The sequence below is a fragment of the Panulirus ornatus genome, chromosome 3, assembly GCF_036320965.1.
Source record: "Panulirus ornatus isolate Po-2019 chromosome 3, ASM3632096v1, whole genome shotgun sequence".
Classification (NCBI taxonomy): domain Eukaryota; kingdom Metazoa; phylum Arthropoda; class Malacostraca; order Decapoda; family Palinuridae; genus Panulirus; species Panulirus ornatus.
In genome coordinates, this window is record NC_092226.1 from 11,139,419 (window position 1) to 11,200,366 (window position 60,948).

General features: G+C 42.5%; 1 protein-coding gene across 3 annotated transcripts; it reads right to left on the reverse strand.

The window, feature by feature from the left end:
- Window positions 1-35,602: 35,602 nt before the first annotated feature.
- LOC139760385 (uncharacterized) lies at window positions 35,603-57,901 on the reverse strand. Of its 3 annotated transcripts, none has more exons than XM_071683510.1 (4): window positions 57,736-57,901; window positions 51,135-51,190; window positions 46,747-46,845; window positions 35,603-37,960 (listed from the first exon to the last, which is right to left on the reverse strand). In XM_071683510.1, the coding sequence occupies exons 2-4, from the start codon at window positions 51,181-51,183 to the stop codon at window positions 37,773-37,775; spliced, it is 336 nt and encodes a 111-aa protein (XP_071539611.1). In that variant the 5' UTR covers window positions 51,184-51,190; window positions 57,736-57,901; the 3' UTR covers window positions 35,603-37,772. The 3 variants fall into 3 exon arrangements, with proteins under 3 accessions (XP_071539611.1, XP_071539620.1, XP_071539601.1); XM_071683519.1 differs by lacking the exon at window positions 57,736-57,901 and adding an exon at window positions 54,643-54,745; XM_071683500.1 differs by lacking the exon at window positions 57,736-57,901 and adding an exon at window positions 54,498-54,520.
- Between the last annotated feature and the right edge of the window lie 3,047 nt (window positions 57,902-60,948).

The window sequence follows — 60,948 nt, forward strand, 5'->3', positions numbered from 1 at the left end:
CTGTCCAGCAAGAACATCTAACAAGTTCGACCCAGTGAAAGGTGTTTGAGTCTGTTTATTGTCGATTTAGGTATCGTTGGTTAGTTCAAGGTTGTTTTCTGGTCTCTGATTCCACTGAGAATGAGAGAGTTTCCACCTTCCGTAACAGATTATCGACATGAGACATTCATTTCTTTATTATCATTACCATCCGCAACATTACCATATTCTGCTATATAACCCGAGTGTAGCGAGGTTAGCAGACAATGCTGTGAGGTTTTGCTTGACATCCTTCTACTCTGCCAGTCCCTGTTGTTGCTTGGTAACCGTCTTGGCTCCTATACTGTCATACTAAACTTGTTTAAAGCTTCACAGTAACCATCGTACTCCTCTCGGATTTCCTTTAGATGTTCTGATTTTTCATCGTAGTGATCACCTCATTACTCTCTGAAACCACTGTCGTTCTCAGCTGGGTATAACAGGTGGTTCTTATGTCTGGGTGGAGGTTACTCTATTCCATGACCTCCCTGGGATTGCGTCATTTGTTGATTGGTTGAGACACGGGAACAGGATCGGCGCTGGGGCTACCAAGGGGAACCTAGCGGTCCGTCGAATGGGACAGGAGGCTGCGCAGCTGCCGTCAACCCTGGTCGCTGGAGAAGAGGAGGAGGAGGAGGTTGCAGGAGAGTCGGCAGGCCACACCCTGACTCCCACTGCTTCACACACGGTGCCTTTTTCTCAAGACACACTCACGGTGAGCGAGTTTGCCGCTACTGTGTTGGAGATCTTCCCGCGTCGAGCTCGTACCGTAACGAATTGACGCCAACGTCGAGCGCAACTGTTTACGGAGCGTCGCGACGCCTCCGTGCCTGACGTGTCGTCCGTCTGACAACGATGAACACCAAGGACTGTGAGAGGTCTGGCTGGCCTCGAGGGCAGACCTCTCGTCTGCATTTCTAAACGCTGGTCGACCGGACATCACACCCACTGTACTTTCCATGCATATAAGTGAGTTGTTTACTTAATTCTCCGCAAAACGAATGAACACCCGACCAAAAAAAAAAAAGAATAACGGAACATGCCGGAGTAATATGAGACATTATTTATTTAGTTCACGTCCAGTAGTTATAAAGCCTAACTGACACCTTAATTAATTCCATAGGTCTCCACTGATAAAGATTAACTGGCACTCCTATTTGACGCCCCTGTGTAGCCACCAATAAAGGCTAACAGGCAACGAAATAAGTGTTGCCATCGGGGCCTCAGCACAAAAGCTGCTCTTCGCTAAATCAATTGGTAAATATTTTCCCGCACACGTCCAAATGCAAACGAGACGGATTTAGCCGGAAATGCATGCATATTCATTTTATAAACAAGCAGGTCAAAAAGGGATTTAATACAATACAAACAGGTGAATGTATTATTGCTCCAACAGGTATTTCCAGCTTTATTCTTATAATGTATGTTTGTGCGTGTCTTTGTCTCTGTTTGTCCCAGTAAATGAGCAGCCTCGCACAGCTTCTAAAAGCTTTAGCGCGATCGTAGTCGTAACTAATATATATAAATATGTACCTACCTTAGTCAGCCGAGAGGTACGACAACTAAGTTTCTTAAAGTACGACAGCCGAACACCTCATTCTTTATGGTCATGCTACCGTACGTGTTGGACCATTGACGTGTCCTCTTAACCCTACCCGACAGACCACAGTGGTCTACTGCTCGTTAACTCCAGCAGCCAGCCTCCAGGTGGGGACGGGGCCCACGGGGCCCACCCCACCCACAGCCCGGCCCTACTGCTAGCTGCTGGAGACGGGGGCCCCACCTGCAGCCCGGCCCTGCTGCTGCTGAGGGACATAAAAGAGCGCCAGACATGGACAAAGTCAGAGGCAATTTACTCTTAAAGACCGAGGACTGGTGTTATGTCTGTCCGTCTCTTTATCAGTCTACTTTCCAGCAATCTGTTTACATACCACTTTATTCAGTCGCCTGCCTGTTTGTCTGTCCGTTAACCTGTTTGTTTTTCTGTGTATCTGCCAATTTATATAACTATCCACCTCTAAGCCAATATGTGTGTCTCTCTCTACGCGCCTGTCTGTCTGTGTCTCACTCTACGCACCTGTCTGTCTCTCTTTATCTCACTCTACGCACCGGTCTGTCTCTCTTTGTCTCACTCTACGCACCTGTCTGTCTCTCTGTCTCACTCTACGCACCTGTCTCTCTTTCTGTCTCACTCTGCGCACCGGTCTGTCTCTCTCTGTCTCACTCTACGCACCTGTCTGTCTCTGTCTCACTCTACGCACCTGTCTGTCTCTCTTTATCTCACTCTATGCACCGGTCTGTCTCTGTCTGTCTCACTCTACGCACCTGTCTGTCTCTTTGCCAAGGCGTCTGTTTGTCTTTCTGTCTGTTTATCCTTTAAGACAGGCATCAGCGACGTTCGTGACTTCCCCATCATCCGTCTGGCTCCTGTGTGGACGTTGTATAGCTACCAGGTATTACGTAAAACCGTCGTCTTCTGCATCCACGGTGGGAAGCAACGGTTGTCTTGTACGTCCAGTGTACGGAGAGGGATCTACTTAACTGTGTTGCAGCTGCGGGTGTGTGTGTGTGTGTGTGTGTGTGTGTGTTTGTGTGTGTGTGTGTGTGTGTGTGAGGGGGAGGAGGGAACTTCAGGTGCCCAACGAGAGGACTGAGTAGCACCACGGTGGCTAATATGACAGGTGGACATTGGTTGCAACTGCGGTAGGCGGGTGGGATATGGTCGCAACCTATGCTGTAGTATGTAGTGTGGCTGTCAGGAAGGTGTCAGTCAGATGCAGAGAGAGAGAGAGAGAGAGAGAGAGAGAGAGAGAGAGAGAGAGAGAGAGAGAGAGAGAGAGATTTAATATATTGGGGAGGTCTCTCCTCTGGGAGAATCTGTCGCGGTAGCCACCAGACGGAGCGGAGGTCACATATCGTTATCCTCCGGTCGTCGAGTGTTTAAAATCCGCCAGAGATCGTCCAGGAAGACCGGACCTCTCCCCCCCCCCCTCTCCAGCCTCACCCACCTCCCCACCCTCGGCACCCCCCCCCCCCCTTTCCCCCCTCCTCCCTCCTTCCCGACGTATATGAAGTAACGGAGTAACTTTTCTAAGTCGGTATCAGGTTCTCGAGGGAGGGAGGAAGCCTCCCCACAACACCGGTGTCGGCCAGACAAGAGTATCGACCCTCCATCAGGATGAGTCAGAACATAGGAGTGAAACATTGCATTATATAGCGAGATGAGGGAAGATTCCTTCATTGGCACTAAGTTATATTATGACCGATTGTCCAAAAGTTGTCTTTGTAAATGACCTCCACATCATCACTACCGCATCATCACTACCACATCATCACTACCACATCATCACTACCCTATCCCTCCGTAGCATGACTTCGCCGCAGGATCATCATAACACATCAAAATAGCACATTATGACTGTAAACACCATCACATGTGATCATCACATCGGTGTATCACTACGCCAACACGACAATATTATGTGACATCAGATTATCGAAGACATCACGGTAGAATAACATCATGACATGATCATATCACACCACACATTCCCATACCGCACCTTGAGGCACCACACTGTGTCCATACTATTACTGTAGTATCACCATACAGCCAGACCACTCCATAATCTCCATGATACAGGGTCACTACCCCACCATTAGGTAACGCCACAATCTGGTTCCCCCCGGGAGAAGTTCCACATTTTTGCCCGACTTTTCCCCCGAGCAACAGTCTTTGCTTCTCTCCTGACATGGCACCGTGTCGTGTGTGTGTGTGTGTGTAAGATATGATTGCTTATTTATGTATTGTACGGGAAGGAAGTCTTACAATCTGGAGGCCTCCCCATACAATACAAGAACTAAATGGTTCTCCTCTTCCCTTGCATGGACCAACTTTGCAATAAGGAAGCAACGCATCAATTTTCCAACCACTTTGTCTGATTTTGCCAACGATTACCGCAACTGGGGACCTCAGCTCCCTCCCACCATACCTACCAACCCCATCTTCCCCGAACACAGGAGAGGAATATCGAATAGCTAAGCGCGTTCAGCGCCTGAACACCACACCCATAAGATCTTCCATTGAAACCGTACGAGGAATTCTACCATGAAGTAGCAACATCGCTAACAGCTATAATTAATGCCTCGCGCAAACAATTTAAATGCCCCCCCACAGCTCAGAGGACAGCATACGTCACCCCATTACCACCATCCCAGAGTCTCTTAATAGCTTACGCACTGTTGCCATCACTCCAGTCCCCAGTCTAATTTTGTGAGAGTGTTGTGTTTGACTGGATCTATGGTGCCACTGGAGTTTCCTTCCACCACTCCCTGCCTCGTCAGCTTCCCTGACTCTGTTTACCGCATCTTGGAGGAGCGCAAGACCTGGGTGGAACACGCCTTCGAAGACTTATAAGGCTTTCCACTTGGTTGACCGTAACATCCATCATAAGGAACGCCGTCGGCCTGGGCCCACGGGGGCGTCTCGTCTTTGTGGCTAGCGAACCTCCTGACGGGGCGACACCAAGCCGTCCGCTTTAGGGAAGGCCACATCGGCATCACTAGCCCTACCGTGTGGTGTACCACATACACTCTCTGTATACCGACTTACTGAGGTACAGTTTCTGTATACTGACTTATTGACGTACGTCCTGTATATACCGACGTACTAAAACACGGTCTCTCTATACCGACATATTGACGCACGGTCTCTATATACCGACGTACTGACACACGGTCTCTATATACCGACGCACGGTCTCTATATACCGACATACCAACTTTAGTAACAGTTACGAACACATCCCCAGCATCTCTCGTTCGTCCTACCTGTAAGGCACCTGAGTGGCCAGTTATTCACTGTATGACCGTAACAAAGCATTTAACATTGTACAACTTATAAGAACAAGTGTACAACTTTCATTTGTCACTTGTTAGCAGGAGGAACACACTGACGGACTGACTGACTAACTGACTGATTGACTGACTGACTGACTGACTGACTGACTGATTGACTGACTGACTGATTGACTGGGAAGTGCCTTAAATGGACTAGGTTTTTCATAAGATCTTCCTAGATATATCAGTGGTTAAACGAGATATTTGTACAGTGGTGCAACCAACCAGGCATCTCAGGAAAGGAAAACACACACACACACACACACACACACACACACACACACACACACACACCAAGACCCAAATGTCACATAAGCGACGCAAATACTAGATTGAGTAAACTGGCAGAATCATTTTCTTGCTTTTGTTGATGGTAAAATGTTTGTTAATAAGTCCTGACATCGTGGTTCCTCTCTTAGAGGCGTTACTACGTGGCTGAGAGAACTTTAAGCTGTCGGAGACACTGACCCATCTCATACAAGGGGTGCCCTTAATCTTGTGGCCCGTCAGTTCATAGTCAAAGTTGACATTCACTGACGGTAAGTGCCATTCGCCATTTTCTACACCATTCAGCGATTTGATCTAGATCCTCTCATAACCTTAACCTATTTTCTTCCATTGATATGGCAGTGCCAATCATATTTTTTTTGTCCTCTGCTTCTCACAAGTTACTTATTTCTGAGTTATTCAGACCTACATTAGTATCGTAAGTATGAATGATGAAAAGCAGAGGCCCACCAAGTACAGATCCCTGGGGAACTCCACTTGTAACGGGTGACCACGGTGATGATTCATTATTTAGTATTCCTATCACGTAACCAGATTTCTGGCGTTAAGTTTCCTGTGCAACCAGTGGTCCTCCCCAAAGGGCCGGAGTTCATGCATCATTCTCACGTGTGAGACATCGTCGAATGCGCTCTGGGAAGTCGAGCAATATATACCTTGTTTTGGTCTTGTCCTCTGGGCGTTGAGTAAAAGTCCGAGAGCTATGATAGAAGGCAAGATCTGTGCCTTCCTTCTTAACCCCTGCTGTGTATTGTTGATCAGGCTGTGTTGTTCAAGATAGGCTAGGGTATTGTTGATCAGACTGTGTTGTTCAAGATAGGCTAGGATATTGTTGATCAGGCTGTGTTGTTCAAGTTAGGTTAGGGTATTGTTGATCAGACTGTGTTGTTCAAGATAGGCTAGGGTATTGTTGATCAGACTGTGTTGTTCAAGATAGGCTAGGGTATTGTTGATCAGGCTGTGTTGTTCAAGTTAGGTTAGGGTATTGTTGATCAGGCTGTGTTGTTCAAGATAGGCTAGGATATTGTTGATCAGGCTGTGTTGTTCAAGATAGGCTATGATTATTGTTTTTTTTTTTTCTTCTAATAATCGACACCAGAGGTTTACATATAATTGATGTTGAGGCTAGTATATAACGGTAATTATCAGGTATTTCTCAACTTGCCATTTTGAATATAGGAGTGACATCTGCCAGTCTCCGGTCCTGCGGGACTATTTCATCCTGGGGTGATAGATTGTACAAAAATATAGGTGAACGGTCCGTCCGGCAATTTCGTGTTTGACGTTTTTAATTACTCGCGGATAGAAACGATCAGGGCCTGGACGTTTATTAGTCTTCATATATCTTTGTTAGTTTGTTAGAACGTCTCTAACAGTGACGGTAAATTATGGTGTTGTGTGTGTGTGTGTGTGTGTGTGTGTGTGTGTAGTCTTCATATATCTTTGTTAGTTTGTTAGAACGTCTCTAACAGTGACGGTAAATTATGGTGTTGTGTGTGTGTGTGTGTGTGTGTGTGTGTGTGTGTGTATGTGTGTAGTCTTCATATATCTTTGTTAGTTTGTTAGAACGTCTCTAACAGTGACGGTAAATTATGGTGTCGTGTGTGTGTGTGTAGTCTTCATATATCTTTGTTAGTTTGTTAGAACGTCTCTAACTGTGACGGTAAATTATGGTGTCGTGTGTGTGTGTGTGTGTGTGTGTGTGTGTGTGTGCTGTCTATCACTGTCTCCAAATTCGCGACGTTACTTGTTAGAGTAAAAGACAGACCTGAAAAAAAAAAACTTGTAAGTTCAGGATTGTTGTTGTGTTTTATCGTCCACTATTGGTTCTCTCATCTTCGTTTACTAAGGGGTCCAATCCCATTCCTTATGTTGATTACTGATATATCTACAGAATCTTTCAAGATCTCTGTTAGTATCTCTTGCATTGCTCATTTGATCTCTCTTGATTTGCTTAATGATTCTTTTTTTTCATGCCTCTCCTAAGAGTGTTGTAGTCGTTGCAGTATTTCGGTCATTGTCTGATTTCTTAAGCTTGTCGAGTTCATTTCTACGTCGTATAGCTCTTGAGATATCTTGGGAGTACCACTCAGGCTTCTTAGGGTTTTCTTTTGTTTCTGTCGTGCTTGGGAATGCGTGTGACTTGCTGGTGTATAAACTGACGCTTCAAAATGGCCCCATGATTCCTTTAGTTTTGTTTCTGTCGTGCTTGGGAATGCGTGTGACTTGATGGTGTTATAAACTGACGCTTCAAAACTGGCCCCATAATTCCTTTGCTTTTGTTTCTGTCGTGCTTGGGAATGCGTGTGACTTGATGGTGTTATAAACTGACGCTTCAAAACTGGCCTCATAATTCCTTTGGTTTTGTTTCTGATGTGCTTGGGAATGCGTGTGACTTGATGGTGTTATAAACTGACGCTTCAAAACTGGCCCCATAATTCCTTTGCTTTTGTTTCTGATGTGCTTGGGAATGCGTGTGACTTGATGGTGTTATAAACTGACGCTTCAAAACTGGCCTCATAATTCCTTTGCTTTTGTTTCTGTCGTGCTTGGGAATGCGTGTGACTTGATGGTGTTATAAACTGACGCTTCAAAACTGGCCTCATAATTCCTTTGGGCACGAACCAACCCGGATGAGACCCCTTAATGCGTCGAGCAGCTGATTAAAGTCCGTTCTTTTAAAGTTAAGGGTAACAATACTGGTTTTAAGGACAGTCGGTTTTGAAATTTACGTCGAACTTAACCATGTTGTGGTCACAAGTGCCTAGAGGTTCACCAACACGGGTATGATAGTCACTGAGAACTCCTGGGATGCAAGAACTGAATCAAGTATGATTTAGCATCCCTCGTCGGCTCAGTGCCGGTTCGGTAGAGATTTGGCCATGACATAGTCGCTAAGTGTAGCAGATTCACTCTCTCTACACCTGAGATGGTTCGCCAGTTCATTTCTGTAACGTTAGAATCCCCAAGAAGGATCGAATCTTTATCTTGTGTTGTGTGTTGTAAGTTCTCGTGTCAGTATCTGCTGGCTGACCAGGGCGGCGTTCTAATATACGATGTTTATGTAACGGTTTGGAAGACGCTGTGCTGATTTGAGTACACAGGTGTTCATCAGGAGCAGATGTTGAGCGACACCAACACCAGGTGTCGAGTGTCATATGAGCGACACCAACACTGAGTGTCATATGTCATGAGGCAACACCATCACCATTTGTCATGTGTCATATGAGCGACACCAACACCAGGTGTCGTGTGTCACATGACACCAACACCAGGCGTCATGTGTCACATGACACCAACATGCAGCACCCATTCAAAGCAAAGTGAAGATCGTCTCCCGGTGTGAGAGCAGGAAGAAGAGCTGAGGGAAATACACTTTTGATAGGACGAACCATGAGGGGTGTGGTGGGGCGTGGGTTGTGGGTGGCACGCGTGCCAGGAGGGGGGAGGGTGATGTTTCAAATGGGTGTCAATGGGTGTCAAGGGGGGGGGTACAAGGAGCCCTGGTCAGTCCCAAATGCTTTGGAAGTAACACTAGAGTGAAATGGAATCCCTTTCAGCCGGTAGTGCTGGGTGCGGTAAGGCCGTGGTGGCAGATCGCCCTGGGGATAAAAAAAAAAAATGGGCTAAATCACAGTATAGCTTTGGCATGGCTGTACCCCAGCTACGGCGGGTACAGCGGAGTACCACAGCTATGGCGGGTACAGTGGAGCACCCCAGCTATAGCGGGTACAGTGGAGAACCCCACCTGTGGAAGGTACAGTGGAGAACCCCACGTATGTAAGATTCGGCATAGAACCCCACAGTTATGGAAGGTACGTACGGTGGGAACCCCACTTACGGGAGGCATAGCGGAGAACCCCAGCCGTGGACAGCACAGCAGAGAACCCCCCAGCATCAGTGAAAGCCAGTGGTCGAACATCGGGTGTTATTACAACCTCGACCATACACCAGTAACCTCAATAGAACGACTACTCCTTGACGTCACCCACCTGGTTCACAGCGGTCACTATCCTGAGGTCGTTGTTATGTGTGATCTAGGCCGACCAGACAGACAGTGGTCTGTGTCTTGACCCAGCCAACATTGTATGTAACTTTCTCTCTGTGACGACTACACACTTGCCCAGACGACTAGGAACGCCAGATGATCCCCCACGTATGTCGGACTGTCAGGCGATGGAGAGCCACCATCAGGTTGACAACAGAATACGATATCACGTGGGAGAAAAAAAAAAAAAAAGAAAGTTTGTTTAATAACAACGAAAAAGGCACATGGGTCAGAAACAGATCTGACGTATTTTTTTTTTTTTTTTTTTACTTGCGTACCAACCAGAAATTAGAATATTCATTCTCTCTCTCTCTCTCTCTCTCTCTCTCTCTCTCTCTCTCTCTCTCTCTCTCTCTCTCTCTCTCTCTCTCTCTCTCTCTCTCTCTCTCTCTCTCTCTCTTATGTGATGTTTGATTCTGGCTCCGTGAAATATTGCAAATACTTTTTTTTTCCCAAAAAAAAACAATTTGAATGATTTGTTTTAAAGTCTTAGGACGAAAGTGTTTGTTGTAGGTAACAGGTTCTTTGCATTAGGAAAACATTATTTTTTTTTGCGAAGTTTCAAGTGAACATTATATTAACCTTCCTCCGTTCTATGATGCAGTAAGAAGGACAGGTAGAGCCTTCAGTGTCAGGTGTCGTCCGCAAAACTACCTACCTGCCCCATTTTGTCTTTAATGAGTATGAAAATGAGATTTTCAGAAACGACTGTAGACTTGGTGCGGTTGGTTCCCTGGCGCTGGCGTGGACATACGATCATGAAGAGTACTTAGGAAAGATAAAGACATTGACATTCATGCATTTAAGGATAGTTAACTGTCCTGAGTTACATAGGACATGAAATGATTAATATGACGCTTCGATTCTTCTTTATAAATAGATCTGATATTCTAGATTTACCAGATCCCTTTTTTCTTTGACATAAGAACTAGTGGGTTGTATTGTAATTAAAGCAACTCAAGGCAATTCCATTGTGGAATTTGTTTCATTTCAGAATTTTCCAAATTTTCCATTTGTTGAGAACGCCCTGGATCCATCGACCTCTTAATAGGATACTAAAGGTCTCCTGATCCAGAGAGTCCTACGAAGTAAGGTCTCCTGATCCAGAGAGTCCTACGAAGTAAGGTCTCCTGATCCAGAGAGTCCTACGAAGTAAGGTCTCCTGATCCAGAGAGTCCTACGAAGTAAGAGTCTTAGAATCTTTTGACACCGAGAGTCTATGAGGTAAGAGAAGTTAAGCCTTAGAACTTCGGGGTTCTTAGATCCCATATTTAAAGCTTCTTATATATAGAACTCCTTGCGTTTAAAGTTCTCCACAATCAGATCTCATGTGATTTCAACGTTCTTGGGGACCAGAAATCCTTGGGTTTAGATTCCCCGGATGTGAAAGGTTTCTCCATCTAAAGTTTCCGGAGTTTAGAGCTCCTTAGTATCATAGCCTCCCTAATCCAAAGCTCTACTTCCATATTACCTAGATATGAAACCCTCTAGTTCCACAATTCGCTGTTTCAAAGGCTTACTGTGGATCCAGAGACCCTGATTGCAGAATTCATTGGATGCAAATCCCTCTGGCTCTGGGGCTTGTGAGCTCAGGGCGCCATGATCTAGATTTCCTGGTTCCAGAGCTCCCTGGATTTAAGGTTCCCCGAGTTAACCTGACTCTACCACAGCTCCCTATATTTGGAGCTCAGAGATCTCTACGTAGAGATGCCCCAGATTTCCAGACACATTCCTTTGTTCAGGACTCTCTTCTGCGGAGTGTACAGACAGTCGGTAACTGGGTAACAATGATTGAAAACCCTTCGTGCGAAAAACTATTTTTTTTCCCCCCCACGAGAATATATTGTGGGATACAGCAAACTGACTCACAACAGGACGGAGCCTGTGGCCTGGGTTTGCATATTGGTGTTCTCCTGCCCCAGTTGTGGTTTGTTTGTTGCCAGATATCATCAGTAATTCTCCTGTCCCTCCACGAGATTAAAGCTGCTTCAAGCTGCCTTTCTTGTTCTCACGCGGGGCATCGAAGAATACTTGGGAGTCTCTGCCTATCAGATCCCACGTCCGTTGTTGTCATGTCGGACGATTCATTCAGAGGTCGTTCTTTGTTATCTTTTCTCGATTATTGATAAAGACGCCAGCTTCATCTCTCCCTCGTCTGAACGCCAGCCTCTTGTACAGGGTCACCTGATTAGCGAATCTGACTCTCCTCACGTGTTCCGAGCAGCTGCTAAGAAGAGTCAGATACCATCCCTGAAACCTCCCATGTCACCTGGGGAGGATAACAGCATCGGTGCCTTCGTGTTAACCTCTTTACTCCCCCCCCTCCAGTACTTCTGCTGGAGGCTTAACACTATCTACGTTCATCCAGGCTCCATATTCCTTTACGGCCAGACTACCCTTGTCGACCCCCTCCAGTGTCGCCCTTGCGAGCGTGGTCAATAACGCGGGTGAGAGGGATTGCCGTGCGGGGTTATATTGAGTTTATTGACAAATGGATACGACTTCACCCGGCGTGAAAACTGGGCATGATACGGGCGGAGGGGAGGCTCTCTGGCCGCCTGCTGCCTCTCTCCCTCACTGCCACCCTCTACCACAGCTCCCCCTGACACAGCTTTCCCTACCACAACTCTCTCTACCGTACCTCACCTTACCACAACTCTCTCTACCATACCTCACCTTACCACAACTCTCCCTACCATCACAGCGTTCCCTCCCACAACTCTCTCTACCATACCTCACCTTACCACAACTCTCTACCATACCTCACCTTACCCCAACTCTTCCTACCGCAGCTTACCGTGCCACAGTTTACCACATCCCAGCTTACTCTACCACAGTTTACCACATCCCAGCGTACTCTACCACAGATTACCTTACAGCAGCTCCCTCTACCGCAGCTTTCCCCATTCCCTGCCGCTCACTTACTCTATAACCAAACAATTCTCTCCACAAGGTCTTCAGTACATGTCTATCTCGTTGCCTTCTTGTATGTCCTCACCCCAGTGTTGCTCCTCGTTGTGTAGACAACATCATCTGTTTTCCTACGTCGCACAGCTGAATGAAGTCACTCCATCATCATCCCTTCTGCCTCACACAACTGTACGCTCCTTGCACGCCCTTGCTTTGTCTTGTGTCAGCACCTTGTATCATTGTTTGCTCACTCCGTATCCCTTTGTGTCCTGATTTATTGTAGTAACTTTAGGAATATATATATATATATATATATATATATATATATATATATATATATATATATATATAATGTGTGTTTGTGTGTGTGTGTGTCCCAATAATTAGGACACACAAATGGGAAACTGATTGCACGAGACGGGAGTCCATGTTGAATGGCCTCCTACGTGGCTGGACCCACCGCCCATCTTGAGATCTTTACGTGAGGGTGAGGGAGGAGTCTTGTCACCCCCCCCCCCTATTCCCCCTGGTCGTTTGAGGGGTAACTGATCAGTGGGACGAATGGCTATCGATGTTCAGAGATTTCCCCTCGTTATAGTGAGATGCGTCAGTCTTATAATGAATTTTTTTAGGAGGCGAAAGAAACTGATACAATGCTCGAAACCGATTTATTGCCTGGAAATGTCTTGCCTTTGGTTATCCACTGATATATGATGATTGCCACAAGACCATCTTCTATGACGGGACCCTTATATAGTCATGGGCAGTGGTAACCTCCCGTGACCCAGTATCTCAAGATCCTGGACGGACGACCTCTGTTGACCTCCTGACCTTGCTCACACCTCCGAAGGCGGGCCTAGGTTGTACTACTGTACCTCAACAGTTCCTGTAACCTTTCTCTTCATCCCGCGACACTGTTATGCGCCCCTGTCCCTCGCAACAACAGAGGGTCAGGTGGACAGCACCGCTCTTTGCTCCACCTCCCCGACTGCTCTCTTGTCGTTCAGCTGATTCAGTGGAACCCCGTCATTGGAGGGTAGCTGTAGAGCCGTCATGTTGTCTGGCGGCCGGCCCGTCCAAACGTTGGCGGTTCGTTCATCAGGGTCTGCCAGGCTGGCCCGCCAACTAATCTCACAAGAACATCGACAATCAACTTCTCGCCTGGTCGACTGCGCCTCCGCTGATGACCCTCACGGAAAATGGATGATCAGGTCCGGTTTCAATTAGGAGACTACAAATGACCCTCTGGTTGGGCGTCCGCCGCCGACCACGCCTACTGAGGATCTCTGGGGGCCTTTTGGCTCGTCTGTGTTACGGCTGGCTGGTCCACGTGGCTGGGTGGTGGTGGCTGGTGTGGTCCACACGGCTGGGTGGTGGTGGCTGGTCTGGTCCACGTGGCTGGGTGTGGTGGCTGGTCTGGTCCACGTGGCTGGGTGGTGGCTGGTCTGGTCCGCGTGGCTGGGTGGTGGCTGCTTCGGTCCACGTGGCTGGGTGGTGGTGGCTGGTGTGGTCCACACGGCTGGGTGGTGGTGGCTGGTCTGGTCCACACGGCTGGGTGGTGGTGGCTGGTCTGGTCCACGTGGCTGGGTGGTGGCTGCTTCGGTCCACGTGGCTGGATGGTGGCTGGTCTGGTCCACATGGCTGGTGGTGGCTGGCCTGGCTTGGTTTACGTGGTTGATGGTGGCTGACCTGGTCCTCATGGCTGGCTGGTAGTGACTGATGGAGAGGATGGAAGAACTATGTGAGTGACGGAGAAAGACAATGCAGTGCAGTGAGAGTGACGGGAGGGAGCAGTGAGAGTGATGGAGGGAGGGGGATGAGGTTAGCGTGGTGAGGGATGACGAAGGGAGACGATAAGGTGAAGGGAGAGAGAGAGAGAGAGAGAGAGAGAGAGAGAGAGAGAGAGAGAGAGAGAGAGAGAGAGAGAGAGAGAGAGTACCTGAATCCGTACCTAAAGGGTATCTACGATGAGAGTGTTCCCTGTGGCAGGGCGAGTGCGTGGAGCTCACTGTGACTGGTCATTGTTGCTACTGGTCGACGATGCTGCTGCCTTGCGACGCAACACCCTGGCTGTCATCATCTCCCGCCCTGGGTAGACCAGGTGTGCCACTCTGTCTACCATCAACCGATCCTCCTCTTCCTCAGGTTACGACGTTCTCTCTCCCCGGTCGCATGTTCCTTATACCACCGAGTGAATCATTGGACTGCCTCTCCATTTGTCTTACTGGGTTACCAATATGTCTCCTTCAGGGACGTTGCCATATATTGTCCAGGTATACTTGTGGTTTTGATCCTTCTATTTCCTCCCGAATGTGTGGGGCTTCCAGGCTCAGGACACTTGAGTTCTGGCCTTCCATCTGCTGCCTCGTACGTATGTTACCATACAACTTCCTCTTCTTTCGAGGCTGTGTAGTCGCAGTTGTTTCAGTCTTCCAGAATAGTTGAGGTGCTCCATTCCTTAGATTCTATCCGTGAAGTGTTCCCGGATTCTTTCTAACGTGTTTATTTCCATGTCTTTGGCCGGTAGCTGGACAGTATAGCAGTATTCAAATTTGCTTCTTGTATATACAGTGGACATTTTCATCATTAGCTTTATGTCTCTAGTGATGGAAGTTCTCATTATCATACCGCTCATTATTTGGCTCGAGTTTAGTATTTCGTCAGGGTGCTCTTTGAAGTCCAGTTTCTACTTTCTGACGACTCCCTGATCTTGGACTTCAGTTTAATTTCTGTCTTGTACCCTGTTGGTACCCTGTTGGTTCCTTATAAGGCTTCTCTTGTATGTAATTAATCGTTCCATGGTTTATTTGTTCATACTACTGCCAAATGTTAAAACTGAATTGAAGATCACCGATGGCAAAATATTCAGCACGCTGCTCGTATCCTACGTAAGGCCGAAATTAGAATATGCTCCTCAGATTTGGTCACCGCACGTAAAGAAGCACAAAGATCTGATGGAGAAAGTCCAGAAGGGGGCGACATATATGATGCCAGAAATACGGGAGATGAGCTATAGGGAAAGACAATTTCACCATCATGGGAAAGTGAAGAGTGACGTAAATTATAACCTTTACGTTTTCACACCAGATAGGGATAGACCAACCAGGTTTAAGGATAGACCAACCAGATGTAGGGATAGACCAAGCAGGTGTAGGGATAGACCAACCAGATGTAGGGATAGACCAAGCAGGTGTAGGGATAGACCAACCAGATGTAGGGATAGACCAACCAGATGTAGGGATAGACCAACCAGGTGTAGGGATAGACCAACCAGATGTAGGGATAGACCAACCAGGTGTAAGGATAGACCAACCACATGTAGGGATAGACCAGCCAGATCTAGGGATAGACCAACCAGATGTAGGGATAGACCAACCAGATGTAGGGATAGACCAACCAGGTGTAGGGATAGACCAACCAGGTGTAGGGATAGACCAACCAGGTGTAGGGATAGACCAACCAGGTGTAGGGATAGACCAACCAGATATAGGGATAGACCAACCAGATGTAGGGATAGACCAACCAGATGTAGGGATAGACCAACCAGATGTAGGGATAGAGCAACCAGAGTATATAGCATGAAATTAAGCTAGAAACTTGTTTAGAATTTTATGAAGAAGTACTTTTTTAGAATACGAGGACTAGAGGTACGAAACAGACTGAGTGAGGACATAATGAAAGCGAACATCAGCATATTGAAGTTCAAAAAGTTGTGTGATAAAAGTGTATATTCAAGAGTGTAAAACCCCGTCCTCGTACAGGACGCGGAGGTAATTACAAATAGGTTCATTCCAACCATCATCTGGACCATCGCCTCTCATCACTCTCTAACTGCTATGCAGATGATTCCACTTCACAGGATACAGCTCACCTTCCCTTCTCATACTCGTTCTCCTTCCGTTAAACATATTTCCTCTCAGGTCGGACTGGTGTAACATCTCACAGACAGGGAAGCAATACGCGGGTTAAATTCAGTTAAAGTTTGAAAACACAGTTTCTCCCAATTTCTTTTTCTGTCACTCGTTTCCTTCTGGTCAAAATCCTAACACCACAATTCAACCCTGGAATAACACTTGACATGTTGGACATGACAATATCCACCGTTCTGTCCTGGAATTCTCACATCATCAACATCACAAAGTCTGTTTCTCGAAATCTGAAGGTGTATAGATGCCTTTGTTGTTTTGTTTTGTTTTTTTCTTGTGAATAGCCACCTCATATCTACCGTGGTTTTTAATTCACTCTTTTTCTCTGAAGTGCTGCTCACATATCCTGGTTGGTTCTTCGTCAACCCCTCAGTTACCGAGAGAGAGAGAGAGAGAGAGAGAGAGAGAGAGAGAGAGAGAGAGAGAGAGAGAGAGAGAGAGAGAGGAATCGAGAACCTTTTGTCTCATTTAATTTTCCCCGACATCACCTCTCTTCAGCCATCCCCTCGTGTACACCAGTATGGTGCCGCTTCTCTCTCTCTCTCTCTCTCTCTCTCTCTCTCTCTCTCTCTCTCTCTCTCTCTCTCTCTCTCTCTCTCTCTCTCTCTCTCTCTCTCTCTGTGTGACGTAATCCAATTACTGTTGCTCACCTGCTGTAAACTCCAGTTACCATGTAAACCCCTGAATGATTTATTATTCAGTGCTGCCCAATCCCTGTGGACACTTTCCTCACTCTGTAACCTATGAGCTATTTCAGTCAATGAGGCCTCAGTCCCTGTACCTTTTGTGCACTCTGGATCCTCTTTTGCTCCACCGCCCACAGGATGGCTAGGAGGGCACCATGAATTAGCCGGTGTTGCAGCAGAAAAAAAAAAGAAATAGATAAATAGATAAATCGACGCGTCAATTCACAGATTTTCTTACGGCCTTATTCTCATGAGTCGTCTGCCTACGTCCCAGCCACCAGGGTTTCGAAGCCGGGGCACGCTTCATGCTATTGCTCCCCCACAGTTTCTCTGCGGAGACCTGCCATTCGAGGAATGAGCATTATGATATTATTTTCTTTCCTCAAACAGCTACGCTGTAGAATTCTCATCCTCCCTTTGTCTGTCGCTCTTCCTGGGAATTGTATACCTTTGAGTGTCACGTCTGCAAACACCTGCGGAACCGTGAGTAAAGTCTACATTATTTGTCCCTTGCTTCATTCCTGTCGCCCCAGGTGCCCCAGTTCCCGTTTTCCCTGCGTCGTGTTGGTCGGTGAGAAAGAAAACTCGGAAGGCGGTTACTACCGCACCATCCCCGACGCCTTCCTCGTCTCCCGCTGTCTGAGATCCATCGTCTCACCAACGTGCATTTCGACACCATGAACGGATCGATCGTACCTGAGCCGCGTCGTCGTGGTGCACATCGCTACCAGAACAAGTTCATATCCACTGTGAATATCATCAATACACTGTCACCCAAGTCTGTATAAAGACTGTCTGTTCAGCCCCCCCCCCCCCCCCCCCCTCTCCCTATTACGCAGCCCCACTGTTTATATTGTGTGTGTTTTCTCTGTGTCCATTGTCGGCCTCAGGTTGTAGTTAATTCAATAAACAGTTAATTTCTATTACTGACTCTAACACTGAGAGAGAGAGATGTCACAGTGGCATGGATGACACTGGTTGCCGCCGAACTTGGCGTGTGCAGGTCCCGGGGTGAGTGTTGGTTCCCACCTGCCCCTCACTCACTGTCATGAAGTTGTGTGTTGACCTCAGGCAGGAAAGATCACCCTCCACCCTCACCTCCCCACCACCGCTAAGGTCAACACAAATACCAGTCATGGAACACAAGCGTTTCTCTGTTGCAATCGCTCTGCCTGCTTGAGTAACACTGTTTTGATTATCATAGTCGCTTCTAGAAATATATGGCCTCATTTCCATTGTGTGAGTGTAGGTTACTGTGCAGCCACAACACACCTTTTGCGGGAAATAATTTTGTATGACTGAGGTGCCCAACGCAAGTCTCTCATGCTGGCAAAATGGCAGGGAAGGGCGCCCAGCTCCCAGGGGTAGTCTTGTTGCACCGCTTTTTGAAAATATCTGACGCCTGAGTTGCCATACAGCGCCGTCCTCTCCATATTGTTGTCTTTGTAGTTTCCTCACTCGTTTCCCTTGTTTTAATTTAATCTGTGTTGGTAACACCATCCATGTTTACCTCTAAAGCTCCCTACATACTCAAGGGTTTAATTATTACATGTTGTTGTGTATTTTTCTCGAATTCGAAATAACGCATAATTTTCTGTCGTAGCGTTGTAATAACATTTGATTTTTTTTTCATATAGTGCCCTGAGACGGTACTAATGTTTCGCGTTATCTTACAATCGCCTGTGTTGGTAATCTTGTTCAATTTCAAAATCTTTTTCCGAATTTTTTATATCTTATATTAGTCAAGTTGACTGGACTTTCAGTTTTTCAAGTTGCTTGATTTTGATTTGGTTGCCATCGTTTTCATGGTGTTTTCTCATAGTTTTCCTTGCGTTTCTAATAATATGATGTTTTTCCTTCATCATTTACGTTGGGTAAGAATATCTTTTACTTGCATATTGCTCTGTGTTCTGGTATTTAAATTTCATTTTTTCACAGCGTCGCTTGTGTTGGGGATGAAAGGTCATATTTCTGAGGGATGTCTACTGGATTGTAGACGACATCTGTTATCACCACAGCGTCATTATGTTGATAACAGTGGTATTTTTATCTTTGTGTCGTCTGTGGTAGTCATCTCTGCCACCTACCCCTCCCCCCTAACCTTCCATGTGACCACCAAACAGACTCAAAATATAAATATGACGTTGTTGTCATCAGAAGTGATGCTATGGGCAAGCGAGATGTCTGATTTCCCAGCTCATGTGGACACAGGATAGGGTCGCACTATCATGTTAATATCACCGGCTGAAATATAGACATCATCACTCAAGGGATAAATAAAGTCTTTATCTTCCGAATCTCAGAAAATATTCAGCTTTCAGTCTTTACTTGTTTGAAGATCATCTGCATCTTATCATAGCATTTGATCATGCAGTAAACTACTAGTACAAGTCCTTTTAAGGCAATGAGAGCAGAGTGTAATAATTTGAAGGTACAATTGTTGGGAGAGCTGAAGCATCCTTCATCTGGCGTCACGAGCCTCAATATCTAGGCGGCTTTGTTGACATTTGGATATGCGTTCTAGCGGCCGCCTTGTCACGGCCACTCAGAGAGACAGTATTGCCCGGCTGGCTGTCTGTCTTCCTATTAATTTCCAGTCACTTTGGCCTCCTACCCTCCTCATCGGAAAACTTGTATGTTACTTATCTTCCCTGTAGCAGACAAGATCAAAACAAGTGTGATATTTGTTTGTAGATCACGTATATCGACTAGGGTGACCCTCAGACGCGGTGGCCAAGTGTTTACGAAACAGCTGCCTTGATCCCAGGATCGAGCTGGAGAGCAGGCCAGAAGCGCTATCACACGGCGTGAGTGGTCACCAGTTGACATGAGCAGGTAAACCACGGCAGAGTGACAATGGCTCCGTCCCTATGGCACATGGACTCGACCACTGCTGGGTCTTGTGCGAGTCACGGTAATGAAGACCAGCCTTCTGCTGAAGTACCCCTTCCACTTTTAAGTACACTATCATCATCATATGCACAGGCGTACTTAGAAGACCGGCCCCCCTCTCCCTGCACACACTTGCACTTATCAGTGTGAACAGACAAACACAGACACAAACGCAATGAAATGATATCGATTTTTTTCTCCATGATTAACTAAAACGCACAGGTCACGTGTGTTATATCTAAACAACCAGAGACAGCCATACCTAGGTCCCATTTCGTTGCCTCCTTACTGGGTACTGCCTCCTTTCCTATAGCCATTACACTATGTTCTTCCCCGTACCCGTTACCCCCACACTGTGTGTACTGCCCCCCCCCCCCCTTCCCCCAGCAGGATTTATGAACAACCAATCAAATGAGCGACCAAAAGAAACAAGGGATACTCCCAACAAATTCAATTCCGACGGTGGTAGATGAAGCCATGATGTGCACTGTATCACGGTGTGGTCGGGCGTTGCTGGGGCGCGTCTCTGTTCCCACACCAGCGAGAGAGAGAGAGAGAGAGAGAGAGAGAGAGAGAGAGAGAGAGAGAGAGAGAGAGAGAGGCCATGTGAAGGTGATCCTCATTCACACACACCATCAGCTCAAGCTCAAATTAAATCTAAAAGAATTCACCAGTACTTAACAAGGAAAATCAAGTAGATGGAACGTATGAATTATCCGATGCCCTTTGCCGGTGTTACATTGCGACCCGCTTCCTCTCAGCGATGCTGCCTGCAATCCTAGAGTCTTGGACAATAAAATCACATGACACCTGACCTCAGCGAGCCAACACCGCTGCTAGCCACTCTTAATTATCGCATTAAGCAACTGACAATTATGACATGCAACCTCACCTGACCTTCCCTCAGGGAACGGTGGTAATGAGTTCGGCGACCCACACCCAGCTGGGTGGTTGATCTCCCTACCACATAAATACCACGGAGGTCGAGCAATCCCTTCCTCAGAGACGCAAGTTTTCATACCAAAAGCCAGAAGGTCTCCTGCCATGATGCTCCGATTCTAGCAGCCTTTGGGTCTTCACCGTCGTCGGCAGCAGCACACGGTGGAATTCCTGGCATATCACTTTTCTAAGAAGACTTTGTGGTATCATCTCACCTTCATTGGCTTCCTTCAGCATGAGCTCCATGTGCTATTGTGTGTACCCGTCTTGTATACCACAGTTCATATAGAATCCCTGCTATGCTCCTCCACTCTGCAAGCACCGCATCCCCTCTGCCGCTCTGGCCGCAAAGTGATGGGACTTCAAGTATCTCCTCATCTTCTTTGCTGCAGAACCTTGGGACATCCGCACGCCACTTCTTGTAACTGCAGCGTGAGACCCCAGGCAACACCCACTCTTCTACAGGACTTCTACCTCTCCTCTTGCAGTAGCACCAGCACTGTGGGACTCCTACCAAGCCTGCTTTTCACGCTACCTCACTGCACCTCACCTTTTTTTTACCATGATCATTCACCACGCGTACCAGCTTATCACCTACGTATTATACTGATGACGCACTCGCGTTTCCATACGCCACTCAAAGTCTTCACCGCTCACGAAAAGAAGTTTAATTTTGATGAATTACGTAACCCCAGGACCTCTCTTATGTGGATCCTGCAGCTTCAAGGCTGCACTGCAATCAGTAACAGAGAAAAGATGGCCTCCTTTAGAGTGATGATGTCTGACGATGTTGTACTCCTTTCCTTCCACTGAGGATGATGCAACTTTCCGTGACAAAATACAGGTGTTGAGTCTCGTCGCGTCTCACACATGTAAGACACACATGACTAACTCCAAACTAGTGACACCCGGAGCTGAGTGAGAGAAATATTTCAAATGCGAATACACAATGCTGATTATAGAACAGCATCCCACGCCTGACCAGTAACCCCCGCACACTGCTACCACTGACCTGACTTAGACGACCAGCCTACTGCAGTATCTACCATCCAGATGCACGTCTCGGAGAATGAAATAGGGAAGAGCAATCATACACACCTAACCTTCCCCGTTCAACGGTGCTAAAAACACACATTTAACTTAACCTGACGCCGCACCTGGCCATGGCAATTATCACACCGACCAGCTGATAGTTATAACATGTGACCTCCACTTGACCTACCTACCCCTCGGGAACAGCGGTAATGAGCTCTGATGACCCCTCCACTGCTACATGAATACCGCAGCAGTCGCCACTCGTGTTAGTGAAGCAGTCCTTAGCTCAGACACAAAAGTGTTCGAACCAGCGCTAAATGTCTCCTGATATGACATGCTACCTTTATGAGCCCAGAGGGTTTCGCTATCGTCAGATACAGCACACCATGTGACTCTTGCCTTATTACGTTTCTAGCAGGACTTTTTAGTGCCTCACCTCCCATGACCTCTTCCAGCAGAAGCTTATTATGGCATCTTCATCGCCTGTCTTGTACAGGATCTCAGCTCCACCTCTCCTTCCTGCAAAACCACCTCCTGTCTTCCGCTCCGTCAACTAAGTTACGGGAACTCGGTATCTCCTCACTTCGTCTGCTGCAGAACCTTGGTACCTTGGCACGTCACCACCTCTCCTGTAGCTGTACCATGAGATCCAGGAATGACCACCTCTTCTACGGGACTCCTGCTTCACCTCCTGCACCTATACCAGCACCGCAGGACTCCTGCCTCACCCCCTGCACCTATACCAGCACCGGAGGACTCCTGCCTCACCTCCTGCACCTATACCAGCACCGCAGGACTCCTGCATCACCTCCTGCACCTATACCAGCACCGCAGGACTCCTGCATCACAGGACTCCTGCATCACCTCCTGCACCTATACTAGCACCGCAGGACTCCAGCCTCACCTCCTGCACTTACACCAGCACCGCAGGACTCCTGCCTCACCTCCTTCACCTATACCAGCACCGCAGGACTCCTGCCTCACCTCCTGCACTTATACTAGCACCGCTGGACTCCTGCCTCCCCTCCTGCACTTACACCAGCACCGCAGGACTCCAGCCTCACCTCCTGCATTTACACCAGCACCGGAGGACTCCTGCATCACCTCCTGCACCTATACCAGCACCGCAGGACTCCTGCATCACCTCCTGCACCTATACCAGCACCGTAGGACTCCTGACAAGCCTGCCTCCATCATCTCACCTTCCGTCACTTGACCTCATCTTCCTCCAGTAGCATCACCTAAGCTACATCACTCCCACATTACCCAGTAAGCCTCTGTGTTAGTGTTGTTACTTGTGTTTCCATACCTTTATCCCAGTTCTCACTAGCCACTAAAAGAAATTAGAAATTTTATTAAACAACCGTAAAAGAAACAGAGAGAAATTATCTCGACCAAAAAAAATGACATAATGTGGAAGAAAGAGTAATCAAGTCTCCAAGAATCCCTTGGAATTTACCAATAAAACATCGAGCAAAAATATTTAGTTGAGAGAGCTTAGCTAAGAAGATGGATAGACCCGTTTTACGTCCTGCCACGAGAAATAAAAGAAAAAATCTGCATGGCACGAACACGGTATCCTCCAAACAAAAGCTGGATGATTAGCTTAAAGAATAGTCCCAGGTGAACCTTAGATCGATACCTATGCATTAATGTGCCTACTCGACGACATATACAAATATGAGTTGGCAATATTGTCTGTGGGCCGTCCAGCCACCGTGAAGCAACGTCCGTCCTTACGTCAGTGGAGTGTGTGTGTGTGTGTGTGTGTGTTCTGTATGTTATTATCAGCAGAGAGCGGCCCACGTGTAATTAGTGTGTAATCTGCGTTGTGTAAAATGTGCCTTTATGGTATTGTACGTCATCCTGTTATCACTCACGTGCATTCGTGGTGATGACTGCCAGTCCATCTCGACATATGTGAGTATATTATTTAACCGACCCTTTCAGAAGACATGAAAGGGATCGATTTTGCTCCACCCTTTGTGGGATTTTATCTTATCCTGGAAAGGACTCTTGAATTGGGCCAAAGACGGTCACGCGTGGTCCATACCACCGAGTGACACAAATCTCCCGCCTTTTGTGACATAGCGTCTCTGAACAGCTCGATGGTTAGGAACAAGAACAATAAGACGTTGAGGATGATAGTGAGGAGAAACAAGAACAACAAGACGGTGAGGATGATAGTGAGGTAGAAATAAGAACAACAAGACGGTGAGGATGATAGTGAGTAGAAACAAGAACAACAAGACGGTGAGGATGATTGTGAGTAGAAACAAGAACAACAAGACGGTGAGGATGATTGTGAGTAGAAACAAGAACAACAAGACGGTGAGGATGATAGTGAATACAAACAAGACGGTGAGGATGATAGTGAGTAGAGGCAAAGTGTGTGAAGTGAACGGTTGGCATAACATTACGGAGAGGAGCAGGACGAGTGAGACATAGAAGGTATACAGAACCTTGCAGCGGGTAACAGTGGCAGAGAAGGGACGAAGGTAATTAGTTGCGACAACCCGGATGTTGGTGCATTAGTGTATGTTATCATAATGAAGAGTTACGACCGTTGGTAATAGCAGGGAAATTGCAAGGTTAAAAAGGCAACCAAACAGATCAAAGACGAAAGACATATAACATGTTCAAGATACGTAAATGAAAGGTATTCGAGACGAAACGGGAAATTTGTAAGATTCTGTCAGAAAGAACTGAAAGACGTTTACCAATATGATTAATGGTATTGTAAAACACAGTGTATCGCGGGTAGAGTGAATTAATCCTCTGGTAAAATGTGTTGGTCGTAGGACGCGTCTGGAAGGATTCCACAGAGAGAGGAACCGTAAAAGACGAAGGAGTGGTTGTGCATGTCCGTGTGAGGAGTGCAGTCAGGGGATGAAACATTGCAAGGAATAAACAGGAAGAACATAGAAAACGCAAGATAATGATCTCGAACACATGATAGGGAGAGTTGAAGAGATCAGACATGAACTGGAAGATTGTGAGGAAATATGACACATTCGGATTTGAAGGCAGGTTAAAAGAATGAAGAAAGTAAAGGAAATATAACAGAATTTATGAGAGGAGAAAAAGCTATCAAGAGAGGAAGATACTGAGACAGTCAGATGAACCAAAGAATAGACATGTATGTTTGAAATTGCTTCAGGGGAAGTTGAAAGTTTGATAAACGAGGAGAGGTTATTTAAGAGGACATACGTGTCAGAAATGGAGGGAGCAAAGGGGTGAAGAACGAGGATATGTAAGATTAAGTGAAATAGGCTTTGAATTATTGGTGCCTGAACATTTAAGAGGGTGGAAGGCGTGCAAACGGCAAGAACAAACTGGAACACTGTGGTATACAAGGGGTGACGCGATGTCAATGGTTTCTACTAGGGCATATAAAGTGGTCAGGGGAATCCATGGAACAGTGGATAGTGGGCTTTGCTTTCGGTGCATTATGGTACATGATCGCTAGAGAATGGATGTGAGCAAATGAGGTTGTTTTCCCCGTCTGATCCCGGCTCTACCTCGCAAACGCGGGAAACTGCGAACAAGTAAGAAAATCATTTGTATGACGGAAGCCATCATGCAAGTGTGTTTAGAATACAGGAACAGCGTCTTATGGAATATCCACAAGCGTGCCGCTGTCTGGATCAATTCTGATGAGTGTATACAGAAGGATAAGTTGTAGAAATTTTTACACCCGGTTGGAAGTAAGAGATGAGGAGACGACAGAAAGTATGAACCACGAGAAATATAAGACCTAAGAATAGTCGAAAACTTATTCAGTGAAAGAAATCGCATAAGGAGATATCTGGAGACCCAACGAACCGCATTAGACGTTGAATCAAAGAGATAGTAAAGTCATGTATGTGTTGTAACGAGAAGGACAGTTAATGAAACAAAATCATGCCATAAATTAAAGCACTTATTGGTCAGGGTATGATAGCAACAAAATATAATATGTTGTACATCTAAACCATACTCTAGCGGGAGATTCGGTGACAGGATCAACAAGCCTAGTAGTACCAGACTTGAGCGGAGACGCGCCTCACAGAATGGAATTATTGACAAACATATAAACAAAGACTTAGGAAAATAATGAAAGACAAACGATAATGAGCAAACCTTTGAAGTTAATAAGTGGGAAAGCCAGGAAAGCTTAATGTTTTAAGGAATATATTAAGGGTATTGTTGTATTGATGTGGTATGAAAATGGCATAATACAATGCAGAAAAAAATAATTTAGAAAGATATGGAACTCTGAGACTGACAGACATGATGTCAAACAAGGGAGAGCGATGACGTCTGTACAAGTGGTGTGCACAGCACAGACGACCAGGGAACAGAGAGAGACTATACCGGTGGTGGGGAAAGACGACCAAGAGACACCGGGAGGAGACTCCATGTGCGTGAGAGAGACCAAGCTCATGGAACGATCGCACACTGGCCCATGGAGGCCACAGGGCTGTTATTGAGAGAGAGAGAGAGAGAGAGAGAGAGAGAGAGAGAGAGAGAGAGAGAGAGAGAGAGAGAGACAGACAGACAGACAGACAGACAGACAGACAGACAGACAGACGCAAAAACCAGCCAAACGCGTGGAGGAACAGAGGCGTGTGCCACAGAAATATTCATGGACTGGACTCTCGCAGGCACAGATAAGGACTGTTGACAGGCAGGTTTTATGAATATTTTAGTGATGTTGAAGCTGTCTGAGTGTAAGCCTGTTATTTGAAACCTTGAGCTTGACGGTAGGATCTCTTGAGGACGACGGTACAATTCTTCAGGACGACAGTACAATCCTTGAGGACGACAGTTCGATCTTTGGTCATGACGACCTGGCCACCGAGCGTAACACCCAAGAATCGTACCGTCGCGCTCAAACGGTAGATACTCAACAGAAACACCACCAGTGTTTGTTTCTATATTCGTATATCTCCCTCCCAAGGTGGGTTGTGGTGGGGGTCCAGGTGCAGACTGGTAGGTTCACAGTCAACAGGTCACCTCAGTGACCATTTGGAATCTGGACAGAGTGAGCAGTTACTTTCTTTCTTCTGCTGCATACTCAGAAATAATCGTTTAGGTTTTTTGATACAAGTAAAAAGAAGAAGAAGAAAAAGGATAGGTATGATATGATTATTAGACAAGCTGTAACTTATATATCTTTGCCTGAAATCGTTAATACTTCCAATGGACTGGGTACTATCCATCTTAAAACACACACACACACACACACACACACACACACACACATACACAGATCACCTCATCATCATGTCTGATGCGATCAGAGACAATTCTCTCACAACCAGGTCGTGGAAGTGACGTGACCCGCACACATCAAGTGTTGGGACCTGTCATCCTCCACAACAAAGACGTTAGGAGGGAGAGAAAAAAAAATCGCTTCTCCCGTTACAAAGAATCATGAAAAAAAAAGGGTCCTAATTTTCCTGTGTGAGAGAGTGGGCTTTTGCTCTCACTCATCCCATTCTCCCAAACATCTCAGTAGCACAGGAGTCTTGCATCAGATTTTCTTCATACACTCTCCCAAAGTCAGACACCAGCATCTGCTGTTCCTCATTCAAATCTACCGTTAGTGCCGTTTCATCAGCAAATGAATATTGTATCCCCTTTCAGGCTCCTCCGTTGCCAATAGACAGCACATTTGTTTCTCTCTGCAGGACCCTTGCATTCATCTCCCTCACCACCCCATCCATAAACAAATTACATAGCCATGATGACATCACTGACACATCCCTGACGCAGACTCACCTTCACCTAGAACCACTCACCCTCCTCTCTCTCTCTCTCTCTCTCTCTCTCTCTCCCTCTCTCTCTCTCTCTCTCTCTCTCTCTCTCTCTCTCTCTCTCTCTCTCTCTCTCTCTCTCTCTCTCTCTCTCTCTCTCTCTCTCTCTCTCTCTCTCTCTCTCTCATACCTCTCCATGCAGAAAATCCCACATCTTCCACTGCATCATCCAACACGTCTAGAAACCTTTCAAAATGTTCATTACCCTTTACCTCGTTTCTACTTGTTGCGACTTACCCGTTTTTGTTCCCACTTGTTTTCTTGTTGTCCCTCAAATTATTAACCTCTTTCTGAGACATTTTCTTAGTTTCCCTGAAGTTTTGTACTCGTTCATCCCAACTCTCCTTTGCCCTCTTTTTCGGCCTCGGCACCTTCCTATAGACCTCTTGGCGCTTTCTCTTGCGCTCCTTCTCTTCAAATAGCGCCCATAAAACTCTCTTTTCTCTTTCACTAGCACATTAACTTCGTCATACCATACCCCCACTCATTACCCTTTCTCACATGTCCACCTTCCGCACACTGCACTCTCACTTGCCAGCACTGATTCCCTAGATACTTTCCGTTCTTCACCCACTCCAGTAACATCATTTACCCTCAACTTTGGCCTTTCTACACTCAGTATTCCCTGGTATCTCTTCACACAAGCCTTTTTTTCCCAAGCCCACTCACTTACTCTCACCACCCTGTTCCCACCCATAATATTTCCTCTCGTCCTAAAGCCTCTACTACAAATCTTCAACCTCACCTCCAAGTAATGATTAGACATCCCACCGGACGCCTGCCTCAGCACGTTCACACCCATTAGTCTCTCCTTTGCACGCCTGTCGATTTGTACATAATCCATCACCCCAATTCATCCCGTGTATGTATGTTCTTTTTAAACCAGATATTTCAAGTTACCAGTCCTTTTTCAACACATAGCTTCACAAGCTGTTCATTTTTGTTCATAATATGTATTTAGATGGATTAAGGGATAGATGTAGATGTATTGTTTCATTCTAGCTGTTTTTTCCTGCTTTAGCGAGGCAGCACCAGGAACAAATGGGGGGAAAAAAGAAACCAGCTCACATCCATTCTCAGGCTCTCATGTGTAATGCACCGAAACCACAGCTCTCCATCCAAAACCATTTCCCTGTTTTCCCACGGCTGCCTCATATACCTTGAGTCAGTCCACTGACAGCACCTCAGCTTCTGTTCGTTGTGATTGTCAGTAGCCCCTTCCCTTCAACCACCATCACCGATACCCACTGGATTAAAGATAGCTAAGCCATGATGGTCTGGCTATGGCTGAAAATATCTGCGTAATGTGTCTCTTTACTCTGTTATTGTTCACCTGAGCGTCCACTTTGTATACATACAAGCAAATTATATCATTTGCAAAAAAAAGCTTAAGAGAATAACTTATCAAAAAACTTAATTTTTGTATATGACAATCTTTTATTATAGTTATCCTAGTAGTTTAGTTCTCTTATAGTAAATCAGGCCTCCGAAGAAAACAACATTTCTAGGGATAACACTTATAGTCCACAAAACCTTTTGATTTTTTTTTCGGCAATAAATGCATTGCCAACCTGCAACTGGAATTCTTATGAGAATATGAAACTCCTAGTAAAATCTTGGAAGACAAACACGTGTTTTTTAGAATAATGATTTGTGTTCTACATGTAAGGAATGGTTGTGGTAGTGTTATGATGGAGAGGGAAAGAGTTCGGTTGGATGATAAGTAGATAATGTAAAATACCAATGAATATAACAAACATAAAGATAACTTGCATATTCTGACGCTTCAGATGTCTTGTGGTTTCTGTTATTAGAGAAAAGTTATCATCAAAAACATGTATTCGACTTGACTGCTTCATTATTGGTTTAGAGGCTAAACTGTGAGTTCAAATGTCTATAGAGATATAGGAATTTGACCTTGTGTGGGACAGTTCTCATAGGCATTGATTTAATTCTCAAATCTGTGTAGACATCTAAACTCTCCAAACATATTTGATAAACTTGATTCAGTCGGACTCAAACGTTATGAAGCATGGCGGCATTCACTGGAATCAACGAATATCAAGAGAAAACTAGCCTTTTGTTGTTTTATATAACAAGGAAGTTTGCTAGTTGTACAACTGCTTCATTCGGTTGTAGGTCGACATGCAAATGTTTTATGTCATCTGTCCACAGGATTGTCTGTTTTTTAATATTATCTTGCGTGGCGTAAGTACATTAGGAAATGCCGTAGACGTTACGTTACTCTCTCAACTGGTCATTTTGAGTTTCCCTCTAAAGCCCAGTCCACTCTTCAGGCTGATCTATGAGAAACTGATTCTGAAAGATCATGAACATCATTCGGTTTCTTCGGTGGTCTTTAGTGATGGAGTAGCCTTGGTCCACCGATGATTTGTTTTTCTTTTCCGTCTTCGTGAAACATGGACTCCCACTTCCGTAAGAGAGCTTTTTACTTTTCTCAGAGTCGACTCCTCAAGTAAAACTAGCTTCCCCATTCACACCACCTCCATACACAAAAGCCTTCAGTTACATCCAACTACTTATCACCCCTCTCGCATTTTCACCTACAGTATCCTTGGCCTTACTCAATTCTCTCACCTCATCTACCCATCTCTTGGGCAGTCTGCTTTCTTCTCTTTATTCCTTCTACTGTACTACCATTCTAAGGCTTTCATCTATGCACCTTTCTAATGGCTTTTCCACACATATAACCTTATCACATCATTCTTCCCACCTAATTACAGCTATACTACACTAAGCTATTCATCTCTATTTCCCTTTTTTTCTGGCCTGTCCTGAACACTTTGATTTCACATTCATACATCAGTACTAAAACCAGTAATACATGTAAGCTTCTTGCAAACTGTAGACGAATGTTTAATTCATATGACTGAAAACAGCAGTAAAAGAATTAGAGATACAATCATCGTCACTCAATGTATCAACTCTTTCCTAAGACTATACACACATACAAACTAATTTTTGTAGAATCCATGGTCAAGTTCATTGGCTGTTGTTGCTTCAATGTTTGATGACTCGTACAATGAATTAGAGGCAGACTTTTTTTTCGTTATCAGATGAGATTCATAAAGTTCAGGAATCTTCCTTGATAATTTCAAAAAGCCTTTGCATGTTACCGAGGGGACAATTCTGGCCAACTCTGGATGATAGTCCATTCTGTATTTCAGTTTCTAAAAGAGGAAGCAAGTCAAGCAGGGTATCCTCATCCTCCTCGAAGGCTCAGATTGGGGTGTCTGAATGTGTGGATGTAACCGGATGAGGAGAGAAGAGAAATAGGTAGTATGTTTGAGGAAAGAAACCCAGATGTTCTGGACCTGAGTGAAACGAAGCTCAAGGGTTTCAGAAGCAGCAGGGGATGTGTGGATCAGGAGATTATTTTGAAGACTGTATGTGGCATTTATGGATCTGGAGAAAGAATATGATAGGGTTGATACAGATGCTTTGTGCAAGGTCTTAAGAATAAATTGTGTGGGAGGTAAGCTGCTAGGAGTAGTGAGAACTTTTTTATCAAGGGTGTAAGTTAGGTGTACAAATAGGAAGAGAGGAGAGTGATTGGTTCCCAGTGAGAGTCGGTCTGTGGCAGGGGTATGAAAAGAAAAATTTGAAAGTAAATGTGATGTGAATAAGAGCAAGGTTATTAGGTTCAGCGCGGTTAAGGGACGTTAGTTGGGATGATAGTGGAATTGTGAAAAATTGGAGGAAGTGAAATGTTACAGATATCTGGAAGTGGACTTGGCAGCGAATGGAACCATGGAAGCGGAAGCGAGTCATAGGGTGGGGGATGAAGCAAAGGTTCTGGGAGCAGTGAAAAGTTTGTGGAAAGAGAGAACGTTATCCTGGAAAGCAAAAATTGGTATGTTTGAAGGAATAGTAATTCCAACAATATTGTATGGTTCTGAGGCATGAGCCTGTTATAGATAAGGTTGTGCAGAGGAAGGTGGATATGTTAGAAATGAATTGTTGTTATAGATAGGGTTGTGCAGAGGAAGGTGGATATGTTAGAAATGAATTGTTTAAGGACAATATGTGGTGTGAGGTGGTTTGATCAACTAAGTAATTAAAAGGTAAGAGAGATGCGTGGAAATAAAAAGAGTGTGGTTGAGAGAGCAGAAGAGGGTGTGTTCAAATGGTTTGACATGTGAAGAGAATTGAGTGTGAAAAGGTTGACAAAGAGTATATATGTGTCAGTGGTGGACGGAACAAGAAGCAGGAGACCAAATTGACGGTGGAAGGATGCAGTGAAAAAAAAATTTGAGTGACTGGGGCCTGAACATGCAGAAGGGTGAAAGGCATGCATGGAATAGAGTGAGTTGGAACGATGTGATATACTGTGGTCGACGTGCTGTCAGTGGACTGAACCAGGGCATGTGAAATGTCCGGGGTAAAACATGGAAAGGTCTGTGGGGCGTAGATATGGATAGGGAGCTTTGGTTTCAGTGCATTACACATGACAGCTAAAGAAAAAGTGTGAGTTGATGTACCACTTTTTCACCTGTTCCTTGTCACTACCTCACTGACACGGTGTGGCAATACTGTTTCCCCATAAGACGGGGTGGTGCCGGGAACTGATGAAGGCAAGCAAATATATATATATATATATATATATATATATATATATATATATATATATATATTATTTGCTTATACTTTGTCTCTGTCTCCCGTGTTAGGGAGGTAGCGCAAGGAAACAGACAAAAGAATGGCCAAACCCCTCCCCCCACATACACATGTATACACACACATGTCCACACACGCACATATACATACCTATACATTTCACCGTATACATATATATATATATATATATATATATATATATATATATATATGTATATATATATATATATATATATATATATATATATATATATATATGTATATTTTTTTTTATACTTTGTCGCTGTCTCCCGCGTTTGCGAGGTAGCGCAAGGAAACAGACGAAAGAAATGGCCCAACCCCCCCCCCATACACATGTATATACATACGTCCACACATGCAAATATACATACCTACACAGCTTTCCATGGTTTACCCCAGACACTTCACATGCCTTGATTCACTCCACTGACAGCACGTCAACCCCGGTATACCATATGTATATATATATATATATATATATATATATATATATATATATATATATATATATATATATATATATATATATATATATGTGACCAAACCATTTCAATACACCCTCTTCTGCTCTCTCAACCACACTCTTTTTATTACCTTTTCATTACTTACTCGATCAAACCACCTCACATCACATATTGTCCTCAAACATCTCATTTCCAACGCATCCACCTTCCTCCGCACAACCCGATCTATAGCCCACGCCTTGGAATCATATAATATTGTTGGAACCACTATTCCCTCAAACATACCCATTTTTGCTTTCCAAGATAATGTTCTTGCCTTCCACACATTCTTCATTGCTCCCAGAACCTTCACCCGCTCCCCCGCCCTGTGACTCACTTCCGCTTCCATGGTTCCATTCGCTGCCAAATCCACTCCCAGATATATAAAACACTTCACTTCCTCCAGTTTTTCTCCATTCAAACTTACCTCCCAATTGACTTGTCCCTCAACCCTACTGTCAGCTTTCTTTCACACACTTTATCAAAATCAGTCACCAGCTTCTCCTGTTTCTCACCCGAATCAGCCACCAGTGCTGTATCAACAGCGAACAACAACTGACTCACTTCCCAAGCCCTCTCATCCTCAATAGACTGCGTACTTGCCCCTCTCTCCAATGTATGTATGGCTCATGGTGAAGTGCCTGAGGATTGGCGGAATGCATGCATAGTGCCATTGTACAAAGGCAAAGGGGATGAAGGTGAGTGATCAAATTACAGAGATACAAGTTTGTTGAGTATTCCTGAGAAATTATGTGGGAGGGTTTTGATTGAGAGGGTGAAGGCATGTAGAGAACATCAGATTGGGGAAGAGCAGTGTGGTTTCAGAAGTGGTAGAGGATGTGTGGATCAGGTGTTTGCTTTGAAGAATGTATGTGAGAAATACTTAGAAAAGCAAATGGATTTGTATGTAGCATTTATGGATCTGGAGAAGGCATATGATAGAGTTGATAGAGATGCTCTGGGGAAGGTATTGAGAATATATGGTGTGGGAGGCAAGTTGTTAGAAGCAGTGAAAAGTTTTTATCAAGGATGTAAGGCATGTGTACTTGTAGGAAGAGAGGAAAGTGATTGGTTCTCAGTGAATGTAGGTTTGCGGCAGGGGTGTGTGATGTCTCCATGGTTGTTTAATTTGTTTATGGATGGGGTTGTTAGGGAGGTGAATGCAAGAGTTTTGGAAAGAGGGGCAAGTATGAAGTCTGTTGTGGAAGAGAGAGCTTGGGAAGTAAGTCAGTTGTTGTTCGCTGATGATACAGCGCTGGTGGCTGATTCATGTGAGAAACTGCAGAAGCTGGTGACTGAGTTTGGTAAAGTGTGTGAAAGAAGAAAGTTAAGAGTAAATGTGAATAAGAGCAAGGTTATTAGGTACAGTAGGGTTGAGGGTCAAGTCAATTGGGAGGTAAGTTTGAATGGAGAAAAACCAGATGAAGTGAAGTGTTTTAGATATCTGGGAGTGATTTTGGCAGCGGATGGAACCATGGAAGCGGAAGTGAATCATAGGGTGGGGAAGGGGGCGAAAATTCTGGGAGCCTTGAAGAATGTGTGTTAGTCGAGAACATTATCTCGGAAAGCAAAAATGGGTATGTTTGAAGGAATAGTGGTTCCAACAATGTTGTATGGTTGCGAGGCATGGGCTATGGATAGAGTTGTGCGCAGGAGGATGGATGTGCTGGAAATGAGATGTTTGAGGACAATGTGTGGTGTGAGGTGGTTTGATCGAGTAAGTAACGTAAGAGTAAGAGAGATGTGTGGAAATAAAAAGAGCATGGTTGAGAGAGCAGAAGAGGGTGTTTTGAAATGGTTTGGGCTCATGGAGAGAATGAGTGAGGAAAGATTGGCCAAGAGGATATATGTGTCGGAGGTGGAGGGAACGAGAAGTGGGAGACCAAATTGGAGGTGGAAAGATGGAGTGAAAAAGATTTTGTGTGATCGGGGCCTGAACATGCAGGAGGGTGAAAGGAAGGCAAGGAATAGAGTGAATTGGATCGATGAGGTATACCGGGGTTGACGTGCTGTCAGTGGATTGAATCAGGGCGTGTGAAGCGTCTGGGGTAAACCATGGAAAGCTGTGTAGGTATGTATATTTGCGTGTGTGGATGTATGTATATACATGTGTATGGGGGTGGGTTGGGCCATTTCTTTCGTCTGTTTCCTTGCGCTACCTCGCAAACTCGGGAGACAGCGACAAAGCAAAAAAATATATATATATATATATATATATATATATATATATATATATATATTTTTTTTTTTTTTTTTCTTTTTCTTTCAAACTATTCGCCATTTCCCGCATCACACAAATAAATGAAAGTCACATTTGCACGTATTGTGTCCACTCTATAACTCCCATGCACAATACATCTAATCCATAGCCTACCATCCACAGTGCTTTACATTGCTTGGTTTATATGCTTTGGTTCATCCCAGTGACAGCACATTGCACCATTATGCCAAATCACCTATATTCATTTTATCATCCCATACAAATCCCCCAGCCTACTGAATGATTAGGCCTAAGGAAGGTATATCCTCTCTCACTTCATTCTTCCAACTCTTCAGTCTTTTATTTGCCTTGCTTCCTCCACAGTATTCAGAAAAAGATAAGCCATCAGTTTATGCATATATTCAAGGATCATAGAAAAAGTTGCAAATTTGTTTGATCTTCTCAACAGCAATGCTGGATCAGTTATAACAAAAATATTTTGAAATAAGAATTGTATCAAATGGAAGTAACTTCACTAAATTCATCCCACAATGCTTGAATAATCCAATTATTGTCATGGCAATACTATTTTCCTTGTATTGCAGATGAGAAAGTTGTGATGAATTACAGTCACTTGTGATGAATTACAGTCACTATAAATCTATTTGGTAATGAAGGAACTCTACTACCACAGTGAATGGGAATCAAGATGAAGGTTCCTCAGGCTCCTCTAGGAATGGATATGAATCTTACGACACATAAAAAAGTGTGAGTGTCATGTTAAGAAAATAATAATACAGGCAGTTATAAATAATTTATTAAAATTTGTATCAATCTTACACTCCATAAAAACTCACACTGGAATGCTGAGCAAGAGTTTGGTGCTTGGATACCTCAAACTAATTTGTCAGTTTTATGCTACCACTCCAGTGCATCAAAATATAACCAGCATAATACTCTGCAAATAGAACTACAAATTTTGAGGGTAATGTCATTGCAAATGTATTTGCCATACAGGTGGATGTCATAGAATACAAAAAGTGGTTGAATCTGGCAGTAGCAAACCAACCATTGTGTTTCCTCAGTACTACATGTTGACAGTGGAAAAAAAATGTCATGTTAGAGGTAAACAAGTAATTTTTACAGCACTCCAAATAATATGTTTTCTAAATACTTAGAAAAACTAGCCTTAAATACATCATAAATTTTCTCTACATTATTTGATCCACTTTATATATGGTCGGGCTTATTGTAAGTACATTTTGCATTAAACAGTTCTCATTCAATATATTCTCACTATCTATGGTCATACACTAGTTTCAAATGTGAAAATAGCATCTACATCACTACAAATGCACATCTGTTAAGCAAACTCTGCATTGTCAGCAGTAACAGTTGTAGTTACCATTTGAATAATTGATGATTTATTTTACACCAGATCAGAAGAATCCTGTCACTCAAAAATCTGAGTGGATAATTAATATTCCAGAGAGAAAACTAATTTTTTGCTAAATTATTCATATTTTTTGAGTCAGTATGGTATGAGGTTTAGTGAAAGACTGGGACAATTTGTCAAACTATTACATGCTGACCTGAAATATTTCAGGCTGTGAGTTAGGACTACTGATATTCATTTTACTGCAGTATAACAAAACTACAAAAAACAATACATTTTATGTAAACTTCACTAGTGCTGCAAATGGCAGCTGCTTTATCATCATAAAAAAGTGAAAAAAATTTAATTGAATATTATACTTCAGTATTATGCAACTTATATAAATACTCAATTTCAGTAAACAATAAACATCCAATTACTGTATATATTAAGATATGAAAAAGTAATGATATAAATCAATTTACCATTTACTCATACCACCTATGAAAATGAAAATAGGGTGGACAGGCAACCTGGTCTTGTACAAACATTTGGTCCACTTGGAAATTTTAATAACAACACTTTGAGTAAAAAGTAAAAAAAAAATCATGTTATATAAAATTCAGCAAAGCAGTTCTCATGCATGCAAATATAATGCAAGTGATGGAATTTTTTAAATTAATTATGCAACCCCAGGACCCCTTTTATGGGTTTCTAAAGCATCAAGGCTCCACCCCAGTTAGAGGCAAGGAAATGATGCTTTCCTTTACAGTGAGAAGTTCCTGAACAAAACTTTACACCTTTTTGTCCACTGGCAACAATTCAACCTAGCTGAGGTGATTTTTATCTTGTGGCACAACTTTATGTCATCTGATAATGCCAATTCCTCTCTTTATATATATGTATATCTTTTTTTCATATATACTCACCATTTCCTGCGTGTGAGGTAGTGTCAAGAACAGACAATCTCTTTAGTAAAGATACTTAAGATACATCATCTACAATGCTTTGCTGAATTTTAAAGAAAACCACAGCAGAACAAGATGACAATCAAAACTTGGTTTGCAATATCTGCTTTGAACAGAATAATAAGTTACTTTAGTCTGGATTCTTGTTTTTAGTAAAAAAAAAAAAAAACGCTAGCAATCTGATATGAAGAATATATATCTTATACAGTAATTTGCTAAAATACGTCATTTATATTTTCTTCTAAATGAGCGACACACATATTGGTTTTCTAAAAAGCTACATTTTAATAATTTCTATATGAGTGAGTAGACATTTCTGTGACACATATATAGGTTTCCTAAAGAACTACATTTATATATGTCAGTCAACAAAGTTTGGAATTCATAACTCTAGAATTTTTAAAGTTGGTCTAAAATGAGGCTAAAGCATATTACATTTGGTAAAATGCAAAGTAGACAACAAATAAAAAAGATCAAGGAATCAGAGACCAGTTTTATGAAATGATGTTCGAAATGATTCTGAAGATGAAAAGAATATGTGCAATGAACATTATTAATCTCCTTAAGTCAGCTAAATATCTTAATTAATGGTTTGCTGATAATATGTGATGCTTGTTTCTCAAATGATTTAAAGAAACCTGAGCAGAAGGTATGGAAGTATCAGAAGCGGCATGAAAATAGAAGGCATGGAGGAAGGATTGCACAAGAAAGAATTGCAGAAACAAGTGTGCTGTGAAAAAACTCCTAAATCTATTGCTGGGCAACCATCGGGATAGGTCTTGTCAGCACAGCCTTTCTTCACCTCTGCCATATCCACTGTAGAAAAAAGAAATTATAGTTATTGGCAATGCCATTAAATTGTGTCTAAAAAAAATGCTTATCATGTAATTCTTTACTCTAGAGGTGCAACAATTATAAAACATATAAATGAAACTCAAATAAATTAATTCATTATATCCCATAAGATTCTGGTCCACCTTCAAGACTTACTCTAAGGAGAATGAGATTACATTTGGCAACAATTATAACACTCATATAAATGAAACTCAAATCAATAAATTCATTATATTCCATAAAATTCTGGTTCTCCTCCAGAATGAGATTACATTAGGCTTTTTGAGATGGTGTATTTCTCTTGTGAAAATGCAGTTTAATATGAAAGAAACACATCACCAACTCAAAATACTTAACCAAACATTCTTTAAAATAATCACTGCTAGAAGAATACATTTCTACCACGATATGATCTTCACTGACAGTGATAAATTAAAATCACCAAACAACTAAAGGCTTACCCTCATCAACATTATATTACATCGTTAGAGGGTGACGTATATCCAAAATTCAAATAAAGTTACTCAACTAGCATAAAGTCATTCAAGTGATGTATATCAAGGACTATGTGGTGTCTTACTTTGATTGTAGATGTGTCTGCAATAATTCTACAGGTTTAAGGTTAATTTCAACCAAACTTAACAAACACATTCAAGTCCCTCTTCCCAACCATTCATACCTTATCCAAATGTATTTGTTCATCTTGAAAGTTCTCCAAAAGATTTAGTGTGGCTCACTGTATACTAAAGCAGGGATTTTGGCTAGCCAAAATTCTCAAGTGTCAGGATACCTAATATTAAAAACAACAGTTCAATCCACACTTTATATTTTTTTTTCATCTATTCATGCAAGATCACTGTCATCTACGTTCGCTCACATCCATTCCCTAATTGTTACATTTAGTGCCGAAACCACAGCTTCCTATCCACAACCAGGCCCTAAATACCTTTCCATGGTTTATCTTAGACACTTCACTTGCTCTGGTTCAGTCCATTGACAGCCCATCAACCCCAGTATATTATATTGTTCCAATTTACTCTTATTTGCCACACACCTTTCATCCTCCTGTATGTTCAGGCCACAGTCGCTCAAAATCTTTTTCACTTCATCCTACTTCTCTAATTTGGTCTTACTGTCCTTGTTCTCTCCTCTTCCGACATTTAAGTCCTTTTTGTTAATGCTTCCTCACATTCCCTCTGTATGTCCAAAGCTATATATATCAAATACATTTTGGCCTCCTTTAAAGAATTCCTCAGTATGCTCACATTAACATTAGTGTCTACAATTTTCTCTAATACTTTTGTTCCTTGCGTTGTTATTATTTAATTCATATTTAAGGCGACTAAAAGGGGAGGGAGTGGGGGCTGGAAATCCTTCCCTCCTGTCTTTAATTTTCCAAAAAAGGGGAACAGAGAAGGGGCCCAAGGATATTCCCTCTGATGCTCAGTCCTCTGTTCTCTACAATACCTTTCTAATGCAGGAAATAGCGAATACGATGAAAAAATTTAACTTTGGGAATCCCATATTTTGGGAATTCCATGAATACATATTCCATGGTAAATACCATGCTACAATTGCAGGTACAACATATTGGGGCAGGTCTCCTCTTCATTTAGTGACCATGGATAAAAAGAATTTCTTTTTCATACATATTCGCCATTTCCCACATTAGTGAGGTAGCATCAAAAACAGAGGACTGAGCCTAAGAGGGAATTTTCTCACTTGGTCCCCTTCTCTGTTCCGTCTTTTGGAAAAGTAAAAACTAAAGGGGAGGATTTCCAGCCCCCTACTCCCTCTCCTTTTAGTCACCTTTTACAGCATGCAGGGAATACGTGAGCAGTATTCTTTCCCCCCTGTCCCCAGGGATATGGGTCAATAAATTATGATATATATATATATATATATATATATATATATATATATATATATATATATATATATTACCAGGAATACTCAACAAACTTATACCTCTGTAATTTGAGCACTCACTCTTATCCCCTTTGCCTTTGTACAATGGCACTATGCACGCATTCCGCCAATCCTCAGGCACCTCACCATGAGTCATACATACATTAAATAACCTTACCAACCAGTCAACAATACAGTCACCCCCTTTTTTAATAAATTCCACTGCAATACCATCCAAACCTGCTGCCTTGCCGGCTTCCATCTTCCGCAAAGCTTTTACTACCTCTTCTCTGTTTACCAAATCATTTTCCCTAACCCTCTCACTTTGCACACCACCTCGACCAAAACACCCTATATCTGCCACTCTATCATCAAACACATTCAACAAACCTTCAAAATACTCACTCCATCTCCTTCTCACATCACCACTACCTGTTATCACCTCCCCATTTGCGCCCTTAACTGAAGTTCCCATTTGTTCCCTTGTCTTACGCACTTTATTTACCTCCTTCCAGAACATCTTTTTATTCTCTCTAAAATTTAATGATACTCTCTCACCCCAACTCTCATTTGCCCTCTTTTTCACCTCTTGCACCTTTCTCTTGACCTTGATGTGTGGATCAGGTGTTTGCTTTGAAGAAAGTATGTGAAAAATACTTGGTAAAACAGATGGATTTGTATGTTGCATTTATGGATCTGGAGAAGGCATATGATAGAGTTGATAGAGATGCTTCGTGGAAGGTATTGAGAGTATATGGTGTGGGAGGTAAGTTGCTAGAAGCTGTGAAAAGTTTTTATCAAGGATGTAAGGCATGTGTACAAGTAGGAAGATAGGAAAGCGACTGGTTCTCAGTGAATTTAGGTTTATGGCAGGGGTGTGTGATGTCTCTATGGTTGTTTAATTTGTTTATGGTGAATGCAAGAGTTTTGGATTTATGGATCTAGAGAAGGCATATGATAAAGAGTTGATAGAGATGATTTGTGGAAGGTATTAAGAGTATATGGTGTGGGAGGTAAGTTCCTAGAAGCAGTGAAAAGTTTTTATCATGAATGTAAGGCATGTGTACGAGTAGGAAGAGAGGAAAATGATTGGTTCTCAGTGAATGTCGGTTTACGGCAGAGGTACGTGATGTCTTCATGGTTGTTTAATTTGTTTATGGATAGGGTTATTAGGGAGGTGAATGCAAGAGTTTTGGAGAGAGGGGCAAATATGCAGTCTGTTGTGGACGAGAGGGCTTGGGATGTGAGTCAGTTGTTGTTCGCTAATGATACAGCACTGGTGGCTGATTCAGGTGAAAAATTGTAAAAGTTGGTGACTGAGTTTGGTAAAGTGTATGAAAGAAGAAAGCTGAGAGTAAATGTGAATAAAAGTAAGGTTATTAGGTTCAGTAGGATTGAGGGACAAGTTAATTGGGAGGTAAGTTTGAATGGAAAAAAGCTGAAGCGAAGTGTTTTAGACATCTGGGAGTGGACTTAGAAGTGGATGGAACCATGGAAGTGGAAGTGAGTCACAGGCTGGGGGAGGGGGTGAAGGTTCTGGGACCGTTGAAGAATGCATGGAAGGTGAAGAACATTATCTCGGAGAGGAAAATTGAGTATGTTTGAAGGAATGGTGGTTCCAACAGTGTTATATGGTTGCGAGGCATGGGCTATAGATAGGGTTGTGCAGTGGAGGGTGGATGTGTTGGAAATGAAATGTTTGAGGACAATATGTGGTGTGAGGTGGTTTGATCGAGTAAGTAATGAAAGGGTAAGAGAGAGATGTGTGGAAATAATGTTGTTGAGAGAGCAGAAGAGGGTGTATTGAAATGATTTGGTCACATGGAGAGAATGAGTGAGGAAAGATTGACAAATAGGATATAAAAGTCAGAGGTGGAGGGAACGAGAAGTGGGCGACCAAATTGGAGGTGGAGGGATGGAGTGAAAAGGATTTTGAGTGATTGGAGCCTGAACATACAGAAGGGTAAAAGGCTTGCAAAGAATAGAGTGAATTTGAAACGATGTGGTATACCAGGATCAACATGCCGTCATTGGACTGAACCAGGGCATGTGGAGTGTCTGGGCTATACCATGGAAAGTTTTGTGGGGCCTGGATGTGGAAAGGGAGTTGTGGTTTTGGTGCATTACACATGATAGCTAGAGACTGAGTGTGAACGAATGTGGTCTTTGTTGTCTTATCCTAGCTCTACCTCGCGCGTGTGGGGTAGAGGGGGGTCCTGTTTTTATGTGTGGCAGGGTGGCGACGGGAATGGATAAAGGCAGCAAGTATGAATATGTACATGTGTATATATGTATATGTGTGTATGTATATGTATGTATACATTGAAATGTATAGGTATGGATATGTGTGTGTGTGTGTGTGGGTGTTATGTGTATACGTGTGTATTTGGGTGGGTTGGATCATTCTTTCGTCTGTTTCCTTGTGCTACCTCGCTAATGCAGGAGACAGCGACTAAGTATAATAAATGAAAAAAATAATATATATGTGTGGATGTGTGGGCGTTTATGTATATACATGTGTATGTGAGTGGGTTGGACCATTCCTCGTCTGTTTCCATATGTACCTAGATAACTTGGGAGATGGCAGTTAAGTTTAATAATAAAAAAAAAAAAAAGCATTCATTCAAAAGAACTAGTCAAAATGGCAATTCCTGTTAAAAGAGGAATGTCACAATTCAGTACCTTTCTTCATCCTCTATGGTTTGTTTTTGTTTGAAGGTCCCATCTACCTTGACTTTTGTATCTAACATATTCTTTTATTTTGCGCATAAAACTATATTGAGGAATAAGTCTCGTATAGAATGCTAGATGTAGCTATGTTAGCAACAAAAAGTCCAGGACACTTACAAACTTTTACACTCTAATGAGTGGATTCTTATGATCCAAAATTGGATTTCTTGAACTATGGGAAGCGTCAGAGCATATCATATAGTGGCTGGAATTGAAGTAGTTTGTATATTTCTTTTATGATATTGCTCTGTTAAATCAAGTGCATCATTATGCCATGCAATTCTGCAGTAAATATGGAAGATGCTTTTGGTTGTTTTGATATATAAGACTTCTTTAATAACCAAGGGAAAGCCGAAATCTTCATCACATTTTGGACCATCACTATTTATGTTTGCATGAACAGTATCATGATGAAAGGACTTACTTTTTGTTATCACCAAAGGAATGCTGCTTTTGGTTGTTTTCATTGACTTCCATCAAAGTCTGATTACAAGAACCTTACTGGGAGGAAACCAAGCAAAACCTACTTTTTGAAATGACGCCCAATCCAGATCACTCTCATTAATTGCATTCTTTATTCATACATTGAATGGTTTAAAGAACTTTGAAGACTGCTCAAATACTTCAGTCCTCTCCTATAAGCATGGGTAAAAGCTGTACATTTAAGGCAGAAGAGATACTTAAGCCTAGTTCATCACATCTTCATAACTTCTGGATTTGAGATATGAAGATGTTTGTTCAGCAGAGCTGGGGCTACAGAGAATACAGGTCATGTGTCAAGTATTTCAGACATGTATAATTGCCTTAAAATAGAATTTTAAACAAGTGGCTGCAGTTCAGCTAAATTAAAGATACAAAAAGGTGTTGGAAGTCTCCTACTCTGCTCACTTTGTGGTTTCCAAGGCTTTCTTTTAACCTTCCAAAGAGTAGACAGTTGTTTTAAGTTTAGCAAGAAAACATTGGAGGAGTACTTTAGATCACAGACCTTAACTTTTAGTGGAAGATCTTGAGATCTTGGAAATGGAGGAGATTTGAGCCTTCATTTAACTTTTGTATGAGTGGTGAGATGCCTATCTTGAAATATGTGTGAGGTAGATATTAGTCCACAAGGATCCTGGTTTGACCTGTCCAGAGATTTCCTTCTTCCTCAACCTTTTCCTTGGGAGGATGAATCTTTTGACTTCAAGCAAGCACCCAGGTACTTATTCTTATAAAAGATGACTCAAATCTTCTGAAAGAAGCTATGCTATTTGGAAGAGAAATGTGCTGTTCTCCAAACAATCAAATCAGTTTTCTTGCTCTCATTATGAAAGACATATAGCCTGCTCTCATTCCAGAACTTTTTAGGTCAGGATGGCTTCTATATCCTTGGAAAGTTTCATCACAGTTTCTACACCTTTTTTGTGACTCCATTTTACAAATGACAATTTCCTGGAAATTATGGATTATCATGAGTCCACACATGTACAAAGGATCTAACACTGTGCCCTATGTCACTCCACTATCAACCCTCTCCACTCTCAAAAAGTTTCTCTCAACTGGTTTTATGCTCTCTCCCAAATGAAAAGCTACTTGTCCACTTATGCGGCATTCCTCTAGCAGCACCTTGGAAATGAAGTTGCATCCCCAATGTCTTTTGGGAGGCAGTGTCAAGTTGCTTTCTGGACTTTAATATATACAGGTTTCAAATGAGTTCAGGCTGTCTTACTAAACAAAGGAGCTGACATGAGATGCTTGCAGACAATTTTTGGATTGAAATGTCTTCAATAAAACACTATGAATGTTTTTTAAAAGTGTTAGCTAAGACCTTGAACAAAGACAAGAAATCCTTTCCCTATGTAAACAGAAAAGCTTTTTGTGTATACTCTTAAAAACTTCAAGCCCCCGTGGGAAAGATTCAATGCTTAGCCTGCTTTTAAGAAAAATAATGCAGGATGGAAGATGCATCTTCTCTTAAAGCCTTAAACAACAGGATTGGCATCAAATTCCACCATCAAGCACACACAAAACACATCTTTATGGACCGAGAGACTGGCATTTAAAGGTTAAAGAATATGGATGAAAAGAAATAAAACAACTTTTGAGTAAGCAGGGAAGAGGGTGTCTCTAACACATCTGGTAGTACAAGAAAAGAAAGAACACAGATATCTTGTTTCTTTTTTTCTCTTGACATTGTTATCACACTTTACTCTAATTTCTTACACAAGCAGTTTTGGAGATGAATTACATGAATATATATCTGGAGATATTACATTACTGGTACCCATGAAAAAATTCATTAGGAGGAAAGGGTGCACCAGCACCTCTCGGGTGATCATTCCTCACACAGAGGAAAGGGAGAATGACATGAAGGTCTATTTGTTTGCATCACGCCCTAATCTTATTTCTTACACAGCCACAATGTTGGTCGAGAATGCCCACTCTCTCATGTCCCTTGTCACCCTGTGAGCTTGATGCTCTGTGCAACAAATGCCCTCAAATACAGTGAGTCTCACTCCCTATTACCTAAACAAGAAGTACGAAAAACCCTTCATGATCATGCACGAAGCATCAACAGCCAGCAAACAGGGGCAAACTTTGCATAACACATACTGAGTCAACAGCCACCAAGGGGGTGAGATTTGCACTGCAGGCCAGCTCAGTGAAAGGGTGGAATATCTTTTTTTTTGTACTATTCGCCATTTCCCACATTATCAAGGTAATGTTAAGAACAGAGAATTGAGCCTTTGAGGAAACATCCTCACTTGGCCCCCTTCTCTGTTCCTTTTTTTGGAAAATTAAAAACGAGAGGGGAGGATTTCCAGCCCCCCCCGCTCCCTCCCCTTTTATTCGCCTCCTACAACACACAGGGAAACATGGGATACCCCAGGGATACCCCATTATTCCTTTTCAACATCCCAAAGCTTATCTCATATATCAATTTGTATCATCTGCAAACCTAATCTCACACTTCATTCTTCTCAAAGGTCCCACAACCTCTCAATCTTGTCTCAGGCAAACTAATGTTTAATTTTTCATTCATAAAGTTGTCCATGACTTCTATTATCCTACATTCATCTTTAATTCTTATTGCATTTGTCTTATCCATAAGAACCTGCATCTCATGAAGAAGGCTTCTTTCATCCAAGGACACATGTATGAAGAGTATTTACAAAGTAAGAGCACTCAATGCATACCCTGTAAGCAAGCAGAAAGGGCAGGAACACCCATCTCCCATACACACATGGGTAAAAATATAATGAACATCTGAAGAAGTAAACCACTGAAGATTACTGCTAAGTCATATATTATTCAATAGTGTGCTCAAAACAGGAAGATACAACACACTGAAACTGTAAATATGTTACTGTACCTAAATAAGTAGGAGGTAATTCACATTCCACTGAAACTTTTGAAAAATCCTAACAGGAATTCATAGAAAACATTCCACATTATGTGAAAGACATATCCATTAGCATAGTCTGAGAAACTTAAACTTCACATTAATAAAGCTGGGTTTTCACCAGAAAAGAGAGTAAGAAAACAGGCTTGATAACAAAAAGTCATTTCACAGTGATATTTGTGCAATCCAGGATTGAAGAGTTTACGTTACAAAATGCACATACTGTATTAACAAGTAAATCAAAAATATTATTTATGCCATCCATCACTACTGTTGGATGACTGCAACTCAGGTGAAATGAGCTAACTAGCACAAAGGGAAGTAAAATGGATGAATAGAATCAGCAAATGTTGAAATTGTGAATGCAGGCTAGACAAAGGTATAATTGTATTACAGTAAAGAGAGTTCAATATATGGAGCACTACCAGCCAAGAGCTCCTTCCTTATACCATACGCATGAGTAACAACTGGTCATTTCACACCCCATTTTGTCTGGCCAAAGGCTCAGACTAATATTATGACATTCCAGGAATTAATCTTTATTTAGTATATGACCTAAGACAACAACTAAACTAAATGAGCTTATGCTATGAGAAATTCTCTGTGGTACACAATTAGATACAAAAGTAGGTAAAGATGACTGCACTAATGGGTAAGGTATGACATATTGACTGCACTAATGGGCAAGGTATGACAGATTTGCTGTCTCAAACTTTATGTTACTCAAGAAAGCATTTTAACAACTCACAGAAGCTGCCCCCAACTGAGAAGCAAGAAGTTGAAGGGCAGAATGTCACACCAGTATAGTCACTACCAACCCCACGGCTGTAGCACATAAAACCAACAGCTGTCGAAAGAGAAATGTTAATTAGATCATACAGGGAAAACAACACATGGCTAAAATAAGGAAAATCCTACTAAATAATCTGCAAGTAGGGAAAGAAATGGTGACAGAGGTGGAATTAAAAGATCATGGGCAGGCATAATGTGAGAAACAAAAAGTTGTAAGAAGAGAACAGAGAAACAGGTAAGGGGTAAAGAAATTATGAATGGAAAAGAACCCAATCATGGTATAAATCATAAATGTACCATATTTCAGTATTTTCAGTCATAAAGTTCAACAAAACGCTTTGGTCATATTCAGTGATGTTATACCTCGTGGAGTCTTCACATATCTTAGCCTCACAGCTTGGACTAGGCCTAGGCTACTGCACTAGGTCACTGGTCAACCAACTTGTTGGAAACAACAGCCCTCAGGCCATATGGCTCCCACAGCTTGTCTGGTCTCATTCACTTTGCAGATACTTGTCCAGTGCACTCTTAAACTAATCTACCATGTATTCCATGCTGTTGCTGACTCCCACAGCTTGGCTGGTCTCATTCACTTTGTGGATACTTGTCCAGTGCTCTCTTAAACTAATCTACCATATATTCCATGCTGTTGCTGATGGTAAATGGCAAGGTCTTGAAGAAGCTTGAACACCAGATGTATAAGGCATTCTCTCTCTTTGCGTATACCACACCTTTGGATTTCAGACGCAGAATTTCACAGTCTTCCATGCCGGTGGTGCCAGCAGGATGTTACTCTCAAATGTATGTTAGAAACCATACCTTCCCAGATTTTCCGGGCATAGATGATATAACTCACCCATCTGTGCTCCAGAGAATATAGCCTCGGTTCTTACAGTAACTCCCACTAATTTAGTTCCATTACCACATTTATGTGGCTATCTGGACACTTTCTAAATCCCCAATTTGTAGGGTGATGTTAGAATGCAACAGTATTCACTTTGTGAAAGAATTAGAGCCTTGAAGATCATCATCATCATTGGTTTCCTCTCCTTGTCGTGAAGGTCAGCAACCACTGTTTAAATATGTTTGCTGAAAGTGAGGACATTATTACTCCAAGGCCTTTCACATCATTCATCTGGTTTACAATAGCACTTGTGTCTGTCCTGTATTCTATGTTTTTTTTATTTCTCCATTTTCCCCACGTTGTTCTCAGTTGCCAGCTAAAGACTTCATTTATGTCACTTTGTAGTCTTTCAGCATCATCTATTGATGTGATTTTTCATAATTATTCTTGTATCATCTGCAAAAGATGAAATAGAACTGTGCTTGTTTGTGTCTATGTCTGATATAACAATGAGGAACTGAGTGAGAGCAAATACAGTTCCTTAGGGGACTAGGTTTTTTACTAGGGAGGCACTGGAAGTGGGATGGTTTAAAATTGTGTACTGTGATCTGTTAGTTAAAAAGTTGTATATCAATCTCCCAATTTTTCTGGTTATTCCTATCTTTTACATTTTATGTGCTATGACACCATGATCACATTTGTCAAATGATTTTCCAAAGTCTGTGTGAATCACATCAGCATTTTCTTTCTTTACCAGAGCTTTCAGCAGTCATCGTAATGATTAAGCAACTGAGAGAGGCGAGATCTTCCTGCTCAGAAACAATGTTGTCCTGGGTTATGTAGCTTGTTCATTTCCAAAAATTCAGCCAGCTTGATTCTTAGGACTCTTTCAAAGATTTTGATGATGTTCAATGTTGATGATATCTGTTCACGGTTTTTTAGGAGTGGGGCGATTTGGGTCAGTTTCAGACTCTTGGAAAAGATGCCAGAATCTAGACTTCTCCTCCAGAGGATATTTAGTGCACATGCTCTTAACAGCCCTCTTGAAATCTTCTTTTGAAAAGATGATATTTGCTATGTGCACACTTGGGGGATAACTCTTTTAAGACATCTGTTGGGTCTTGTATTTCTTATGTTGTTTTTGGCTTGGTGAATACCAATTCATAGCATTTCTAGAATCTTGCTCATTTCTTGGCAGTCATATGTAAAGTTACCTTCTGTTTTGACTGGGCCAATGGAGTTTGTGTTTCTGGATTTGCATTTTGCACATGAGTAAAAGTATTTTGGATTATTTCTTATTTCATTTATGACTTTTTCTTCTTTTTCCTGTTGCATATGACATTTTTAGCTTATGGTCTATGTCCAATAATTCACTCGATAGTTTTCATTCCTTTGCTGGGTGAGTTGTGGCTTCTTTAGATCTTCATTTCAATTTTGCCTCTAGTACAGAGCTCATCTTTCTCATTCTAATCGATACCTTTTGTGCTTTCTTCTTGATGTATATGCTTGTTGCCTGTTTGGGTTACCAAAGTGGTCTTGTCATTTATACATTTCCCTCTGTTTTGGTACTCAGCAGAGTTTCCCATTATGTTGCAAAATCTCATCACACCCTCCCAGTTTATTCAATTACTATAAAAACTGAAATTACTGGAAACACCTCCATTATTTCATGTGTTCTTATGTGGGGTTTAGCAAACAAGCTAGTTTCTGCATCAGTCAGGTTTTGATCAAGTTATAAGATGTTTGAGATGGTAATGTCACATTAGTTCCACATTATTTGTGAAGATAAGGTCCAGAGTGTTATTCCCTGTGGATAGTTATTTGTTGGCTGAGGAAGAACTTTTCACATAGTCTGAATAACTCTTTTCTGCAGCTGTATGTCCAAGCTTCTTCCAGAGTGAGTATTTTCCATTATGATGTTGTTTCCTGCCTGTCTGTATTTAATGTGCTAGGTTGAAGTCTCCTGGAACAAGTACATTTGGTACTGGGTTTCCAAGGAGGTCACGACATGATTCTATGTTTCTTATTTGTTCCCAAAATTCCTGAGGCTTTGCATCCGGTAGTCTACAGATTAATGCAATGACAAGTGCTTCTCTTACATCATTTGACAAGTTCAGGAATTTAGTTGTTATAAGTGTATTTACAATATATATTTCAACTCCTCCTGATGATCTTCTAGTCCTGTTGCATCTGTACGGGTTGTAATATGGGATCCGCATCTCACTATCCATGTGGTCTTTTTTGAGTTTCAGTGAAGGCCACATATACTGCCACTGACTCATTTTGTAAGGAACATACAAATTGGGTTTTATTTCTTCTAGGTGATTTCAATCCTTGTATGTTGGCATATACGAAAGACGTTACATGGCTTGTCTCTGTATTGTTTTGCGGGGTTGATACGCTCTGTTCTTCTGAAATTGGCGCACAGGTTTTAGTTCCCTCACCATTCTGAAAAGGGATGCCAATGTCATTTGCTCCCCAGGTAGTTCTTCCCTACTTCTATTTGGCACTTTGTCTATCACAAAAAAAAAAGAACTTGCATTTTGAGGGGCATGAGGAATATGTCTCATTGTCCCTGATATGAGGTGATTCTCACATTACTTGTTCAAGCAGTGCTTAATCTCTAGTCATTGCACAATTCTGGGTGGTAGAATTTGCATACTTCCCCATAATGGCAATTGCCTTTTATCAGTCAGTTCAAACATTTTCTAGGGTGTTTAAGATTATATTTTCCCAAGTATGATAATCCAGTCTTGCAATGTCCCTTCACAGAATCTAAAGACAACCATCCATTCCCCAGATTTGCTGTTCATTTATTGTGTTGTATCTCACCCTCTCTGTGTCTGTGGCTAGGCCTGAGAGTTTCATGGCTTCAGCTTTCTTTCTTCCCAACTCCTTCCATAACTGAGTCATTACAAAGCAATACTTTCCATCCATGAATAATGTACACAAGTAATTCACTGCACTATTTGTATGTTCACTGCATGGAATTGGGAATCCCCGCTCTGCTAGGCTTGGACTACAAGAGAAAAATACTATGAGAGTGGGAACAGATACATTGAGGCTCAATTTATGTTAGCATAATGAACTGTTAAGCACTCCTGTAAGGGAATTGGAAACTATTCACACTGCACATATGAATAGAGTATAGTATAGTATAGTATTTATGTTCATGAGCAGGCTGTACACATATGATCCACTCCAATAAATGTAAGATAATTAGTAGATTATTAATCTTACACCTTTAGAAAAAGAAAATAAAACATAGTGTTACCAGTATCACTGAATATGATGACATGTTTCCAGTACAGTGTATGTGAGTGTCACTGAAATATGAAGTGTCCTCAAACATAATCTTTATCACACTTATTCACCAAACATATTTAAAATTAATAATATTCTTGATGTTTATCTGATGACTCTCCACTGCAACATGTACACACTTATAAAACATTTATATGTCTGGAACAAAACATATGCTGTCTGACTGCATCACTTACCTACATGAAGAATTCCCAGTAATAGGATGATGCTCACCACAGTTCTCATGGTTCTTCTGCAAAAGGACAAGGCAATTAATACACATATTTCTCATATATGATGTTTACATATTCATGTCTGCATGTTTAGGTTGGAAAGTAAGATATGAATAATAAATCAGTGACATCCCATACTGAGAAATGAAAGATGGATAGTCTATTTTTATATAACTTCCTTCAATGTATACCTCGGTGTACATCTACCAATATGTTGTTAAAGTTTCCTTTCTCATGAAATGTCTCCGTCATCTATCAATTCTTCCATCTTATTTTCAGATTCCGGAGAATTTAAAAGCATCTTTGTTATATGCAAATAAGAACAGGTGGCTGATTTGAGCGAGAAACTGCAGAAGTTGGTGACTGAGTTTGGAAGAGTATATGAGAGGAGAAAGTTGTGAATAAATTAGGGTAATGCCAAGGTTATTAGGGTCATCAGGGTTGAGGGACAAGTTAGTTCAGATGTAAGTCTGAATGGAGAAAAATTGGAGGAAGAAAAGTGTTCTAGATATCTGTGAGTGCACTTGTCAGCAAATGGAACCATAGAAGCAGAAGTGAGTCACAGTTTGGGGGAGGGGGCGAAGTTTCTGGGAGCAAAGAAGAATGTATGGGAAGAGAGAACATTATCTCAGAAAGCGAAAACGGATATGTTTAAAGGAACAATAGTTCAAACAATATTATGTGGTTGTGAGGCATGGGTTATAGACAAGGTTGCACAGAGGAGGGTGGATGTGATGGAAATGAAACATTTGAGGATAGTGTGTGGTGTTGGTGGTTTGATCAAGTAAGTACTGAAAGGGTAAGATATGTATGGGAATAAAAAGAGTGTGGTTGAGAGCAGAAGAGGGTGTGTTGAAATGGACACATCCCTTACTCTCTTGATAAACACATTAGTCCAAACAAAAGATTTGTAGAGTGAAATCCATGAAAAGTGACACAGTGAAACATTAGGTGCATGTTCTCATAAATAAACATTTTACATATGGAAAAGGTAGGAAAAGATTGTGTAAATGAAGTTAATATTACGTTACAGTTATTATGGACGACACTGATGCTGTGAGAAGTCAAGATCAAGAATTTAGTGCATAGAATACCTAGATACTACACCGTGCCACATTGTTCCTGAATGTGCATTACTTAATGAGTACAGAAATGCTGAGATAAGGTTACTTCCCTCAACAAATAGAATGGATGGCAATAATGGTACGGTAGACAACCATTTTGAGAAATATTGGCATTGTGCACCAAGAATGTAACTGTAACTGTTCAGTGTAATCCCTTGTGTGAGACAATAAAAGGATTTATGCAAGCCCAAAGAGGCGACATTTATTGGAATGAAGTGAGGATGACATGTTACTTCATCCCTCTGACGCATTTTTTTTTCTCGATAATCTAATGTGAAATACGAATGCTAACTGAAAAAGTAAAAGTTCATCATATCCGTTGTCAGCTTGTGATACAGTTTCTGTAAGAGGGTGACAAAATAAGTCAACTAACTGCCACGAGGGTCATTAAGTCAGACAACAACCGAGTGTATAAAGTTTGAGGACTAATGGTGTTGAAATATGAACGAGCCTTGCTCAGTTATAAAGTCGTAAACAGCTATGGGTTGGTATGTTGTCTTTCTCCGAATATTTCCATAACACATCTAGACTGCGGTCAGTCACATGAATGTGCAACGTCAGATGTAATTTCCGGTCTAATCAGAACATGCGTTATGTATTAGTCACTCAAAAAGCTGTTGCAATACCTGCGGTAACTAAGGGTGTTATATGGAATTATTTCAGTTAAAAAATTATAAAAGCAAGCTAATTTGCGTTCCTGTTTATCATAAGCACAATCTGAAGGTACAAAAAGTTTCTTGTCCAGTTCGTTTCTCTTTATTGGCCGTCAGTATTTTGGTTAGATTTGATTTTATAGTCTACTGGAAGTCTGCATCTAAAACATCTCTTATTCCAAAATGCTGAAAAGCTTCCCCGCTCGCAATTTCAACCATTCATCAAACCTAACCTGCAAGTTCACAGTAGTTTGCACATACCGCCAGGTGCGGGTTTAACGTCGGGGAGCACGCACTAATTTGGAGCCGATATAAATGGATGGCTACCGTAATGTCGTAGCAACGTTATACCATGTGTTATTGGATTCCTATGAATATGCACTACAACTTGTGGTTCATTTCTTGTTAGGTGTCAGAAAGTCAACTGCCAAGGGGGTTTTATTACGTCACACAAACACCGAGGGTTTAAATTTTGAGGACGAGAAGTTGCATGATATGTATATACGGGTGTCTTACTGTCCAGGTATATGCGAATCCTACAGTGCATAGAAATTGGTTATATCCTAATTATTTTTCGGAGTACCATCACTTGCCACCGCCTGCTTTAACTGTTCAACGGAACACCACTACATGCCATCATCATTATTTCTTCACTGTGTGTATGAGGCATTAGGTTATGTACCAAACACTAAACCATATATTTTTTTTTACGGATAATATATGTCAAGCAACACCCAAGTATTTCAACTTGAGTATTTATTTCAAAGATTATCCTTTGGTAATTACATTTAATGATGCTGTAACTCAGAATACGAAATTAAAGGAGGATGTACACTAGTCAACCGATCAAAATAATAGTGTCATTTAAGAGAGAAGCAATATCATAAATTACAGTCAAAACGAGAAGCCAGGAATGACGATGGTATGCCGCAAAATTCAAACTAGTGAAGGCTGAAATTTTTTCTTGGGACCCAACTTTTATTTATTTATTTATTTTGGGGGTGGCGCCCTTAGTGCTCCCCTGCATCCCGCATGCAAACATGTTGGGCTGTATTTAAATACATTGACAAATGTAACTGCAGAGTATACACATTCTTTCTCCGACTCCGTTACCTACTTTTTAAAGCGAGTTTTCGGGTGTTTGTGCTTATATCAATTTAAGTATACTTATTCTTTCATCTAATATTTACTGATACTAAACTAATAAGTGTAAAGGCCAGCAAGTGCAATTACGTCTTGCTGAGCATGTATATCTCCGTTCCTAGTCATCCATCCTTCTGGCCATTTCATATCACATACAGAGTTGCAGTCAGCTTACATATCGTGCACTTCATTATTCATGTCACAAGAAATAAGTCATCGTACTGGTCAGACCCAATACTGCATCTAACTCGTGTCAATAGACCTGGTGGTTTCACTGCACTCATCACACAAGTTTGACAGGCCACAACACCAAAACAGCTGCATCTAAAAAAAGGACCTGCTGGGCTTTAAAACACCTGCTCCTCAGAGGTTAGGTTATACTTCCTGCACCTCACTGTTCATATTACCCCTGCATCTCACTGGTCGTGTCACACCTGCACCATACAGGTCAGATCACAACGCAGCCTGGTGGTCATGTTACGGCTGCACGTGTCTGGCTGGGAAAATGGTAAGCCAGCGTGAGAGAAGCGGTGGTTGTCACGCCGCACTTGCCTTGTGTGTGTGCCGTGCGTGCTGATGATCAATACAAAGCCTCCAGCCCTCGGAGCTCTCGACCAGGCGGTCTGGCTTCTCTAGCTGAACTGGCGACTGCCGCGCCCGCTGACGCATGCGTCTAAGCATTTCATGGAGGTCGCCACACCCTAGATAACATGACTTGTTTCCCACCACATATACGGACGCCTCAGCTAAGGGCGAATGAGATGGCGTCTGTTGCAAGGCATGCCAGCCATGCCTAAGAAGACGCTGCCTGAGTACGATGTATGCATTACGCCATCGCTTAGGACACGCGGAGCGGAGACGCGAGGGCTGGTGCGGGACGCATGGACGCCTGCTTAGTCATGATACACACTCACCTTGTGGCCGATAATCAGCACCACGTCCTGATAATTGTACACTACATGAGGACAAATGTAGGTGTAATATTAGTGATCTTGTTATACAGCGCCAGAATGTCATATATCATTTAAGACATATACTTTAATATTCGTAAAAATTGTGGGAATCGTCTCGGACCGTGTCAACAAAACCTGTTGAGGTTTCTTCCACGAAGTGTGAAGCCACATAGCGCCACAGCAACCCATCCCAACTACTGGTCTTTGTCATAGCAACCCAACCAAGCTGCTGGTCAGTGTCACAGAAACCTACCTCAGCTATTGGTCAGTGTCACAACAACCCACCCCAGCTGTTGGTCAGTGTCACCAACCCACCCCAGCTGTTGGTCTGTGTCACAACATCCCACTCCAGCTGTTGGTTATTGTCACAGCAACCCACACCAGCTGTTGGTGTCATGCCACTGCAACCCACACCAGCTGTTGGTGTCATGCCACTGCAACCCACCCCCAACTACTGGTCTTTGTCATAGCAACCCAACCAAGCTATTGGTGACATGTCACAGCAACCCACCCCAGCTGCTGTGCACTTAACAACCCACCCCAGCTGCTGTTCATTGTCACAGCAACTCACCCCAGCTACTGTTGACTGTCACAGCATCTTACTCCAGCCGTTGTTCACTGTCACAGCAATCCACCCCAGCAGCCATCCCACCACCCACTCAGTGATAGCTAGGTGTCAAGGAACAGGGCGTCGGAGGGTAAGGATATTTCGCATCCGACTTTAGGAACTGAGCTGGTACAGTAGGGGGACAGCGGTCGATTGTGGACTGTGGGGAGTCTAGCCTCCCTGTCCCGCCAGACACACACACACACACACACACACACAGCCTCCACTTTAGACTGCGTGTATATATCAAAACACGAATGCTACTATCCCCTAAAAGATGCATTCCTAAGAGGAAAATTGGCACTGAAGGGCCATTAACTTGTGTAAGAGACACGACTTGCATGGATCTATATGTCTTGTCCTAGACTTGCTTAGTAAAGGTCGACATACGTGTCCTGTACGAGTCTAAAATCGGTTTTCCTCCCGCCCAGGACAAATTCAGAACGTCTGAGCTTCCCATCTAAAATAGGTATAGTTCAGGATGGTTCCTGGTCAAGAACACGTAAATAACTGTTGAGCCTCATGTCCAGAAACGATCATGAAAGATTGGGGTCTGTTGTCTAGAACGTGTTCGGTAAGATATTCTTCCCTGCGTAGTAAGCGAACAATAAAATCAACTGACCTACTACACCTGCGTTCCTAACCAGTGACAAGCATGATATGAGAACTGTTGCCAAATACCGCTACTGTGACCGGCAGGTCTAATGCCACGTACTGTTCGTGTTCTGCCGGTTACGACCACAATCATGAAATACAGACTATACCCAATGGGTCATACCACCCCACTACCTGCTCAGCCACCTTCACGTCTAACCTCACCAAGTGAAGTTAATTCCCTTCCATGCGTCTTAGAATGTCCTTTGCCTTCTACCCTCTGAACACCACTCTAGACCCCCCAAAATCCTTCCATACCATTCAGCATCTCCCGTACCACTGAACATCCCCCACAAACCTTAATATTCCTCACACCATACATCCCCTGCACAACTGAACACTCCCATACACCACCTAACATCCCCTATACTTAACATCTCCCCACCACCCAGCATCCCCTACACTACTCAACGTCCCCTCCCCACCACCCAGCATCTCTCGCACTACTCAACACCCCCCACACCACCCATCATCACTCCACACCACCCAGCATCCCCTATACTAGTCACTCAACATCCCCTCCAAACCACCCAGCATCCCCTACACTACTCAACATTCCCCACACCACCCTACATCCCCTACATTAAACATCTAACATCCCCCTACTATTCAAAATACCCCCATAGCGGCCTAACATCCTCCTGTTCCAAATATAAGAAAAAGTATTCTAGACGCCAAACTGCATTCCCGATATCACTTAATGTTACTATTTTATTATTCTTAACACCTACAACATAACAAAAGCCATCACTCCTGACAGCCAGCATCTCAAAAGAAAAAGGAGCTCGTCAGAGTGTCAGTGCAGACCGTTACTGTTCTCCGAGCACAGCATCCTTATTATAATAGAAAATTTTTCGTACACAACAGCTGTCATTCAATCACTCATTATCATTAGACAACCAGCAGCCCTCACCTCACCCAGCATTCCATACAACAGCCAGCATCCCCATCTCACCCTCCAACTCCAGCGCCACCCATGTGATCTACCATAATGTCAACTGACCCGAGACCACTGTAATCTTGATTTTTGTTTTCTTTACAATTTGTACAGTACGGGAAGGGAGTTTTAGGCTCCAGAGACTCTATCTCGTAAAGTTGCATTTTTGCATCATACGTTAGCTTTTGTACGTAGCTTTGTGTTGCCTGTGATACATCTTCTGTTACCGCCGTATATATCTAACCTCTACACGTTTCTCAACTCTTCTTTGCAATCCATCCTCGTTCGCCCACAAAAAAAGGCTGAAACTCTGCACAACTTAGACGAAATTACTACGAACTATTCAAATATACAGTGTATACAAATGAGACTAGTTTTAAACAGATGCAGGTACACCAAGAGAAGCTTTCAGGAACACAAAGTTCGTATACACTTATCCTGCGAGGAAGTATTCAACTCGCACTCAACCTTAGATTAAAGAGAGCAGTACTTGCATTTTGGCAGTCTTAGTGCAGGCGGCCTCTGAAGGAATTTGCGATAGGCTATAACACTCGTGGATTATGGACTCAGAAATCCTAGAGTTGGTCTTGATGGTGAGCCCCCGAGATAACACTTATACCCACAATCCAGTCACTGTCCTGAGTGGCAGCGTCGACGTTGCTTGGCTAACAAGGGGGAAGTGTTGCCACATTCTCATTTTCTTGCATTGTACGATGTCACCAGTCGCGGAATGAAAACGATTTGTTATATTTCTTATATTTAGAATCGAGTTATTGGTTATTTCAGAAATGACTGTTTGTAGTGAGTGTTCCCTCAAAAGAGAGAGAAAAAAGAATGAATGGAAGGAAACGTTCCCCCTTCATCTCTCTCCCTCTCTCACACATACACACACACACAAACGCGTGAGATGGGGTCCCACGAATGTGGAACTCTCTCCATGCACAGTATATCTAAGCCTATATATAGGTTTAGCATTATACAATATGTAGTTACATTAAACCTTTAAGTTTTCAAGCCTCTTTGATGACGTCAATAGTGAAAAGTCCTTTTCGAAAAATCCGGATAAAAACAACAGCCATTAATTGCAAGTAAACGGAAGAAACTACTTCACAAAATTGTTGGAGATGAGACCCCGGGAGTGTAGAACTCCCTCCCCATTCATCAAAAATAGGTACAGTTTATCCAAAAATAGGTGATTGCGCAAACACAAACTCAATGAATGACTGAAAGAAGTACCTAAATAAACATGATGAAAATCTAGCACAATCTGGCTGTCTACATTAGATTTTGTTCTTAAATTGGTTGATTGTTTTTAAAGCATAATCTAAATCCCACAACAGCACTTCTAAGCAATCTTACCGAAACCTAAGAAAATTTTACTTCGCCACGTTGTTCTAGATTTGGTTGATGTTGGTTGCGTGCAGTAATTTTTCAGATAGCAATGTGAAATATTATCAGGACTATGTGCGCCTTTGTTGAATATCAGTGAAAACTACACTTCTTGGTAGAGGCTGCATCTTTCCTTGATGTAAACTTAAGTACGATTTTCCAGCCGATGGATATTTAGCATTCAATGACTTTATTTCGTATTATTCATATTCTGGAAGTCTGTTCCTAGAATGATTTCATTTTGCATAGGAATCTTTATAGTTGTGTGTACTTTTCTCATTGAAAAGCTCAAAATAAGAGGACCCTGTTGATAACGTTACAGTCTCACAGTATATTCCAGAATCCATGCCCGTTTCTATTAAAAGTCTGCTGATTTCAACTGAAATTCTGCTACACTGCAGAGGTGCTGACAGTGGAGGAGGAAGTGTGGCGCGGGCAGGATCTGACTCATCACACATACACTCCCTACAGTGCCTTCCAAGGATTTTGTTCCAGGATCTTCCTCTATCCATCGTCTTTTTCTTTTTCTTCTTAACTGGCCGAGCTTTTCAACGGAAAGAAATTTATCAGACTTTGTATAGTTTAGGTTTGTTTGGTTATAGCTGCATTTGTTGAGTAATTATGAAACATAATTGTTGCATGAGGTCATTGCAGAGAATACGCATTGCTCGCTCAAACGCCCGTGTCCTTCGGTAGAAATGAATGGCGTCCGTAATTGTTTCCTGGAATGAACAAAGGAAGACAATCACAATATTTTTGAGGTTGCCGTACATAGTGTAGTTTAAGTATAGATTTGATAACGATATATATAATTGACTAAACATATGTTAGATGACAGTAAGTTTGAACATATGTTAGATGACGGTAAGTTTTCTCTTGTGTATTTACGATTTGCGATTATCGGATGTGGTTCAAACAAGCCTTGACAACTTGATCTGGATAAGTTCGTTTGATCTGACATGAGCTGGTGCTGATATTTCTGTGGGGAAAAATATGTCTTCGTCTTTGTTCATGGGGAAAACAATGTGTTTGGCGTCTGCTGAAGCCATAGAATTTACTGAGCTGCCTTATTCTTCCCAGAAATGACGGCCAGTTTGCTTCAATACTGTTACCAACCTTACTTTTATGCAGCCAGTAACTTTTGGACGATTTCCTTCGTAATGAGAGTATATTTGATAAAACTGCTTCTATGTTGTCAAGATAAGCTGCGTATCTTAGAAATAAGATTTGCACCTCCGTTAATATGATTTGTGTATGAGTACTTTCATGCATATCATATAAGTATGATACTTTTATCTCTTGCATTATCATAAATGATCATCTGTGTTATAAAGAAAAAATGGATAGTGATGGCGACAGAACAAATTGCTTTTCTATTTGGTATACTTAAATAAGTTGCTTAAAAGTCTCGTGTTTATGCGTACAGAAGCACTTAATATCAGGGGGTCAGTGTTTATGGTCTTATGGGAACAGGATGTTTACTTTTGTGGTCATGAAATACCGAAGCTATGTCATCTAAACTTAATCCTGGAAGAATCTATATTCAGCACTGATGGTTTGTGTTCAGGTCGAGTACCACTGCATTACCATCTCTACCGTCACGCTTTTGAAAAGCTCAGTCTAACACTGTCACATACTCTGAATTGGAACTGTACGTTTATGACATTACATATTTATCGAAAATGAGTATTGACATTCCACTGCATACCGGGAATTTTAGAACAAATGCCCGCAGCAGCAGTGAGGAATTACAAGTATGAAAAGAACATTAAGAATATCCGGGACTCATATTGTCAGGAGCAGCTATTTTATAGATGAAGTGGGAGATATGCCCAGGCGACCCAAGGAGTGTTTCTGAAGCAGTGACTGTTAAACATACTTTTGGGGTTGCGTAATAGATAGGGGAAGCCATGCCGAGTAGAATATCCACCGTTCTATTTATTAAAAACCATCAACATTCATGCACTTGACGACAGACGATGCAGTGATTTTAGGGGACCGAGAAATATAGTGAAAAGAGCAGCATTTTTTAAAAAGTAAAAAGTTCATCCACACTGGCAACTGTGAAGACTAGCTTTTGTCTCAAGTCATTTATCTTACCTTTCAAATTTTAAGCCACAAGGGATGTCACTATCTTTAGCCTTTTGTGCGTGTTAAGAAATGGATGTTAGCCCCATTTAAATCAAGCAAGTAAAAGGTATCGTAGGCCAGAACGAAGAAAGTAGTCTTGACAAGTTGTTTCAAGCAGTGCTTGTTGTCTGAGCCCCAGACAGCCTATCTCTGCTTCAGCACCATACCATCACGAAAGTTGGAAGAAA

Coding starts and splice junctions, on each gene's coding strand:
- LOC139760385 (XM_071683500.1), bottom strand. Junction 46,846..51,134: donor ACTGGGAATTCTTCATGTAG/GTAAGTGATGCA, acceptor CTCTTTCGACAG/CTGTTGGTTTTATGTGCTAC. Junction 37,961..46,746: donor CTCAGTTGGGGGCAGCTTCT/GTGAGTTGTTAA, acceptor TTTTTTCTACAG/TGGATATGGCAGAGGTGAAG.